This window comes from Durio zibethinus, chromosome 1, assembly GCF_047325235.1.
Source record: "Durio zibethinus cultivar Kanyao isolate XHJ-2024 chromosome 1, ASM4732523v1, whole genome shotgun sequence".
Classification (NCBI taxonomy): Eukaryota; Viridiplantae; Streptophyta; class Magnoliopsida; order Malvales; family Malvaceae; genus Durio; species Durio zibethinus.
The window spans coordinates 26203055-26269336 of NC_143162.1; the positions used below are offsets into that span (position 1 = coordinate 26203055).

At 30.1% G+C, this 66282-nt stretch overlaps 1 pseudogene; it reads left to right on the forward strand.

Annotated features, from left to right (window-relative positions):
- Nucleotides 1–7353: 7353 nt before the first annotated feature.
- Nucleotides 7354–57378, forward strand: LOC111310723 (histone-lysine N-methyltransferase ASHH1-like; annotated as a pseudogene).
- Nucleotides 57379–66282: the final 8904 nt, after the last annotated feature.

The window sequence follows — 66282 nt, forward strand, 5'->3', positions numbered from 1 at the left end:
TTTTTTGAAAATTCATTATGAAATTCTCCAATCATTTGATAGAATTCATAATTCAAGATTTAAATCCTCCAATCATTTGGTAAGAATCATGAATTTATTATAAAAGTTTATTTTTAATATGTATAAAAGAAAAAAGAGAAACAACTAAGTAACATAAATAAATATACAAATAAAGAAGAAAAAAATAGAAATTATCTTGTCTTCTTTCTTGTGTCTTTACAAAATAGTCTATGGCTTCACTAAAGCCCCTCGCCTGTGGTGATTGTCTTTCTTTCTGGTTTAAACAAAAAGCAAACAAAAACCTAAAACATATATACCCAAAACTATCAAAAATTTTGCTACAAAATTTTTTTGTTGAATGCCTCCCTTTTGTGTTTCACTTCAACTCTTTTTCCCAACACAAAACTTTTAAGAAAAAATCTTAATTATCTAAGCCCAAAACAGTAGAGAAGACTAAAAAAAACTCTTTTTTTTTTTGCAATTTTTTTACTCTTTCTCTCTTTATTTTTTCTTATTGATTCTTCATTGTATCTAATTGATCATAATAGGGTCTTTTTATAGGCCTATAATCCAAATCACAATAGGAGAATGTTTTCTTGATTTCAATCTCCTAATCAAAGTCAAATTTAGATTTTTAATCCAAGTCCACCTATCAAATCAATACATTCTGTTTTTCAATTAGAACACCGACTTCAAATCGAATCAAACTTTTCACTTTTTTCTTTTATTTTTTTAAAAGAACAAAAATTAATTAATTAACAAAATAAATAATCCTAAACTAAACAAAATGCCAAAATCATAAAATTAAATTAAAAATACCCTGGACTAAATAGGGTGTTTACACAAATCGAAGTATTTGTTTTTAAATGGAGTCAGATTGAAAATGGACTTAAGGGTTCTGCTCCATCTTGAATGTCCACATGGCACCTCCCTCCTTTTTTCATTTTCTTTGTTTTTTAAAGCTTTTACTCTTTTGTTTCCTTTTTTTTTTATAACTTCTTACTTTTACTTTTTATTAGATAAATTTTATAATAAAGTCAATTGAGATAGAGATGACAACATAATCTGTATTTGATGGTTTCGATTCATCTTGATCCAATTGATGTGCTTTCTATTAATTTCAAGATAATTTGGTTGAGCTATTTTTTTAAAAAAATTGAGCTCAGCTCAAAGTAAAGCTTTAGGTGTTATGCCTCGATCCTAGCGTACATAAAAATATATTTTATTATTTATTTAATCCATATTTATATATATTATTAAAAAATATTATTTAATACCTTAATTTAATAAATTCGTTGCCATCCAATTTGGCTTGTTTTGTTATTTTCTTTTTTTAATTTTATTTATTAAATAAATTTTGCAAAGAAAAAATCAATAGAAGTAAGGGTGATAAAACAATCTATATCCTATGGGTTTCAATTCGTTACGATCCACTTTATGCAATTGCTTTTAAAAAAAATAAGGATTGCGTTTAGAGGTGTAAACAAATAGAGTTTTCAATAAACCGTTTGTGAACATGTTTGTTTATTAAGTTTAACAAATGATATTAAATAGCATTTTTGTATTCATTTATTAAATGAATCAAACACAATTAAAGGTCTATTTGGTTTATATATATTTGTGAATAAGCTCATTTATAATTCATTTAAAACTCATTTGTTTATTGTTTGTTTATTTTTCATTTATAATAACAACAAAATTATATTGTTATTCTTTACCCTATTCATTTTTAAGGTTCATTTATATTTATTTGTTTAGGGTTTGTTTATTTAAATTTATTTGGTTATGATTTGTTTATTGTTTATGAACACGTTCATTTTTATATATTCGCGAACACATTTGATTAACATTCACAAATAAGTTTGTTTAACTTAATCGAATCAAACACAAATAAAATGCGATCATCTTATCATTTAAACGAATTGAGCTTGAATGAATACAACAATTTTCTTATCGAATACGAGCTAAGCCTAAATACCTTTAAAAATAAACAAACAAACCATATACATACACTCATTCATTCATGTTTGGTTCGTTTACAACCTTAATTGGGTTAAGTTTTGCCTCTTTGAATAATTTAGGCAAGTCGAAATCAAATTTTGGGTGCTCTACCTCGACCTTCTTAAAGATATATGAAAGAATATATTTTATTATTTATTTATTTTATATCTGCATACATATATGTATTATATTAATAAAGATAGTATTTAATACTTTAGTTTAATAAAAAACTACATTAAATATAATTAAGTTATAATTTACATTAAAAATTAAATCTACTTATATATTTTCTATATGTAGTCATCTATTAAAACTTAGCATAAAAGTTTTATTTTCTCATATTCAAAACATAATTTAAAAAATAAAAAAATTATATGGCTGAGAAGCACAAGTCTAATTCTAGTTTAATACTTAAATTTATAGAGAATGGTAGAAAGAGAAGGTGTTTATGTGACATCCCTCACTTCTTCCATTCTCTACTTTTTATTTTATTTTTTTTGTTTTTTAAAATTTATTTATTTTTATTGATTTTTATTAAATAAATTTTATAGAAAAAAGTCTATGGATGTAAGGGTGATGAAAAAATCCATATTCGATTAATTTTGATTAACATTGATCCAACATAAGCACATTTTTTAAATTGAAATTGGGTTAAAAGGGTAAAAATAAGATCAAGTTTGAGATGGATTAAGTTGTTCCATCCTGTCTCAAGTATTCATAAGGCACCTTTTTTTTTCTTCATTTTCTTTCTTATAAAGCTTTTTCCTTCTTCTTTTTTTTCCATTTTTTAACTTTTTAACTTTTGCTTTTCATTAGGTAAATTTTATAATAAAAAGGTTAATTGAAATAGAAATGATAAAATAACTTGTATTCAATGAGTTTCACTTAACTTGATCCAATTTATGTGTTTTATAAATTTGAAATAATTAGGTTGTGTTTTTTTTAAATCAAGTGCGGGTCAAAATAAGGTTTGGGTTTTACACTTAAGCCTTGATATATATAAAAATATTTTTTATTATTTATTTAATTCTATCTTTATATATATTATTAAAAATATTATCTAATACTTTAATTTAATAAATTCACATCCATCCATTTAGCTTTTTTTGTCATGTTCTTTGTTTTTTAAAATTTTATTTATTAGATAAATTTTACAAAGAAAAGCCAATAGATATAAGGATAATAAAATAACTTATATTCAATAGATTTCGATTCACCACGATCTAATAGATGTGATTATTTTTTTTTAAATAAGGGTTAGGTTAAGTTTTACCATTCTGAACAATTTGAGCAAGTTGGGATATGGTTTAGGATGTTCTGCCCCAACCCTCCTTAGTATATATAAAACAATATATATTTTATCATTTTATTTATTTGATATTTATATATGTATTATATTAATAAAGATATTATTTAATACCTTAGGTTAATAAAAAACTACATTTATATAAAATTAAGTTATAATTTATATTAAAAAAATAAATACACTTATATTTGTGTATACCTTGTCATCTATTAAAACTTGACATAAAAATGTTACTTCTCTTATATTTAAAACATAATTTAAAAAATGAAAAATTATCTTGTAGTGAAGCGCAAGTCTAATTCTAGTAGATTTAATAATTTTAGTCAAATAACTAACTCAGTTAAATTTTTTTCTTAAAATTATTGATGTGATCATTGACCTTAATGATATTATTTTTAATGAAATTGATGATAACGAAAATTAAATGAAAAGCCACATGCCCATCTTTATTAATTCATGTCAACTTTCTTTTTTTGCTTTTAACCAATTCTTTTTTCCAAAACATTTATTTGAAATGTTAATTAGGTAAAAATTAAAAAAAAAAAACAATTTTCATAATAACATACCAAAAATATTTTCTTTCATTCTCAGCTCCTTAACCTAGTGGCTAATGAGCTCTTAGGAAGACATAGATGTTTGGTTTCAAACCAAGACATCATTCCCTTCTCCCATGGATTATATTCATCTTTTGTAACAAAAATATATATATTTTTTTATAATAACAAATCCAAAATTTTCCCTCTTTTTTAATTCTTTGATATTCAATATAATATTTCCATAATCATCATTCACTATATAATTGGGTTTCATAACCAACATTCATCATTCAATTTATTACTAGGTTTCTAGATTTCGACATCAACGGATCGATCAAACCATTACCAATCAAATTATCATTAGTCATCATCCACTAGCATCATATTTCTTTAACAATCCCTAAAAAAAAAACCTCATTTCCTCTTTTGTATTCCGTTTACAGTGCAGATCCAAGAAGTGTGGCCAAAATTTAAAATATAAGAAAATTTTACCCTGACACCTTAAAATTTTCTTTCGGTCATCTTTTTCCATTGATATAATTGATAAACTCGTCAACAGTGTTTTATATATATATTATAAGTGGTACCCTAAAAAATTCCTTGATTCACCACTCTCGAGCCAAGTGGATTCTCCAAAAAAACTCTTAGATTAGCCTTAGATCAAAGCCTAAAAGTCACAACTTCAAAACCTAAAACACCTCTCTTCCACTGCTTTAAATGATGTCAATTTCCATTATGACTCTTCTTTCACCTTACTTTTCTTTTCTAATGATTCAAAAATCCAAAAAACCTTTGCCACCAGGAATTGCCTCTTATGCAACCATTTTCTTACATTTTCTATCACCTTTAGTTACCTGAAAAACCTCAACCGCTTGTGCCATTTTTTTTTGCATTTTGCTTGTGAATTATTTGTAGTGAGCTTGGGGTCTCGATTATGCTAATAAGAGATTTTGGGTTTGATGGTGGTGAAAGGTTTTAGTGGTGGCAATGAATTTAAGGGTTGTGTATGATGGTGGCATTTAGGATTAGTATAGTGGTTTAAGGGTTGATCAGGAATGGCTTTCAGTTTGGTGGTTTGAGGATTTTTTGTTTCTTGGTCTCATTTTTTGTTCTTCAAAGAATTTGGTTTAATTTTTCAATTTTATGATGAAAAATGTTTTTGGTTAAAAACTTTTTAACGCAATGTTTCAAAAAAAAAAATTCACTGTGGCATAATAAATGCCACGTTAGCCAAATAAATTGATTTCATTACCTAGTTTGCCAAATCACCAAATTCAATAACATGTTAGCAAATTCAAAAGCCCTATTAGCTGACTTAATGGAGATTAATTGACAAAGTTAACAATTAGACTAACATTATCAAATTTAACTTGTATGAAGAATAAATTTTTATGAATTATACTATGGAGTCTAAAATTCAAATTTAATGTAAATACAAGGATGAATTACATAATTTGAACGAAAGCAAAATTAAAAAAGTCTTTTTCATTTTGAAAATTTGTTCATTATTTTAAAACATTTTGAAATAATTTAAAGTTTTAAATGATAGATCAAACAATATACATAGGATTGTTATATTTTAGGGTAAATTCTACTCATATTCTTATGCTTAGTCCTTGATATAGCAGCACTCCGCATGTTTGGGAAATGTATGACTAATGCCAAGTTGCTAAACGGTGTTAACAAAAATTATAAGATTATCAAAATACTCATCCATGTGTCATTTTCAAAATTAACAAAAGAAAATGATAGTTTACATCCAAAGTAATTAACCAAATTTGATTTTAAAAAGTAAATTTGATAACTAAATGACATAATCTTATCTAAGTATGTTTTTTATGAACATACCTAAGTACTTAGTAAACAACAATTAACAAAAATATTTTTCAATAAAAAAATAAAAATATATTTCTTTCATTTCAAAAAGACCTTATTCTCACTATTATGAAATATGTTAATCTTTTTTCTCAATAGTTACCTTTAGATAAGTTGACATGACATTGAAACTGGTGCTTAGAGATTATAGGTTTAAAAGAATTTATGAAGTAATGTCCCCTATAACTAAGTATAAAGGTAACGGGTTTAATGCTACATTAAAAATTACAAAAAATATTATACAAATTATTGTTCATATTTGAAACCTAAATTTCGTTTGTTACATAAAAATTAGCTTCTAAAAAATATTTTTTTTTGAAAAATGTTAACACTTTACAATAAAACAAATATTTTTTAAATATTTTTTATTGTTTGAATGATTCAATGAAAAATATTTTTTGTTGTTTAAAGGTTTACTAAAAAATTGCACTTTTTTTTTCAAATAGTAATATTGACATAAATATTAACATATTTGTTATTAAAATATTGAAAATATTTATTACTAAATTAGTAACATTTTAGCATTAATAATCTAAAATGGTAATATTTTAATAATAGTTTTATTATCAAAATATTAAAAATATTTTACTAATATAAAATATTTAGAACAACACTATTTATTATTAAAATATTGTTTAATATTAATATTTGAAAATAATTAACGAAGTATTATAATTATTAAAATATTATTTTTATTATATAAAAAATTAAAATAATAATATTTTTAAAATATAAAAAATAATACTATTAAAATTATAATATTTTTATTAAATATTATTGTTTATTTCTATATATTATTAAAATGCTAATATAAAAATATATGCTATTAGAATGGATAAACGATCAATTTAGGACTAAAAATTTAGGCTTTTGCTCAATTTAAGATTAAATATATTATTTTATCGAATAAGGACTAAATGTTATTAATTGATAGCTATGTAGGATTTTTTTAACTAGAAAAAATGGTGTGAAACACAAATGCCATTATATAGTGTTAGAGAGTAAATTAAATGCTGGCATAGCTTTTCTTTTCTTTTATGGATTTGACCATTCAGCTGGGATTAATGATTTTGTTATTTTTTAGTTAATAAGTCCTGCGATAAACATGTGACTAATTAATCCAAACAATTAATAAACAAATTAATTAATTATGTTTAATTAAAAATTCTCTTCCTTCAAAAAAATCTGTGAAATCTTTCTTAAACCTAACGTAATCAAATTTCTCAAATCTTCAAACTACAAAAGAATAACTCAAATTCATGAAAATTAATCAAAATCTAAACAAGTTATCCAAAACCAAAAAAATTAACCAAGAAAATTAACCATTAAGCATAAACCTAATTTTAGTATCGAAATCTTTTTCTTTGGGTTGCTAAAAGATCTCCGCCTAAAGGTTCTATTCTAATTGGATGACAATGCACATAAAATTGGCTTAGGCAACAATGATCATGCCCATCGCATGAGTTTTGTAGTGAGAAGAGATTTCATTAAATGAAAGAATGAGGGTGAAAGAAGTTAATTAGTTTTTGTATATATGTTTTGATTTAAGTAGATTCTTGTTTGATTGGTTTTTTTTTTTTATATGTTTTGTTTAGGATTGAAAGGGAGGACAACAAGGTAGTTATAGACCGACCTATGGTGAAGGAGATAGGTGGTTATGTGGTTATTTGGTTGCAAAGAAAATTAAAAACTAGAGAGAGTGTGAGAAGAAATAAAGTTTTAGAGAGAAAAATGAAAAAAATGAGAGTAATATTAAAAATCTTTATTTATTATTTTTTAATGAGTTAGATTTTCCTATTAGTTGTTAGCTTTTTTTATTATTTTTTGTCACATGTTACCGTTAAAAGAGTTAACAACGCATATATTGTATTTCTGTTAAAACATCCTAAATTGAGCACATTTATAAACGTTAAATCTTTATTTGAATTAAATAATACATTTAGTCTTGAATTGAGTAATACTCCAAATGTTTAATTCTAAATTGAGCATTTAGCCTATTAGAATAGTAAAAATAATATATATTTTAATTTTAAAGTATTTAAAATAATTAAAATTTTAAAATACAAAAAATATTGACATTATTAAAAATCATAAGTATTATATGACTCAAATATTTTACGATAAATGTAAATTAAGTCATTTTTACATGAATTCTAAACCTATATATCCTAGCTTTATTACATTAAATAAATTACTTTTTGATGAAGTTACAAGTACAAAAGAAGTTACAATTATAGTCAAGTATTACATCAATATATAATATATCACTAGTAATCGACTAACTAAAAACTAAAACATAACTAGACAACCAAACTCACATATAATGGGATTTGAACCTGAGACTTCAAGGTTCTAAAGTCTTTTCCTTGCCACTAGGTCAAGGGCTCACTACTAAGAAAATAGACTTTTGGTTGCCTAACTTTTATATGGATTATTACTTTTGATTTTTTTTTTTTTTTTGTTTCATGGTCTTTTAAATCATTATTTGTAAAAATTTATGTAAACCTTTGATTGTCTAACTTTTATGTTCTAACTTTTAATTTCCTTATGTAAATTTTTGGATGTTTAACATTTATGTTCTTAACTTTTGATTTTTTTTGCTTGTGGTTTTTCATCTTTTTTTTTCTCATTTTTTAGGCTATATATATCAAGGTCTGTTAATGTCATGTGTCTATTAAATTTTTTCTTCTAGTTTTTATTTATCATATTTCAAATAAAGTTTTGTTTTTCTTTTTAAGTATTTGCATTTTATAATTATTCTATTTTTTGTCATAATTTTTTTTTACATGTCAAGTTTATCTATTAGCCAATTGAAATATTTTTTTAATGATTGCATTTTTATAATTTTTATAATTTTTTGTTATGATCCATGATTTTTTTTGTATTTTAAATTTGTCTTTTAACCAATTGGAGTATGCCCCAATTGATAAATTTAGTATTGAAAGAGATGGTTGAAGGATGAAGATTCATGTTTGTCGATTGTGGGATGTTAATAATTATAAAACTAAACAATGAGTTAACATAGAAATGGTGTTGGTTGATGGAAAGGAATGTAAAATGTTTATTTTTTATTTATTTTTGCTCTAACTTTTTTATTATTTTTATTTCTTTGATTCATTTTATTTTTTTTATCATTTTGTAAAGATTTTATATTCATATGGTTCTTTGAAATCATAATGCATATCGATTGAAGAATAGGACTCATGAAAAGAATTTATATTATATTAAAAACTTTTCTGTTGTAAAAAATAAAAATGATAATTGAGTACTTTCTTACAAATGATAATATGATTCAATTTCATTCTAATGTTGTCATCAAAGAAATACTTTCATAAAGGGCATGCCATATTTATTTTAAATGGTCATGCGGTTTTAATCATGCGTGTAAATCTCTATTTTTTCTGTAAAAAAGTTCTTATTTGGGCAAATTCGAAAACTTTCAATCTTGATTTGTTCAAATTAACGGTTGTGTCTTTATTTGAGAATTGTCTCAAATGCCAAATTCAAAATTGAACATTTAACCTCATTTATGGGATGAGTTTATTTTTAAATATGAAGAGAATGCTTAGCTTTAGGCAATGAATCTCAAGTTGTTATATTACTTCTTCGATCGCTAAGAGTTTTCAAGGTTAGTATATACATAAAAAATTGGAAACGAATCTCAAATCATTATGGTTAACTTTTTTATGGCTAATAGTTTTTTAGGTTAGTCAATTTATAAAGAATGGCCTTACAGTTCCCAGCTTAGGTAAACATAAATTTGTTATCTTTTTTTTTTTTGTGCGGGCGTTTTTTACAAATTCTATTTGATTTGATTTGGATTCTATTTTTTTTAATCTCTAGTTTGGTTTTTGGATTTAAATTTTGAAAAATTAGTGATTTAGGTTGAAATTTTTTAATTTTTAGGGATTTCTTTTTAATTATCTAACGTAAGGTTAAAAGAAAGGTTGTGAAATTCTTTTTTAAACCACTTTCTATTAATATGATGACACATGACATTCACATGTCTAACATGTTAGTGCCACATGAATGCCACATAACAAAAATGGATTGGATTGATGATGTGGCATATTTATGTTTCTTATCACATTATGATTGATCATAATTCATGTCATCATTAATAATTAATGATGTTAAGGAACGAACTATATTTATACACAAACACATACTGCATACAACACATTACACATTTTTAAAATATATGTATCACATTGACAAATTTTTTTATAATAATATACATGGGCTAAATATTACATTAATCCTTTTCATCAATATTAAAGTTTAATTTGCATGTTGATATTATTTTTAGTTTCTAACTCGTAATATACTTTTTAGTATTATTACTCCTGTTAAAAAAAAAGTTGAATAAAATTAAAGTTATACAACTTTTGGTGTACAAATATATCATTGGAATATTTTTGAATTTGGATTAACAAATTCATAGAAGAACATTCAAGTGGGTATGGCATGAGTTGGATTTGGATTTTAATTGATTAGGTGTTTTGTGTTAAAATCAGTTAAATTATCAAAAGTTGGGTGAGAAGCTTTAAAACATTTTATCCAATGTTTAGCTTTAATATGGCTTAGAATTTTTTTTTCAATCGTATTTTTCATTATCATGGTTGCTCTTTTATTTTTTGAATGAGAAGTTGAATTTATAGGATTATTTTACTATTTTTGTTATTTTGTTCTATTTGCAGAATCCAAAAAATGAAAACCTCCTTTAATATGAGTATATTTTTTTCAAAATGGATTCTCATATTGAAAGTAAGATACAGTTTTGGATCATAACTCTTTTTGACTATTGGTTTAGATAAAATTAACCTCACGTTACTCATAATTATTTTATGTATTTCAATTTCAATGCAGCAATTTTATGCATTTTTAGAGCCCTTCTTAAAATGGGTATCTTTTGTTCTAGTCTAAAATAGTGCTACATAATGATAATCTAATTGTTATAATTATATTCTCATGCAGACACAAAAAGCAAAAAGAGAAGGATATTGCCATATGCGATACAAATTTGACTTTGGCAATCCTAATAGTGTATATGGAAAAAAGTGTTTGAATGTACTAACAGGCATAGAATGTACTTTCGATTATTGACCTTATGGTGTTTATTGCAAGAATTAAGTAAAAATTATGCCTGACATACATGTGCTTCAAGATGAATTTGAGGTGCCTTTGAATCAATTGATGCCATCAAAAAAGAAAGCCTTGCTAGATTCATCAACCATTTATGGTGAACCACTTATGCATTAAACTTTCTACTTTTAATATTGCCATGTTTAATATCATTCTGGTTGTCTGTTATCCAAAGTTGACATTGACTTAAATATTTCGTTTAAGTTTTCAACCAACCAAATTGAGAGACAAGGAAAAAGACTGTTTTAAAAGAAATACGGGTTGAAATATTTGCAAAAAAAAAAGATATTTCAACTGAAACTAAACTTGCATATGATTATAACTTTGAATAGTATGGTGGTGCAAAAATCCACTACCTTTGTGGTGCACCAAACTGTTGAGGATTTCTTGCAGCAAAGTTTACTAGCTTTTAGGTAAATGTTTAAGTCTAAGATTAAGATTTGATTTAAGTTTTAAGAAAGATAGTGAAATTTGCTTAAGTTTATATATGCTGCCTAAAACACTTAAATCATTGAAATTAACATGTTCATTTTCATGAACTTTTATTGATATATAGTTTATCTCATTTTGAATTAGCTATTTTCTGATTTGGTTCTTACTAATATGACTTTAAAATTATACTATTATGCTTAATTTTTTATTGTTTCATATGAGTTTGGTGTGTCAATTCTCATCTTTTAAGACCCTTTTAACTTTTTCGGAATGGTAGTCTTAATAACATGTGGCTTTGAATGTATTAGAATGAAATAGGTAAAAGAGAAATGGCTTTTGTATCCATTGGATCCTCACTTGTCAAAATTTACTACCAATTTATCAATGATATTAATTTTTAAGTTGTATCAATGTTACATTTTTTAAATAATGCATCTATTCTTTTCTTTTTTTTTTATTCCTAATCTATTAGTTTGATTAGGCCTTTTTGCCTAGAGTTTCTCTTGTTGTTTAGACCATGATTTGGAGGGAAAAAACATTTGAGTTTGTTATGAAACTATTTGGTATATAGTTTTAGCAATTTCAAAAATTAACTCTTAAAACACTTGATATTCCCTATTTTTCTCTTGTGCTTATCTAACCTATTACTCTAGACCATAATTTATAACTTCAAAACCAATGTTAGTATATGGTGATTTTTACGTATTTGATGTTTGCTAATTTACTTGTATATCTTCTTAATTTTTTAATAGATAGGTTTATTCTAGTTTGATATTATATTATTTTATTGATTTCTAGTTATAACTTCCTCTTTATTGTGTTTCATCTTAGTTTTTTTTTTTACTATCTTATTCCTCCCATGCCTTGTGTTTTTGAGTGTTGTATTTTTGTATTTATGCTATTTTATTCATGTAATAAGAATTTTTCTCCAAAACATTTCATCAAGAGAATACCAATTTATCGAAAAACAATGATGATTGATAATGCATCTTCTCTTCTTTTATGATATAATTTTTGTTCATCTTGAAGTTTTTATCAATCCCAATTAAGAGGTATTTTTTTATTTTATCTGTACATTTTACAATGCATTTATAGGCACTTTAATCTCTCAACATTGATAGGCATTTCACCGTTTAAAGGATAGAGGATTATGCATAAAGTGTTTTAATATCTCAACATTGGAACACTACCTATCATATTTTTATGCCAAAAATTATGTTGAAGGTCATGCATAAAGTATTATAAGTAAACTTGTATTTATAAAAATATAACTACTTTAGACTTGTCATCTTTTGGTTTGTGGTTGGGTCTTACCTAGTCCAGTGGGATGAATTGATGGAATACTGAACCTTTTTGGCCTATTTAGATTTTGGATTAAAATTTTAGGAACAATTTAAGTAACCCTTTTTAAAAACTTAGACCTTTCAATAGGTTTGTTTTTAAAGACTTTTTTATTAGTAAAACATTTATCCATTATAGTAGTGACGCATATGTTTCAAACACATTTTTTCACTCCATAAAAAATGTCACAAATAAAGGATTTAAAATAATACTAGTAATTTCTATGCAGGTGTAATGTTGATCTTAGTTATTGAGCATCTGATAACAATGTTTCAACTTCCTTCATCTATACATAGTTTAATACATTGTTTATTTTTTTTCTATGTATGTTATAGCTTAGGTTGTTTGCCTTTAAAGGGTTTAAAGTACTTGAACATGTTTTATATTAGAAATGTACTTTTGCTATTTCAATTTATTGATTACATTTTAATAGAAAAGATTGTATCTTAATACAACTATTAGGTATCCTCTGATTAACTAAGGTTGGTCTACCTACCATCTAAAAATAAAAAAGAAATCAACTTTGATTTTTTAGCTCTCATTTTTTGAGTTGGTTTGGTGGTGCTAACTTAGATGGCAACATGCAATAGCTATTTCTAGATGATAGCTGGACATTTCAATATAGGAAAATGAAAAAAAATTTTATTTTTAAATTCTTAATGGTAAGTTTTTAACTCTATATGATTGGTGAATCTCATCAATATCTAATTTTTCTCCTCCTACATGATAGCACCCTATTTTTCTTATTTCTTTTCTTTTTCACGAAAAGTGCACCTTTGTGCTATACTTTTTCCTATATTAAATTGCTTTATGCTTTCCCATATGATTTATTTTTGTTGTTATATATTAACCTAAATATGCTTGATCGATAAGTATTCAATTGAAAAAATTCCTTTGTATGATTCCATAGAAAATGAGCCTACTAAAAAACTTCAAAAAGCTATCAACTCGAATTTTGAGAACAATGTTAGTATTGAAAATGAACAGTCCATAACAATAGATGTTAATGTGAAATTTGAGCACTAGTTGAAGTTTATTATTGATACGATTCTTATAGAATGGTTACTTGTGAATATAATGATAACTAAATCAACTAAAGATATTAACTTATATTCTCGAAAGGCTTAGTAGGTTTTTTCAAAAACAAAAAAAATTGAATTATATCTCTCATCCAAAGTAAGATCGCATGCCAAAATTATCACATTAGATCAAGAACCATTCCAAAGAAAAAGTCAAAGCATGATTCTAATGGAAAGTTGAAATATTTTTTAAGAAAGCAGATTGGTTCAAAATATCTTACCCTAGCTTTTAGCATAAAAAAAAGCATAAAATGAAGTACCTAGATTTGAGGTATGATTGCCTATTTTTTTTGTTCACTTGATTAAGTCACTCATTACATGATATTGTAAAAGTGATCTTAGCTTGAGGTTAAAGATTAATTCTTACTCGGATTTAAAAGACCTTTTTTTTTGTTTGAAATGTAGTTGTGAGTTAATCGTGGGCAACTGGTGAAAACATTTAGTGACTACATGACAATGCCATTGGAATTGTGATATTATTTATTAAACTCCAACACTATATAATACTTGATTATACTAGTATTTTCTTGCTAGTTTTGAAGATTATTTCATGGTCAAATTATGCTATTAGTCATTATATTATACACAAAATTCAAATTTAATCCCTTTACAATAATTTCAATATTAAAAGTACCTATATTTTTTCTAATATGAAATTTATGTCCAATCTATGATGGTAATTTATTTACTTTATTAAATTGATAACATGGCTCATCGACCAAGTTATGTGTTGTTGACTCGATGATGTGGATTAAAAGATTGGGTGATTAGGCATGATTTTGCTTACGTGGACTTTTCACATATGTGTAAAAATTGAAAACCTTCATTTTTACTCATCAAAAAATTTTAAATCCCTTTTTATCTTTTTTGAAACCTTGAATCAATTGATTAACTTAAACCTTTCGAGAAACCAAACCTTAAAGTTTCCTTTGAAAACCAAAAATCCTCCAACTCAAACATTGAAACCCTTAAAATTTCATAAAGCTTAAATCCATTTGAAAAAACTTGAAAATTGTCTTAAACTTTAATCGAAGAAAAGTCTATGAAAGATTTCTAAAAAGACTTGAAATAGGTTTTAGTCAAAAAATTACGAGAAAAAATATAATCGTGAAGTGAGAGAAGGAAAATGTTTAAACCCTAAACCATTATATAAAAAACGAATAGACTAAAAGAAAAAATTGTTTAGAGAAAAAAAAGTCAAATAAAGTGAAGAAATGTACTAAAAAAAAGCCAATACATTTTCAGAAAGGTAAATTTTTGAAGGCATTGAAATATGAATATTATCTAGATTTAGGTTTTTTTATATTATTATATTGGTTGTGTTTGAAAAACATGTGTTTGCTTCTCTATGATCCTATGTGTTATTTTGTATTGTTTGGCACTATAGTAGAAGTTTGAAAAAAAAAAAAAGACATTGAGCAGAGAATAAAACACACTAGACATCTATCTATCTTGCATTATTTAGATGGTTTGTTATGGTCAGAAAAGTATAAGCATATATATATCGATCCTAAAAATATGGTTATACCTTAAAAGCTTTAGATATTTACACCTGATATTGCATGATCATTTTGATAATGTTAATGTGTTTAATGGGTTTAATTTTTATATCTATTTTAATTTTGTAGTATGAGATCTGACAAGTATAGAGCAGGATATCATCATAAAAGAAAACTTTCAAAAACTCGAATAAGTTTGATATGTAAATGGGTCAATAGTAGAATATGATGAAAATTTTGATTATATTTGTTATTAGACTATATTAGTTACAATTAAGTTCTTAGGTTATGATTTGTCAAATTTGGTAAGAATTTATTATGTTGAAGATGAAAAGATATTAGATAATAGGTTGAAGGTGCTATGTGATGATAAGAGTATACTAGAAATGGCTAATCGATTAAGTAAGAACAAAATTATAGATATATATGTTGAATAATTAAACAAAAATATTAAAGATAAAGAGATGTCAGATACACTAAATTAATCAATTGAAATCATTGAGGTTGGTGAATCAAGTAATGAGGTTCTAATTGTGTTTGGTAGTGTAATTAATGATGGTACATCTTTTACCTTCTAAATCTCTTATACTTAGGTTAGAGGATTTTTATGGTGATATAGAAGTAGATAATGCAGGGAATCAATAGTGTTTTATGACTAGACATCAAGGGATTATTATAATGGATCATAGGCTAATTTTTATTAGAGATATAAAGGAACATACAAGGGTTAAAAGGGAACATGCAAGGGATGAAACACTAATTGTTAGTGGAGATATAAGGGAACATGTAGTGGATGAAATGTTATATACTTGGGATGAAAAGGTATATATGAAAGATAAAAGGGTTAATCTAAGTGAAGATTAAAGGAAACATTTAAGAGATCAATGGTTTGATGTTATTGAAACTTAAGGGGAATAGGTAGAGGATAAATAGAAGTGTATAAAGGATGAGATTGAGGGGCATGTGGTTGAAAATGAAGGTAATTCAAGTGAATTGGAAGAAAAGAGGTTAATGGATGTTACTGTTGATTTAAATGTAGATGATGAGTTTAAGGTTGCAAGGTAGAAGTTGAAGGAGTATGATGAAAGGAAAAAAAGATATCTTAAAAATTCATATGGTGAAAGGGAATGATGATGATGATATTGTTCGTGTACCTGTTCAAAATGCAAGATTTAGGGGTTAATGTTCTAGGCATATTCTATATTTTGACAAGGTTAAAAGGTATGAAAGTGAATATTTCGATTCATCAAACCCTAGTAGTTTTAAGGACATGGATTTTCAGATGATGATGCACAAAGAGTATAATCTAATAGTAGGCACTATAATCCAAAATCACCTATCACTAATTTTATGCTTGGACTTAAGTTCAAAGATTTAAAAGTTTTCAAAAATGTGCTGGCAGACTTTCAACAATGAAAAATTTTGAATTTAAGTATATAAAGAATGAGAAAATCAAAGTTATAGCTATATGAACTAACAATAGTTACAAGTGACTATCTTTTGCTCATGTTGTAGCATTTACAAGACATTTAGGTGAAAACATATAGGAGGGAGCGCTCATGTCTACTTATATTAAAAAAAAAATAAAAGGATGACAGCAACTCTAATTGAAAAAGTATAATGAGAATATTATTGTTATACCTTTCATTAAGCTTAAGTATTTAAAGGCATTGGTGAGGAAGGATCTAGGTGTATTATGTCATTTACTGTATACAAAATAGCTAAAAGTGAGGTGATGAAAAAATGGAAGAAAATATAATAAAAAAAATTTTGAAATCTTAAATGAATATGTTGATGAACTGATAGCAACCAATTTTGGAAGCATTGTACATATAACAACCCATAGGACAACACCTTAAGCAAACCCTACATTTAAAAAGATACGCATATATTTTGGAGCCTAAGGGTTTTTGGAGGGTTACAGACACATTATTTGATTATATGGATGCTTCTTGAAAGGATTGGTCAAAAGACAATTGCTTTTGGTTATTGAAATAAATGGGAACGATCAAATGTGCCCAATTGCATAGGCTTTAGTGGAAAAAAAGAATACTGAAACTTTATCTTGGTTTATAGACAAATTATGTTAATATTTGAATATTTGTAATGGGTTTAAATTAATCATAAATGATATGAAAAATGTATTTTTTTTATTTGTCATTATTTAAATATTTAAAAGGTTTTTTGTTTCATAGAGTTTTAAATACTTATTTAGGATTCAAATTAATCTATGTTTATTTGTTCACGCACTAAGGTCTTGTAAAATCTATTAAAAAGTTACTTTCATTAGTTAAGCAAAGGATTTATGCTTGACATATTTATGCTAGATCAAAAAAACAAAATAGAACTAAAGACTTACAATTGTAATTTTAGATTTGTGCTAGGTCCCCAAACTAGCCAGAGTTGAAAAAATAATAAGATATCATGGCAAGCATTAACAGATGGATAAACACAAAAGATGATTTATTAAAAAAATTGCATGTTCAGGATTGGTGTTAAGTTGTTTTTTCTTTTGAAATAATTAAGGTTGATGTTAAATGAAAAATTAATTACAAACCTAAAATACTTGAAAAACTTGAAAAGTTTAAGAGACCTGTGATAAGTGGGAAATACAATAGAATGGGGGTACTAAACATGAAGTTTTTAAAATAATGCAGAAAAATAGGTGAAAAAGAGTTACATCGTGATGCTACAACAACATTCATGTAGTTGTAGAAAATAAGACATTAGTGGGATTCTTTGTCAACATGTAATGTCTACCATTATGTATTAAGGGTTGGATCCTATTCATTATTTATCTTCATGGTTCAACAATGAAACTTATTTAATTGCCTATCAAAAGTTTATTATTTTAGCCAAAAAGTATAGATAGCCTAGTACTACCACTTTTGGTTAAAACAAAATGCTTTGGCAAAACTATTAAGAAAATAAGGAAAGCACTTGAAGAAAAAATAAAAGAAACTTTTAAGGACTGGAAGACTTATGACATGTGATTTTTATGATGAAAAAAGCCATAGCAAGCAAGATTGTGTGAAGAGATTTGAATTTGTAAGAGTTATAATCTTGATTTTTCTTTTTAAATATTTTAACCTGTCATATAGTTGTTCATTTTAAATATGTTTTGGAATGATTAAGACATGTTATTTTAAATATGTAGGCACATGGTGTTAAAAAATCAAGACTTTGAAATGGACCAAAGAAAAAGAAAAATATGCCTAAGAACATGTCCATTGATGCAACCAATTTACCTAATACAAGGTATATGAGTTTTTTTAAATTATAAAATATAAAGTCAAACATTTATTCATAAGCTTGTATGTTCTATGTTTCATGTAGGTTAATACTCAAAGATCAAGCGTAAGACTTGTCAAGAAAACTTATAATACTCAAAGATCCTCTAGTTCTATTATGCATAAACTTATAATGCTCAAGAAAGCTTATTTGTTTAATTTCAACTAAATCTATGTTTCATCTATGTAGTTGTTGAGATATTTGTAGTTTGACAATGAAGAAAATTATTGACACCTTAACACAAGAAAGGAAGAAGAACAAATCGTAGCCATGTGAAAAAATGATGGATTTTTACCAACACCTTGATTATGGATTCTCAATACTAAATGTAAGTATTTTGGGTTGCATAATTTTATAAATGAAATATATTTGATCATAGGTTGTTTTTGACATTACTTGACACCTTAAAAAAAAAAATGCTTTTTGTAAATTGTCTTTTTGTTGCTTTTGATGGTTATGTTGGGCTTTTGCAAATAAACTAGATCTGTGATCTTTTTGTGAAGTTTAAAATGTTTTTGTAGTTCAAAAAACTTTTTTTTATATAACCTGATCATACATACTATTAAGGTTAATATCATAGCAAAGCAAAACCATACCATTTGGGTGAATATTATAGATTGTTACTGTATAATAAAGCTTATTGTTGGATCTAAAAATTGTACTTTGTTCATGAGCAAAATTTTGTTACATTTGTACTTGAAATGAAAAAACCTTACAATTTCATATATATTTTGTTTATTTTTGTTGTCATATATATGGCAAATTTGGTCAAATATAATGATAAATGATATAAATAAAATCAATCATAAAGAATAAAGTTTTGATATTGCTCATAACTTATAAACCATGTAAAAAGAGAATAACTAAAATATGTTCATCTACAGTAAAAAACATAATCATCAGTACTCATTTCATTAACTTAGCCAAGCACTATTAGAAATTCACCCCTTATTACATCATCCTTATCATTTTTATTTCCAAATACAATAAAATTAACCAACTACGAAAACCAATCTATATATCTTCTTATCTTTGGTTGTCTTCTTGAATTGTCTTTAGCACTCTAATGCCAGCGTTCAATGCATCCACTTTATCACATAAGTCATTATTGATGATTTTAGAAGACATCTTTGTAAGACATCCATTTTCACTCTTAAGCTTAGCTGTAATTCTTGTCGATACTCTAGTTTCCTCTTTCAAGATCAAATTCTCTTTATCCAAATTTTTATTAGCATCCTTTAAGTTAATAATTACTTCTTTTGTATGGTCATCAGTTATTGGTAGATTATGCTAAATAAAAAAATTACTTACTTTAACTAGTAAATTTTATCATAAACAAAAAAAAAAAACAATAAAAAATTTCTACATAAAACTCTAATCTTGTAAATATATTCCTTAAGCAGTACACAATTTAATACCTTATAGTTGCTCCATCCAAAAAATCTTCTTCTAGGATTATCAGCACTTATTGATGTAACTAAAAAAGTTTTTACTTTACAATAATAGTATATTGGATCACCTTCATAATCATAGGTGAACAGTGCATGACCTATATACATATTTTTCATATGACATAAAGGTTATTTCATTTTTTTCATTTGCTTTATAAAAGAAGTTCAACATTCTATTTAAAATAATTTATCAACAAATATATACATATAAAAATAAATAGTATATTGCTAAAATGTACTCAATAGACCCAAATCTTGAACCCAAATGAAGTCAACAATGAAAATGGGTAATCATCAAAATTTTATATATTATATAAAAATAAAGAAACCAATAAGTTATCAAATTATTAAGAGCTAAGAGATTTTTTTATGTGATGGTGGCTTACCAAAACTCTTGTAGTTCTTCAACTCTGATTGCCTAGAATTAGTTGAACTTGATCTTGATCTTGAAATCATGGTAATTATTTTGGTAAATCTTGGGATTTTACTTCTTTTCCCTTGATCTTGAAAACCTTAAACTTTTTTTTCTTTGAACTCAATGGTTATGGTTTAAGTAATTTGGGGTTTAAAGTGAAAGAATTTTTTTTTATGAAAAGGGTTTCAAAATTTGAAGAATATTGTCATAACATATAGATCCGTGGACCTACCGCTAAACTTAGAATGAAAGGGAGTCGCCACTAATATTTTTTAGTTAGGTGTGATTGGCCACCTAGTTAAAACTGATCTATAAAACAGAGGTTAGGTTCGAAAGTTGATTGTGCATGGAAAAGGTTGTAGCACCCCCATAACACCCATCTGAAGGATGGTACCAGTTCGGTTTCAAATTATCCAACCCTTGCTCATTTTCATAATATACCAGATAGTAAATTTTATATTTTTTTATTTTTTTTATTTTTTTTCTGAAAGAAGTTTCCTTTTTCTTAAGAAAAGACAAAATATATATTTTTTTATTTTTTTGTTCTTCTCTTTGTTTTAAAAAAAGGAAATAAAATATGGGTAAAAATAAATAAATTAAAATCAAAATAAAAAAATAAAAAAAAAACTTGCGGTCGAGTCGGGTCAAGACGCGGGTTAGTGCATGGATCTTCAGGTCAATGCACGATCCTGGCTTAACAAAATGGCATCGTTCTAGAGCAGTATAAAAGGGCCTTTTCAACATTTTTTCTCAAAACCTTTCTCTCTCTACCCTTCAAAATCCTCTGATCTCTCTCTAAAAACCCACTGGAAAGTTTCACTAAAAATTAGAAATCCCATCGATTTCTAGAAACTTCACCAAAAAATTCAGTTGAAAATTGGATAACCCACTAGTTTCTGGGAAGCCTGTCAGATTTTGGAAATCTTATCGGAATCTCACCAAAAAACTTAAATATTGTCAAAAAATTCAATCGAGAAATTCATCCCATACCCAGAAAAACCCAAAAAAATACCAAAAAAAATATGGAAAAATTCAAATAAATTCCTAGGTTATCCTAAACCTCTCCAGAATCTTTAACTATTTTAAAATCATTTCTAGAAACCCAAAATGCCTCTAGAACTCCAATCAAAACCAAAGTCCCAATTCTCAAATACCCCTTCTGCCAGAATTTCCCCAAAACTTTTCTAGCAATTTTATCTCTACTTTCTCTTTGTTTCTGTATGTCTCAGTGTTAGAATCAGTTCAATTTATAGGCGGTCCTAGGAGCAATTTCAGGAAATAGACAGAATCAATCCTAGGCTTGGATATTGGGATTGCATTTTGTCCAGCGAGATTTTTGAGTCCAAAATTCTAGTTAGTCTCCTGCTAATATGATTTGGCATTGAAAGTTTGACTTGGCAAGATTCTGATTATGATTTTATTACGTGTGAATCAGAATAGAAAAAGAAAGAAAGGAAAAAAATAAAAATATAATAATAATAATAATAATAATAATAATAATAATAGTAATAATAATAATAATAATAATAATAATAATAACAATAATAATAATAAATCTAATTGGACCTAAATGGCCAGCTGGGTTCGACCCAAGATGGGCCTAATTAGGCCTAGATCAGAACAAGCCCATTGAATTAGGATCAGAATGGGTCCAACTAGGCTTGGACTAGAATGGGTCTGATTGGGCCTAGACCAAAATGGGTGTCTACAATTGCCCTTCTTTGCACATCTTTATTAGACAAGGATATTACAAAGACCTAAATGCCCATTACGGTCTTGAATTCAAAAAATGACTTGGGCTGAACCAAGGTTAGGAGATTGGGATTAAACCACGAGTTAAATGAAGTAACTAGGATAAAGTCGAGGTTAAAATAGATGATCGGGATGAAACCATGAATTAAGAAGAATGATCTGGACTTAGCCAAGATCAGGTGATCGAGACGAAACCATGAGTCAAATGAAGTGACCAGGACCAAGTCAAGGTCACAAATAAATGATCGGGATGGAACCATGAATCATAAGAAATGATCTGAACTGAGCCAAAATCAAGTGACCAAGACGAAACCATGAGTCAAAATAAAGCGATCAAAATCGAGTTAAGGTCAAAATAGATGATCGAGATGGAACCATGAATCAAGAAGAATGATCTGGACTGAGCCAAGATCAGGTGATAGGGATGAAACCACGAGTCACATGAAGTGACCAGGACCGAGTCAAGGTCACAAATAAATGATCGAGACAGAACCACAGATCAAAAAGAATGATCTGGACTAAGCCAAGATTAAGTGACTAGGATAAAACCATGAGTCAAATGAAGTGACCAGGACTGAGTCAAGGTCACAAATAAATGATCGGGATGGAACCACGAATCATAAAAAATGATTTGAACTAAACCAAGATCAGGTGATCGGGATTAACCACAAGTCAAAATAAAGCGACCAAGATCGAGTCGAGGTTAAAATAGATGGTCAGGATGGAACCACGAATCAGGAAGAATGATCTGGACTGAGCCAAGATCAGGTGACTAGGACAAAACCACAAGTCAAATGAAATGACCAGGATTGAGTCAAGGTCATAAATAAATAATCGGGATGAAACCACGAATCATAAAAAAAAATAATCTGGACTAAGCTAAGATCAAGTGAGTGAGATGATGTAAATGTATGTCTTATCTAAGATGCAGACGAATCATGAATTTGGTACTAAGACTTTTGTATTCACATTTCTATGCACATTTAGCAGAGAAGCCATCGAACATCATCTTGTGTGTTCACCTTTACAGTGCACTCCAACAGAAAAATCTCCCTTCACATTTGGTAAAAAAGCTATTCAACCTGAAAGTGCATTTTGGCAAAGAAACCATCTTTCATTAGCCTGAAGTCATATAGAGGAACCATCAACCTAGAGAAGTGTTTTCTGTTAAAGGAGTCCTTTCACCTGTCTATTGAAAAAAGCCATGGAAGTCAAATTCTTTTTTTTTTTTTTAGTCATCTTTTGCCTTTACCTCTTTCAATCTTTCAAAATAACACACTTCTTATGATTTTGTTCAATCATTAATCATTATCCCAATTTAAAAGCATGAGGATGCAAGTTATGCATTTCTTCCATTCATGGTAAGGCATAGAGATGAATAACAATGTACATGATTTATAGAATGATGAGATGGCTTTTATTTAGGTGGATAATCAATTATAGATGATGGTGTGAAAGAAAAAAAATGTACAAGTGTGATTATTTTAAGGAGGCAATGCCCCAAGACAAATGATTAGATAACCATAACAACAAATTTTGGATTTCTTTCAAAAACTCGATCAAAACTCAATGCCTCAATACTTTAAAGCTCTTCAAAATTTACTTTCTCTAAAATGCCAATTCTAGTTGCCTTTTAGAGTTCTGATTCTTCTTTTAGTTTGAAGTCCCCCTTTCGGGTTTTTGACTTGAACTTTTCTCCCTTTTTTGTGTGGTTGAAATTGTCTTTTCTTTTCTTTTTTTTTATGGTTCAAACCGCCCTATTAGGTTTTCAATTTGACCTTTTTTTGTTTTTTTTTTGGAAAATCAAGCAAAATACTTTTTCACTACGTCAGAGTTGATAGGACTAGGGAGTTCATCTCTATCCATCTTCGACAAGATCAAGGTTCCCCCAAAAAATGCTCTTTTTACCACATAAGGCCCCTCTCAATTTGTAGTTCATTTTTTTCTATCGTCATGATGACTTGGATGATCCTTTTCAACACCAATTCTTTCTCTCAAAACTACTGAGGTCTGACCTTTTTATCATAAGCTCTTATCATTCTTCTTTGGTATAATTGGCCATGACATAAGGTAGTCAATCTCTTTTCCTTAATAAAGTTATATTACTCATATCGTTCTCGAATCCATTCAGCTTCTTCTAGTCCCACTTCCTTTAAGATCTTCAGAGATGGGATTTCTATTTCTACTAGTAATGTAGCTTCCATCCTATAAACCAAGGAAAAAAGAGTTGCTATCGTAGAAGTTCACATGAAAGTTCGATATGCATGTAGGGCAAAAGGTAACTTTTCGTGCCAGTCCTTATATGTTTCAGTCATCTTTTCTAGAATCCTTTTGATATTTTTATTTGTGGCTTCCATTGCACCATTCATTTTCGGACGATACGGGGCTGAATTATGGTGTTTGATTATGAGCTGAGCACATACTTCTAGCATCATCTTGCTATTCAAATTCTTGGCATTATCTAACATAATTCTTTTTAAAAGCTCATATTTGTAAATTATTTCTCTTTTGATGAATTTACAGACAACTGATCTAGTCACTATCATGAAGGAGGCAACCTCGACCCATTTGGTGAAATAGTCAATCATCACAAAAATGAATCTATTCCCATTTGAAGTCTTTAGTGTGATAGGGCCAATTACATCTCTCCCCCACATAGAAAATGGCTAAGGTGGTGCTATAACATGTAAAGCACTAGGCGGAGCATGAATCTTATCAGCATAAATTTAGCATTTATGGCACCTTTAGGCATAATCGATGCAATCTTTTTTCATTGTCAACTAATAATATCCAACTTGCATGACCTATCTTGCCATCATATGCCCATTTACATGTGCCCCACATACACCATTATGCACTTTTTTAATAATTCTTTTGGCTTCAGATATATTTACACAATTGAGTAACACTTGGTTCTTACTTTTTCTGTACAAAGTTTCCCTATTCAAAAAGTATCCCATGGTTAATCTTCGTAAGACTTTTTTATCATTTTTCGTTGCTTGATCTGAGTACTACTGATTTTTTAAATATTGCATGATATCATGATACCAAGGGTGGCCATCCTCTTCTTCTTCCAAGTTGGCACAATGTACTAACATATTTTTGATGTCTAATTTGATTGGCTGGATTTTAGCAGTATCACCAATCTGTACCATGATGGCTCTATAATCTGATTTTTTTTCTTTAGAAAAGTGTTTAAATCGAATTGTTTTAAACTGTTTGCATAGCTCTAAAATGTATTTATGATAAGAGATAAGTTTTGAATCCCTCGTCTCCCATTCACCTTTCAATTGATAAATGACTAGAGCTAAGTCTCCAAACACCTTTAATATTTCAATATTCCTATCTAAAGCCACATGTAACCCCATGACACAAGCTTTATATTCAGCAACATTATTGGTGCAGTTGAAATTTAATCTTGCTATGACAAGATAGTAGTGCTCCATTAGAGATATTAAAACTGCTTCGATTCTATGTCCCATGTAACGGCCCTATCAAAATACATCTGCCATGCTTCTTTTTCATCATCATCTTCTTCTGATTCTAGAATGACCATCAATTCCTAATTTGGGAAATCAAACTTCATGGGTTGATAATCTTCGATAGCCTTATCTGCTAAAAATTTAGTAATGACACTTCTCTTAATTATCTTTTGACTTACATATGCTATGTCATATTCAGAAAGCAACATTTACCATCTAGCGATTCTTTATAATAGTGAAGGCTTCTCAAAGATATATTTGATAGGATCCAATTTAGCTATAAGCAAAATGGTATGGTACAGCATGTACTGCCTAAGCCTTTTAGCCGTCCAAGCTAAAACATAACACATTTTCTCTAATGATGAATATTTAGACTCATACTTTATAAATTTCTTACTCAAATAATAAATAGCTTTATTTTTCTTACTGGATTCATCTTTTGGGCCTAGCACACATCCTATCGAACCATCATATACCATTAGGTATAGAATTAGTGGTTTTTCTAGGATAGAAGGGTTCAATAAATACTACTTGATCTTGTTAAAAGCTTCTTGACATTGTTCATTCCATTCCCCAGGATTGTTTTTTCGAAGGAGTTTGAAAATGGGGTCACATTTAAGAGTGAGTTGAGAAATGAATGGAGATATATAATTCAATCTGCCCAAGAAACCTCGAACCTCCTTTTAAGTACTTGGTGGTGATAAATTCTGGATGGCCCAGATTTTGTCTGGGTCTACTTTTATCCTTCTTTTATTGACTATAAATCCCAACAACTTTTCTAATCTGGTTCTAAACATACACTTAGTTGAATTTAGTTTAAGCTGAAACCTCCGTAACCTTTCAAATAACTTTTTGAGTTGATTACATGATCCTCTCCTTTTCGAGACTTGGTGATCATGTTGTCTACATACACCTTAATCTTCTTATGCATCATATCATAGAAGAGTGTCACCATAGCCCTTTGATAAGTTGTCCTAGCATTTTTTAGCCTGAAAGGTAAAACTTTGTAGAAAAAAGTCCCCTGTATGGTGATAAAAGTAGTTTTTTCCATATCATCAAGAGTCATTTTTATCTGATTGTACCTAGACAATTCATCAATGAAAGAGAATACTAAATTTTAGGTCATATTATCCACCAAAGTATCGATGTGCGATAAAAGAAAATTATCCTTAAAGCTAGCTTTGTTCAAATCTCTATAGTCTACACATATCTGTACCTTACCATCCTTTTTGGAAATAGGTACGATATTAGCCACCCATTTGGGATACTTGGCCATTTACAAGAAGCTTGCATCGAATTATTTTTTCATTTCCTTTTTTATTTTCAACAACATCTTCGATTTCATTTTTTTTAGCTTTTGCTCTATCGATTTGCATTTTGGTTTCAATGGTAACTTATGCTTCACTATTTCAATGCTGAGTCCAGGCATATATTGGTAAGACCAAGCAAAGACATCCACAAATTCTTAGAGCAAATCTTCTAACCGCCGTCGATCAATATCTAAGAGTGAAGTACCAATCTTGACTTCTTTCTTACTTTTGGGATCACCCAAATTGATTGATTCGACCACTTCTTGATGAGGCTCAATGGATTTATCCTCCTGTTCAATTAGCCTCATTAAATCTGGAGACAAAATATATTCCTTAGAATCTTTTTTAGTATCGAGTTCATCAATATTAATTGAATTTTCAAAGTTAAACCTCAGTTTATTGTCATGATTATCTTCGCATTCATCTGGGAATCTGAAAGTTAATAGAATAAGAAATATTGGTAAGAGAATTTGTTGGTGGAATGAATGGAATTTAAGAAATAAACAAAATGCATGTTCTTACTTTTATTGAAATAATGAAATATAAAAGGCCCAAACATGAGATTTCATCCTAATGCTTTTGGACATAAGCGATTAGGATATGTGATTACATTGAAGAAAAATCAGACACTATAGGCATTTGGATGACCTTTCAATTCTGCAATTCATATCCTGGTGGGTAAGGGTAAACTATAGCTTTCTCATTTTGTTTTCTATCATCCACCATGTGAATGGATAGATTGGCAAAAGTTTCCTCCACTTTGGTTCCTCTTTTGCATTCTCTTCAACTTTTGAAACATGTATCCTCAAAGAATGAAAATCTCATTTAAATGGGGAAAAATCATCAATTCGTTCCTTGTCCTACTACTGAGGCTTGGTACTTCCTCCATCCTATAACCTAATCCTGTTCTACCGCTATTATCCTCAAGCTTTGGGAACTCTCTCATCCTTTGAAGGTTCTTGCCTAAACTGAACCCAATACTCCAACCCTTGTTGACCATCTGATTAATCACAATTCGATTGACTTTAAGTCCTTCACCCATTGCATTAATAGGTTCAAAGGATCTATATGAGAACTCCAATGATTCTTTCATCGTTTCTACATATGGGGTGTTTACAGGTTGGGTTACTAATAAATCTTCCTCCCTAACCATAATCATCAATTACCCTTCTACATTAAACTTGATTTTTTAGTGTAACGAAGAAGGAATAGTGCCTATCTTATGGATCCATGGTCTTTCTAATAAGCAGCTGTATGATAGAGAGATATCTATAACTTAAAATTTTATATAAAAAACACATGGACCAATCTATATGGGTAGCTCAACATCTCTCAATACTTTTCGCCTAGTCTCATCGAATGCTCGGACCATCATTCAACTGTCCTAGATATGAGACATATCAAAGGGTAATTTTGCCAGAATGGACATTAGCATAATATTAATGGCTGGCGCATTGTCAACAAGGACCTTAGCTACTATATGGTCATTGCATTTGACAGTGATATGCAATGCCTTGGTGTTTTTTCTGCCTTCTGGTGGGGTTTCATCATCACTAAATGAGATATGGTGTGGCACTACCAGATTGCTTGCCAAATAATTCACATACTCCACGGAGACATTATGGGCCACATAAACCTGATTCAATATCTTTAATAAGGCATTGTGATATAGTTCAGAGTTCAAAAGAAGTGATAATAGAAAAATTTTAACTGGCATCTTATTCATTTGCTCTATCATATAATACTCATTGTGTTTGACTAGCTTCAGAAACTCGCAAGCCTTTTTTTTAGGCATAAGTTTTGGTGTATCTTTTTTTGTGATTTTTGGTTCAGTCTGCTTCTTTTTTTTTTTTATTCAAAGTTTTTAGAATATAACATCTTTCACTTCTAGTTATGCCTCCTATTCCTGTTATATGAGTAGTTTTAGCTTTCGGCACATCTTTTTACTGCCTTTGAATTGTTACCCCACATTCATGATTCTAGGGTACTGTTTTATTATCTTTATAAGAAAATAGGTGTGAGATTTTGAGGGCTACTGGTTTGGGAACAAACTTATTCCTAACTAATTGTGGTTTTTTCTTACAGCATATAATGATAGGTTTTAGCACCCATCTATCTGTCATAGCCACCTCGGTGTCTTTTAAAGCTTTCGACTCTTCATACAGCTTTATTTGGTGGAAGTCCATTAATTTTTGAACTTCACCATGAAACTATTTGCAGACGTCAATTGAATGACCCAATGCCTCATTATGATATTTACATAGTTGAGCTAGGCTAGATTTTTCCACATGAGTGTATAGAGCCACTGGTTGTATCATCCCAACGTTATGTAAGGCTTCATATAGCTAGTCGAATGGCATTTTAAGCTCCTCTACTTTTCTTTTCACATGCCTTTTATTTGTGTCCAAAGCATTAATCGTATGACTAGGCAAAAGGTTCCCATTGACATTAGGCATAGAACTTCCACTTGCATCAAAGCTTACCAAACCTTTCTTAATCAAATTTTGTACCTTATATTTAAAAGAGACATAGTTTTCAGTAATATGCCCCACCAATCTAAAATGATAATCGTAATAGGCATTGGAGTCATACCACTGAGGGTAAGGAGTTCAAGTTTTTTTGCAATGACAAGAGCTATTAAATGGTTTTTGTGGAGCTCTTGATATAGCTCTATATAGCTCATAGGTATGGGGTCAAAAGTTAGTCTTTCTTTGGTTCGTGATTCTCTGGTATTACCTATGGCACTAACTGGGTAAGTAGAGGACCTTAGAGAAGATGGATAAGATGATTGAGTAGTTAATGAAGACATAAAAGTATGGTTTATTATGTAGTTGTATGTAAGGTAAGCAGGTCGAGTATAGGTTTTGAATTGCTGCCCCTCAAGACTCACAGCCTAAGTCTCACTTTTCTTTTTCTTGAGTGCTCTCTTGGAAGGCTCACATCCCTCAAGCTTACCATTTTTATGGCATTTTCGATGATTTCTCCTGAAATCACCATATCTGTAAAGTTTTTAATCACATTTCCAATCATTTTCTTGTAATAAGGTGACTTTAGAGTACTCACAAATAGCACAGTAATCTTTTTCTCTATTAAAGGGGGTTGTACCTGGGCGACCATATCCCATCACTTTTGAGCATATTACTTGAAGGACTCAGACGCCTTTTTTTCCATTGCTTGTAAAGAGAGGTGATTGAGAGCCATGTCAATGATGTGTCGATATTGATTAATAAAGGATCTGATAAGATCCTTTCATGTCTTGATATGAGTTCCATCTAATTAGATATACCATCTAGCTATAGATCCAGTCAAACTGTCTTAAAACACATGCATGAACAATTTTTCATTACTAACATGTGCAGTCATTTTGAAGTAGTACATGGTAATATACATGATAGGACATTTGGTACCATAATACTTCTCAAACTTTGGTATTTTAAACTTTGATGGCATCACTACATCTGGTACTTGGCAAAGTCCCACTGCATCCATAGATCTGTAGAAATCTATTCTTTTTACAGCCTTTAGTCTTTCTTTTAGCCTGTTCATAGCCTGATCAGTTTTAGAATCTTTCAAGAGCATAACTGTCTGTGGCTTTTCCTTTTCTTTTACCTTATCTACAGTGGGGAGTTGAATGGGCTCAGCTATTTTCTTAGCAAAGACAAGATTATCATAGCTTTGGAAATTCTCATGACCTGGTGTATAGGTCATTCCTAGGTAGTTATACTTTGAAGGAGCTACTTGTTGAGACTAGAAGAATGGTGTGGTTTGATTTTGTGGTGGGCCGAAGCTTGAAAGATATGCTGAATTAGTAGCTTCTTGTGAAGTATCTTTTTTCATTGATTTTCCCCTATTTATCTTTTCTAAAACTTCTAGAATTTGGCTCAACTTTCCCTCTAATGCTTATTGGCCTTTCTCTATCTTTTCAAAGTGACTTGTATTATCTTGTTCTATTTTTCTAGCTCAAGCCCGAGTGTTGTATCGATGAGAAACTATTCTTGCACCTTAGTACCACAATTAAAGATTTAATGATAATGCTATGATGATGAATGCATGAATGAAAGTAATGCAAATGAAAAAAGATAAAAAGTAAGAATATTTGCCCTTTAAAAAAGATCCAACAAAAGGAAATTTTTGTTTTTTCCATAAAAGTCTGTTTTACATCAAACCTAATACTATTCCTCTATAGAAACATCTAACTTGCTCATACTTGTCTTTAGCTTCTTCAATGAAGTTTAAAAATTTCTACCCATGCTCTCTTACTGGTGTGATCAATGCTCTTAGAGTCTTAGCCTTTTCTATCATTTTGCCTGCTTTGGATTATAGCTTTGCCTATCTAGGTAGTAGGGTGTTTTATGTACCTCTATCTTCCTAACCCTTCTCTTTTACCACACCACACCTGATGGTATAATTCTCTGTACTATTCCGTAAGGTCCTAACATGATTTTTCTATTCCCTTAATTTTAATGTCAGAGTTAGGATGTGATCTAAGAACCATTAATTCTCCTACTCAACCTCTATGAAAGCATTTTCTATGTGGTCACACTCCTCTTTCAACTCTTCATTTTTGTGAGCTAACTTAGTGTTGTTTATTTCTTTGGCTTGTTCCTATATATGCAACCTCTTATGCTTCTATTGTAACTCCTTCAGCACTTTTAGGGCATCATCCCCCTCTCTAACAATTTTCTAGGCCTTGCTGTATTCTTCAAAAATTTTATAGGCTTGGACTTTTAGTTTCTCTACTTTATTTTGCCATTGGTCCTTTTCTTCCTGCAGCTTCAAGACCTTTTGTCTCAGTTTCTCCTTTTCCATCTCATGCTCTAATTTTGAAAGCTGTTTATCAGACTTTTGACCTACTGGTAAGTGACAATCCTGAAGCATAAATACAATCTCTTGACCCTTCTTCCTTCTTCAAGCCAAATATCCCTGAGTAACTCGATTTGTGAATGGTCCTAGGCTTACTCGTTTGGGCTTCTTCCAGGCTTTGATTATGTTGTCAATTTTTTGAAAAGTTAGGCTCTCCATATAAGCAATCAAACTAGCCGAGCTTGTGGGTCATGAGAATAAACTATTTAGCTCCATACTATCTCCTTACCATTAATGGGCATAACTTGTTAGGCCTCGAAGTGGGACCCTTATCTCATCTCCACATTGGTAAAGTATAGGTTCTCTACCCATCCATGGAGCCAACCATTTTACCTGACTAGCAGTGAGTCTTTGTAGTAGACATTTCCACTCCTTTTGAGTTCTTACCTCTGGCCAAGTGCTCTGATAGAATTCTCTAATTGGATTCCAAGTGTGAAAATAAAGTTTGGCAAAGGCACTTTTTGCATTCAAGATGACTTTTCATCTATACATATAATAAGGGTATGCAACCCATGAAGCGTGCTTTGTCCATCTGCCTATAAAAACTCAGAGATCTGATAGTTTCTGCCAAGATAACTGGTGAAAGGTTACAACCTCAATCAATATGCTTAAATAAATCCACCACTTCTATTTTAATGTGCCCTAAAACCTTGGGAAAGATGACCAACCCATATATGGCTAGAGCAAATGCATTCATTCCCTAGTTATCATCTGGATGCTTGGTAATGAAATCCCAAAGGACCTCCCATGGAATACCTTATGATCACCCTTATCCCGAATGTATGAATCTATAGTCTTCTTTCCCACTCCTAGCATTTGGTTTAGTTTCCTATGACTCCCTAACTTGTATTTTTTCATGTATGTTCAGTTTGGATACAATAGATGCATACCCATCAAAGTCGAGCACTCCTCAATTATTGGTACCAGATCAACCTTATTAAAGATAAAAGATTAGTATGAGGGATCCCAAAACTTATCATTGCCCTTATTAGTGAGTAGTCAACTTCCATTAACAAGAGATATGCTATATGTCCAAACTTTTCACAGAAGGCTTCTTGCCTCGAAAGGGTCATACAACTCCATATGTCTGATAAACTTTTTAAGGTGTTATGTTTAAGGAGTAAGTGGACTTTTCTTAATAGTGTAGAGATGTGACCAGGTGGTAAACAATCCTTTTCTTCTAACTACCTCATTTTCGATTCAATCCTCACCTCTATGGGGGAATTGCATTTGAACAACATATATAAGGCACAAACCTGACGTTTTGTGGAATCCATGAGGACTTTTGCTGAAATAGTTTTGGGGCTAGAATATTATGCAATCTACGAACATGTTCATGAATGTGTGGAAAAAAAATAAAAAGAAACAAAGAAATTAGTTAGTCAATTCAATGAAATACAGGGAAAATATAGCAATTAAGATAACAACATGACCTAGAAATTTGGATTTTCTACAGAGTGTAAGAAAATATGGCTCTATCTATGGTTGGGCTTTTAAAGTCAATTATATGTGGCTTGCGCTACTTGTAAAAGGTTCCCAAATTGTTCCTTACATCATGGTCCATTATAGACTAGTAAGGTACCCCAATCTTCACCCATCATAGGCTTCAATCAAAGAGGGTTTAATCTGAGTGGGAGTGTTTTATAGGCCCATGCGAAGACATGAAATCTCATGAGGGCATAGGTACTTCACTCCCTCCTAAAGGTAGAACCCGGGTGGAGGGCTTAGGTTATGTACATGCAAGTGAATGACAGATATAATAAACATATGCTTAGGCAAATATAGACACTAAATAATAGGTCAGACAAATAAATAATAGTAAAACAGATATAAGCAATGAAAAAAAAGTAATTTCAAATTTGTTAGATAATGCCTAGATAATAAGAAATCTTTTACTGGCTTGACTTTCATAATGTCCCCAGCGGAGTCATCAAGCTATCATAATGTATAGATCTGTAGACCTACCGCTAGACTTAGAATGAAAGGGAGTCACCACCAATCTTTTTTGGTTAGGTGTGATTGGCCACTTGGTTAAAATTGATCTGCAAAACATAGGTTAGGTTCGAAAGTCGATTGTGCATGGGGAAGGTTGTAGCACCCCCATAGCACCAATCTGAGGGATAGTACCAGTTCGATTTCAAATTATCCAAGCTTTGCTCATTTTCATAATATACCATATAGTAAATTTTATATTTCCCTTTTTTGTTTTTTTTTTTCTAGAAGAAGTTTTCTTTTTCTTAAGACAAGACAAAATATATTTTTTTATTTTTTTGTTCTTCTCTTTATTTAAAAAATGCAAATAAAATATGGGTAAAAATAAATAAATAAAAATAAAAATAAAATGGAAAAAGAAAAACTTACGATTGGGTCGAGTTGGGACACAGGTCAGCGTGTGGATCCTCGAGTCGACAGCGAATCTTGGCTTAGTAAAATGACATTGTTTTGAAGCGATATAAAAGGGCCTTTTTAGTGTTTTTTCTCAGAAACCTTAGAACTTTTCTCTCTACCTTTCAAAATCCTTTGACCTCTCTCTAAAAACCCATTGAAAAATTCCACTGAAAACTAGAAATCCCATCAGTTTTTGAAAACTTCACCTAAAAATTCAACCAAAAATTGGAGAACCCACTAGTTTCTGGAAAGCCTACTAGATTCTAGAAAATCTCATCAGAATCACATCGAAAAATTCAAACCCTATTGAAAAATTCAACCAAAAAATTCATCCTTCATCGAAAAATTCATCCCAAACCTAGAAAAACCCATAAAATTTCCAAAAAAAAATCTCAAAAAATTCAAATAAATTCCTAGGTCATCCTAAACCTCCACAGAATCTTTTACTACTTTAAAATCACATCCAGAAACCCAGATTCCCTCCAAAACTCTAATCAAAATCAAAGTTCCAATTTCCAGAAACCTCTTATGCTAGAATTTCCCCAGAACTTTTCTAGCAATTTTCTCTCTGCTTTCTCTTTGTTTCTGTGCATCTCAGTGTTAGAATCAGTTCAATTTATAGGCGGTCCTAGGAGCAATTTCAGGAAATGGACAAAATCAATCCCAAGCTTAGATTATGGGATTGTATTCTGTCCAGCAAGATTTTTGAGTCCAAAATTCCAGTCAGTCGCTTGCTGATATGATTTGGCATTGAAAGTTTGACTCGGTAGGATTTTGATTCTGATTTTATAACATGTGAATCAAAACAAAAAAGTAAAGAAGGGAAAAAAAAAGAAATGAAAATATAATAATAATAATAATAATAATAATAATAATAATAATAATAATAATAAATATGATATAATATAATGAAACAAAAAAAAAGTAAAAAAGAAGTAAAGATAATAATAATAATAATAATAATAATAATAATAAATCTAATTGGACCTAAATGGGCCATAACGGGTTTGACCAAAATGGGCCCAGCTGGGTTTGGCCCAAGATAGGCCTAATTAGGCTCGGACCAGAATAGGCCCAGTTGAATCGGGATCAAAATGGGTCCAACTGGGCTTGGACTAGAATGGGTCTGATTGGGCCCGGACCAAAATGGGTATCTACAAATATATAAGAAAAAGGTACAAAAAGAAGAAAAGATTAAAGGAAATTTGGATTTTTTTTCAACTTTTATACAAGTTTGCATCAACAAAAACATGCTTAATCATCTAGTCTTTAATCCACGTCATTAGGTTAACGACCGTCACTTAGTCAACAAGTCATGTCATTGATTTAACGAAATAAATAAACCATTATCATGGATTGGACAAAAATTTCAAATTGCAAAAAGTACAGATACATCTAATTTTTAATTATTGTAAAAGGACTAGTAATACAATGAATAACAACAATAATAATAACTATAATTGTATATTATTATTTATGTTTATGGTCAACGCAATGATGATGCTCAAGCTTGAACTAGAATACATAGGAATCTAATTCTTTGTTAGAGATTTTCAAAATAGAGTACGAGAAGTAATTTTATGTTGAAAATTGCAAAAATAAGACAATCATCTAAACTAAGAAGAGTAAAAGTCTTATATAATTGGACTTAAAGGGCTAAAGTATAAAGATTGGCCATAGGCTTAGGTTTCCAAGCTTGGTTGGTCTTGTGTTAATTAAATAATTAATATATACTAATATTTAATAAATGGTACTTAGCACTTGGATTAGTTTGATACTTAATCTCCAATAGCTAAAATTGCTACAATTAGGCTTCTAATTTCACTTGCCTCTATTTACAATTTAGTTATGCATCAAATGGATGTAAAGATGACATTTTTAAATGGTAAATTGGAAGTGAAAGTATATATGGAATAAGCGAAAGGATTTATCATTTTGAGTCAAGAACATAAGGTTTGTAAGTATGTAAAATCATTGTATGGACTTAAGTAAGCACCAAACTAGTGACACTAGCCAAAAAGTGGCACCGAAAATTTGATGAAGTCGTATTTGCTAATAGTTTTAAAATTAATGAGTTCAATAAATGTATATATAGCAAATTTGAAAATGGCAATGGAGTCATAATTTGCTTATATGTTGATGATATGTTAATATTTGACATTGATTAAAATAAGTTAAGGAAATAAAGAAATTTTTATCAAATAACTTTTCAATGAAAGATATGAGTGTAGCAAATGTTATTCTTGGAATTAAAATAATCCAAAATGATTGTGGAATATCCTTGTCAAAATCACATTACATTGAAAAAATACCTAAAAATTTGATCTTTTTCCTTTTGTATTTCATAATCACAACCAACGGATTCTTAAGTAAAATTAGTATTTAATACTGGTAAGACAATCAATTAGTTGCAATATACAATTGTAATTGGTTGCCTAATGCATGCAATACTTGTATAAGGCTAGATATAGCATTTACTGTTGAAAAGCTAAATAGGTACATAAGTAATCCAAATAACTTAGATTGGTAAGGGGGTAAAAGAATATGTAAGCTTTTGAAGAAAACAATTAATTATGGATTGTGTTATAGCAGATACCATTCAAATTTATAAAAAATATTTTGATGCCAGTTTACTAGTAATATAGAAGACCATGCTTTTATAAGTGAAAGTATCTTTGTATTTGGTAGGGGTGCCATATCTTGAGGGTCTAAGAAATAAATATGCATAACGGATTCCACCTTGGTAGTCAAGTTTATTATATTAGCATAACAGCTAAAGAAGCCAAACAGCTAAGAAATTTATTACACGTAGTACCTTTATGGCCCAAACCAATTTCTCCAATTTCTACCCCATGTAATAGTGGAATAACTTTAGCAAGGGCATATTAGTAGAAAAGATCTCAATAGGGATGGGACTTAAGCTCATAAAGTAAAAGTCACTCATGATGGAAACTCAACTTAATGTTTGGTATAATGTTAAATGTCACTACAAGAAAATATTTCGTCGCTAAAAACCCCAATTCCGTTGATAATATTATTTAGTGACAAAATTTTCATCGTTGAAAGTACATCAAAAAGCAACAAACACTAATATTTTTCCTTCAATAAATATATTTTTCGTGTCACTAATTCATATTTTCCATCAATAAATATTTTTTTATTATTTTATAAAAAACTATTTTTATCTTTATTTCGTCGCTACAAAGATTTGGCAATGGAAATTTCCATCTTTAATAGTGGCCAAATTTTTTCATTTTTTCGGTTTTATCGTTATTAAGTTTTAACGACAAAATTTTCATCTATAGTTATGTTTTAGTGTCGAAATATTTAATTGCTAATATTAAATTTTTGTTAAAAAATATTAATAATTATTAGTAAATTATTTTTTATTTGATATTATTTTTGTTTTCCATCTTATTTATTTTTCTCTAATTTTTTTAAATTTCTTGTTCAAGTAATTTCATGAAAATTAAAATATGCTTAGATACAAAATAAAATAAATAATTATACATTCCATTGATAAAAAATATATAGTAATATTCTACAAAATTGTTCTTGAATTCTAATTGTATATGTAAGAACAAATAATATTACAAACTTACATATATGGCATTATGCCAAGCACACTTACCAAGCAAAGTCATATCTAAACATCCACCATTGGCAGAAGACAGCAAAGTTAGAACATCTACAGCTTAGCAATCTCGAAACCGTGAAAGTTTATATTTGAGGAGTTATACAATCTGTATGAAACATAGTTATTGAACTTTTAAAATTCTGCTACATCATTGTAAACTTTAACAATAAGTTTCAAAGATTCAATTCCATCATATTTTAAATAGCATTTAATGCAACACATCTACTTGACACTTTAGTTTTACTTTATTGCAAATACTCTCCTTTTACTCTTCTTTACTTCATGGGCTCTATTTATGAGACACATATCAAGTAAGGTTACAAAGGTAAAACAAAAAAAAAAAAATCAAGGCCTAGAAAGGTCATTATTGTATAAACAATATATTAGTAGGGAGTTAGGACTGTAGCTCTACAACAAAATCATCGTACTCCCTTGGAAAATATAAAGCCTTACACCTTGCATTACATATAGGCATTTAAGCCAAACGAGAAAAAATAATGAAGTTATTAAGCAATTGGGGTCAAAATATATTGGTGAACACGCATTGTTTTAAAGAAAAATATATAGAATGAGCAACAACTATGGTTTCTTCTAGTAGTTTACTTCTATCCAAGGGCTCAAGTTCAAATGAACTAATTGTAAAATAATAGTATTAGCTACTTTTAGAACCCCTGTTTCAACAACCACAAAGAAATGTATAGCTTATTTTCTAGCTACGATATTTATTGTAAAAGAAAGTTTCAATATCAAGAAAGAACATACAAAGAAATCTCAAAAGCTTAACCAATCATTATCTTAATAATAGTAATACTAAATTATTTAAGTTACATGAAATTTACACTGACTTTATGAATTAGTTTAACAACCCAAAAGGCATAAATGGTACGATAAATGTATTTGTATAAGAATCCAAACACTAAATTAATGCATTTATTAAGCCAAGGCCAATAATTGGTGATTTAATCATGATGCTTATATATTATAGTGATGAAAAGGTAAAAAACAATGCTGAAAATAATACAATCAAGTGGTATTTTTATTTTCTTTCTTAAACCTTTTTCACCATGGTAATCTATTTTAATCTAGAACTTTTATCTACACTATAACTAGTACCTTAGAATGCAACACATTTATACTATTCTAGTTAAGGAAAAGATTTACACACCCTAAAGATACCAAATAGTCATAATTTCACAATGTTCTTCTTGGATAAAGCCCCTATTCTTAATTTGCTAAGTATTTTATGCCTTATTGAGTATAAAAGATTCATGCACTAAAGAAACCCAAAACAAAAGAAGTTTTATAACATAAAATGCCAAAAACTCATTAAAGCATTTTAGCAAATAGTAGGCAGACATCATCTGTGTGCAAACAAACGCAAGTTCTAATGCTAGGGAAAATTCCCTGCTATAGTTACACTTATACTATTTTCAAATTCTCTACACATTACTCGTTGTTATAAATGCTAGACACATGTCTAACTAAGCAAGCACACATATATTATATGCACAATAACAAGACATTTTCAATAACAAGCCACACAATATGCACAAAAGAGATACATCTTTGTTGCCGATGTTAAACCAAAGTCATACTTTTAGCTTTTACTTATAAGTGATTTTATCGTCAAGATATTAATCAAATAGAAGATAAGGAAAATATGACAATTTAAATCAAGAAATAAAAAATGCTAAAAAGAATATATCTTTAAATTTCAAAATCATTTGAATCTTGTACTTATTGAATCTCAAACATCTCATCATCTCAATGAAAACAAGCAGTAAATGCACTAAAGAGAATATCAAAAACAAAAACAAAATATTATGGCAATAAAGATAGTAATATAATTTTTTAGCTGAATCATTGAACCATAATATCTCCACCATTGTCAGTGTTAGTGTCGAGCTAACTTGGTAGGGGTATAACCATGAAATCAAGAAAAAAAAAGAAATAGAATGGTTAGAGACAAAGATTAGGGATGGTCTTAAACATTCAAATTTGAGATTAGTAGAGAAAAGTAACAAAAAAAAAAGTAAGAAGAATAAAAAAAATAAGATCATGAAATGGTACTTGGGTGGTCCTATTTATACTTGTAAAGAAAGATGGGCATGGGTAGCCTAGGCTACTCGAGTTTAGCCCTAGGGCCCAACATGACCTAGCAAATTGAGCTAACCTATATGTTAACTATCCAATTTAGGGATTCCAAATCAGTATTTATAAAGGCCTATTAAATAGACTAGTGAAGTAACTGAGCTGACTTACCCCCATGAAATCAGGTTGGATTGACATGTTAACTCTACCCAAATGTCAAAAATGCCCTTGGCTGTCTGTTGACAGTCTCTAATGGAAAAAAGACTATTTTGCCTTTTGGATTTAAAAATGCCCTAACATTCTATCATCTATTGAGCAGACTAAGTATTAGACTGACGAGCATTAACTGAGCTAATCTGATATGTGTTTTGGTGATGCCAAGCTTAAATCCTTAAGCATTGGCTTTAAGAGCTCTATTCAGTTGGTCTAATCTAAAGTCATCGAGGTAAATAACTAAGAGTCCTGATGTAAACGAGGATTAGATCAAGTAGCCTTTCATTGTGTTTTGTATGTTTGATGTTACGTTTGATCATAATTTGTTAACCCATTATTATGATGATTGACATGGGATTTGTGCTTTTTTGTTATTTTTAAATTTCTTATGTTAGTACATGGCTGATAACGCATGTTGCAATTGTTTGACCGATGTGAATGGTTTTTACTAAAATAACCATTTTACCCCTTTTGTATTTAATTAGGAGAAAAAATTGGATAGTAAAATGAGTAAGGGCTAAAAATGTAAAGAATCATCCTTGATAACCATTTTGACCATGTAGCATAATTTGAAATGGTTATCTAATCTTTATGTTTGCTATACAAAGAGTCCTTTGAGACTTCAATTTATCATATTACAGCCTTCTAGCTCTCAAGTCGACCTAATTTAACTGACCTCCAATACTTCTAATTTTCTTTTAACTGATTTTCTCTTTTTTCTAATATTTTGATACGTTTGTTATCTTTTTTCCTTATGTCTTCTGATTTTAGCATGTTTGGGAATTTTAAGATAGAAGTAAAGGGAGGTTAGCTCAGCCATCAAGATTTTTTGTCAGATGATGAAGTCTTTTCTATTATTATAAAAAAGATTATACTTGAGCTATTTTTTGGTTAAATCTGATGTCTACTAAAGGCCAGAAACAAATTAAAGGCAATGCTTGCACAAGAAGAGAACATGTTCATCATCGATTGGATGAGGTTCTTGTTGCATTAGATTTCGAGATCCAAAATCTTTCAACCTTAATGCCATAGAAAAGTTTGGTTCTTCTAGCTGATTTTCTTTTCTTTTTCTTTAGACCTTCCTCGTTTTCAGTTTAATATTTCATCTTTTTTTGCTCCTCCTTATTCTCATTCTTATACTTTTTACCTTTTTACTTTTTTTATGACCCTTTAAATCGAGCTTAGGGTCTAACTTTGCCTCAAATTCTAAGCCTATAAGATCTTTTGGCTCATCTTCACCTTTTTTTTCCTTTGATGTAGTAGAGGTCTTAGCTCTTACTTAGGCGTAGGGCCTTGTTTTTTTCTCCAAAGCTAAGATATCTAATGATGAAGCTTTTGAAAGTGAGCAAGCTCTAGGCAAAGAGTAGATAGAGGGGTTCAACCAAGCTGAAGAGGAGGATGAGCATGAAAGAGAGGAAGATGTCACCTAAGGCAATAATGTAAAAGATCTCACCCCATTCTACACCTCTTACAATGTGGGTATAACCTCGAAAAATGTCATGCAGAGCTTAAAGGGTATGGCTAATCCTGAAGACTACCTTAACATGTGTTTAGCACATTATTCCAATGCTTTAAAGGTCAAATTTGACTTTTCAAAGAAGGGGTATAACATAATAATGCCAACCACCGATGATCAAGTCACTATTCCTTTAGATAGGGACAAAATTTAGGTTTATTAAAAGTCCATAGTGGTCGATCTAAGATTTTTTTTGCATTTTTTCATTGTAACTATTCTTATTTCTTATGATTTAACCATCATTCAATTCATCCTAAATTCTTTTCAGTATATAATAGGTTTTATTATTCTTTATAAAAAGTTAACCTTAGTTCCTATCATCTTTTTACTTAGGAAAATTTTTGTAGTTAAAAAACATCCACATGATAAGAACTAGTTCAATGTGACAATTTGGCCCATTAAGAAGATTTTTCCAGATTGCTCGACCTCAATAAATAGTTAGACTACTCTTTCTATATATAAAAAAAAAAAAATAAAGGGGTATAAAATGTAAATAATGGGCCTGGCATTTTTTAAGACGTCCAAGTCAACCTCCTCACTAGCAATGAACTTAAAGCTCAGGAAAAAATAATTGACTTCTGTAAGAGGGGAGAGCTAGTTGTTGATGTTTATAAGATAACCTCCTTTAGTGTTATCAAAGAGGTTAAGTATTGGGGTAGGTGTGTAACTTCATACAGTGTTTATTGTACTAAATTATTTTACTAACATTTGGCTCATTTTTCCTTTGCAGACATGTTGACCTAGGGTGGATTTTTTGACTGGACTCATTTCTTACATGCCACGATGGTAAAATGCAAGGGTAAGGCCTCTATCTATCTCGATGCTCTTTTAAGGGGCATTAAAATAATTAATCCACCTCCTCTTCAACCTTTTTTCCATATTTATTGCACCCCAAAAAAGGTAAAAAAACATGGTGCAAAGGCTTTAGAAGAGGCAGAGGACTAAGGCCTCTTCTTGTAAGTCGACCATAAAATTATAGCCCACTTCAGAATGAGTGGCAATAAATATAGAGTTCAACACCATAGAAAATGCATTTCGAGGTGGTTAAAAAGATCACAGGGGTATCGGAGAAAGGTTAATACATTTTTTAGCTTGATTTATTCTTGTTTTATAATTTATTTTATTTCTAAGTCTAAGCTTAATTTTTGTCTAGTGTAGTCTCTAAACAATTCCCAACCTCTATCTTTCAAACTATGAGGTTAGGTTTACTAAATGCCTATAGGACTCTTATACAGTACCAAAAGATTGAGCCAAACCTTAAGGCCTATGCTCGAGAACTCAATGTTGCCACAGTGGTGAGTAAGAAACTTAAAGCCCATTATGCCAAGATAAAGAACTCTAATGAAAAGCTCTATAGGAAGCTAAAGGACATGACTCTAGGATTGAAGACATGTCAATCCAAAAAGCCATGGTTGAGTCCTTAGAACATAGGCTAACCTCAAGCTCAATGAGTTCTTGGCTGAGGTGAAAAGGTTGAAGTCAAAGCTTGAAGCTGAAAAGAAGGCCAGGTAGTAAGCAATGGAAGATTTTCTAACATCCAACGAGTTCTGTGATATGTAAACAGAGTTTGCTCAAGATCGGGTCTTTTACTCTTTCAACTTAGCATTGGAAAATGTGAAGTTCTTTCATGCCAAACTGAACTTAACCAAGATCAACCTTTACAACTTAAAGATCAAGTAAGCTCTTACACCTATAGATGCCACTAAGGGTATAATGCAGAGATGGAAGTTGTTATTGATGCTACCTTCAGAGCTAAGGTTGAGAGCCTAAGGTCTAGGCCAGAACTGGTGAACCTTTAATGCTAGTTCTCGAGAAGCAAGGAAGGGAGCCCAAGAAAACGAAGGCTTAAGGTAGCTCTTTTTATTTTTGTTTTTGATAATTTGTTGTCAACTTTTTTATTAGCTTTTGTAATTTTTTGTTTAAATGTTGTAAAGAAAAAAAGTTTTATGAAATGAAACATACAATTTTTACAAAAGTCCCAGTTTAAAATTTATTTATTTATTTTTACCTCATAGCTCGTTTCTTTAAAATTAACAATTCAAATATGCAAGCCTTAGCTGGGTACTTCACAAATAAGATGAAAGTAATGAAATAGATAAATTAACTTAAGAATCTAGATTCATGATTTAAATTCAGATAACCAAGCCTTAGCATGGCTCGATGTAGCTTATGATCGATGCTCTCTTTTGAATTGCAAATCTACTTCACAAGATCAGCTTTATGATTATAACAAACTTAATTGCATAATTTCTTAACTAATTTTAAGTATTAGGTTGGATAGCTTATTTACCAAGCTAAGTAAAAGACATTGGACATCAAACTTTACCATTTTCTCAATTGTTCATAATACAAAAATTTAATAAGTATGAGCTCTGTTATTGATGAACTTCAGACTCCATAAATGATATCTACCAAACATGGATTCTAAACAAGATTGGAACTTTATTCAACTTAGAGATGAAGTAGCATGAATAATTCTTCAAAATTATAAGTGCAAAGTCAGCCTCGAAACCTTTATTGGTAGTAAGCCTTTAGGTTATCCACATTCCATGCCTTTGGAATGGTATTTCCATTCATGTCTTGTAGCCCATAAGTCGCATCATGGATAACCTTTTTGAGAATATAGAGGCCTTCCTAGTTTGAGGCTAACTTTCCACTTAGGTAATAAACTCCTAAGGCTTCTACTTTTTTAAACACTAGGTTACCCTTTTTTATGCTTTTTCATTAGACCTTCTTATTGTAGAAATTGGACATTTTTTACTGGTAGGCTATTATCCTAGTTAAAGCTATGTTTTTTGCTCTTTTATCAATTTCACATTAGCCTTTAGGGCTTTCTCGTTCCCTTTTCTGATTTCAAGCTCAACTCGGAGGCTAGGGAGGCTGATCTTCACAAGTACCATTACCTTTATTCCAAAAGCTAAATTGAACGAGGTTTTTCTTATTAGGATTTTAATGGTCATTTTGAGGGCCCATAGTACTTTGGTAGCTCATCGACCTACTTGCCCCTAGCTACATCCAACCTTTTCTTAACGACTTCTAATATGATCTTATTAGGTTCCTTAGCTTTATCGTTAGACTAAAAATATGCAACTGAGGTGAACCTTAGCCTAATACTGAGGTTAAAGCACCACTCATTAAACTTCGGATTGTCAAACTATTTTCCATTATTTGTTATTATAGCCTGAGGTAAACCAAATCGACAAAATATATTCTTTCAGAGAAACTTCTAACCCAAGATTCAGTTATGATAGCTAGTGGTTTGACTTCAAGCCATTTAGTGAAATAGTCAACTGTTACTAACACAAGTCTCATCTATTATGTGTTTAGGGTGAAAATGCCATCCTTCACTAAATGAAAGGCTAAGGGATGATAATGAAAGTCAATTTAAATAATGGAAGGTGTTGTACATGTGTTGAAATATACTTCCCTAATAAAGCCTACACTTGGCAGGGTGCTAACCTCTTTCTTTATTGCCTTTTACCTTTTTGAGGAAAATGTTTTCTTTTTTTATCAATTTGGTTTCATTTTTGGATTAGTGTCTAGCCAATGGACTATCATTACAAGGTCTATCCTAAGCATATTAGCAGGTGTCCATGCAAATAGGTTGGCATTACTTCTTAAAAGTTAAATTAATCATTCTTTATGGTCGAGCTTTACCCTGATTTGCATATATTTGTCAGAATCATTCTCTTAGAATGGCACAGAGTTAAGATCTTCTATCGATTCTGGTTAATTATCATCAACCTGGGGTTTTTGATCGATGATTTCCAATTGTTCAATTAGGTTAAAATTATTTTCTGTAAAAAAGATGAATCTCGATGTGCCAGTTAGCTAATTTGTTAGTAAAATAGCTAGATGTAGAAAAATGAAATTGATCAAAATGTAGTTGTTGTATTTCTTTAACTAGCTTAAGAGCTCAGCATTTTTGACATGTGTATATGCTGGCTTAAGAGCTCTGTTTCATTATATTCATTTAAAATTTTAAAAAATGTATAGTATGTACAAATGTCAAGCTTAAGAGTTTAGGGTGACTTAAAATAGTTTTTTTTTCTATCTTCTATTTCATGTTGCTTCTTACCCTGACTCTCTTGCTTTGCTTCTTCAATCTCTCTAACTTTCACCCCTATTAGTTCGGCACCCTACGATTCTTTGACTTTGGCCAAACTGTTAGCCTACTTCCCATTCATTTTTTTATCATTGTTACATAACATTATCACGCCATGGATTAGTCTCCTTTGACCTTTCCAACCCCATTTGGTGTTAGAAATTTAATCTTCAGATGAGGAGTTGAGTTAATCATTCTCATAATAGATTGATTAGGTCAGCCTAAAATCGTGTTGTAAGCTGAGAAAATGTCCACCACCATGAACTTAATAACCAAGGTGATGTTCTTCAGCTCAGTGCCCAACAAGATTGGCAGCTTACTAGTTCTCTTCACTGGTACCTATTCATTTTCAAAGTTGATCAGTGTGGTTGTGTATGGTTTTAACATCTTTTCCTTTATGCCTATTCTTAGCATTGTACATAGTATAAAATGTCCATCGAGCTCCCACTATCAAATAAAATCCTCCTTACCACATGATTATACACTATAGCAGTGATCATAGTGGCAATATCATGTGGGAATTAGATCCCTCTTATATCTTTTGAGGTGAAAGAAATTGACTCATTTTTCTAACTTTTCTCTTTTTTGGCCAAAGATCCAATAGCCTTCACCATTCCTTGATAAAACTTATTTATGGCTGAGGTAGAGCTCCCCTCAGTTATCACATTGATAATGTCTAATATCAAACTATTGTTTATAGTTCATCCTTCCTCTTACTGCTCATTCCTTGGGTTTTCACCATTTTTATTTCCCTCTTCTCTATCTCTTTGATTTTTTCATGTCCTTTCTCTCTGATTTCCCTTTTTGAAGTCTATTCTGCCCTAACCTTGTCTTATTAAATCAACAAACCTACTTAGGGCCTCTATGGAAAGTGCACCTCTTTGTGACCCCAACCTCTTGAAATTAGTGGTGTAAATGATACATTAGTACTCGCAAGTTACTTGGATTCAACTCGAATAAAACTCAAATTTGACTCAATTATTAATGAGTCAAGCTCAAGCTTAAGTAGCTCAACTTATCAATCGAGTTGAGTTCAAGCATTCTTCTAATCGACTCGAGTAACTCGCAAGCCTAATCAAGTTTTCATATTTTAATATATTTTAATTAACAAAATATCTCGAACTCAAGCTCGAGATTGAATAATTGAGCTTTTGTCAAATGTAAGAATGGAACTCATTTTTACATGTTAATTAAGTCTAATCAAGTAACTTAATTTCTATTTTGAGTCAAGCTTGAGCTAAAAAAAAAAATCAATCAAGCTCAAGCCAAATTTTGAGTCTCAAATTTAGAGTCAAACTCAAGCTTGAGCTTAATACTGTATCGACCTTTACTTCAAATTAGATTTTTTATTTCATTCTTTAGATTGATGCAATCATCAGTGTTGTGAATGATGTCTCTATAGAAAGTGCACCTTTTTGTAAGGTCTTTTATGGTGTATGCTTTAGTGCTTTAAGCCATTTGAGCTCAAGGTCCTTGTCAATATGCATCAGAATCATCTCTTGAGAGGTATTCAGTGCAGTGTAGTTTTTTCATCGACTTGGGCTCTTGGCCCTTAGGTACCTTGATCTTCTCCCACTTAGGAGATTGTAACTTCCTTTCCCTTTTTTTAGGTCGAGGAGAGGGGATGAACCTCTCTCATTTCAGCAATTTTTCATTATAACTTTAGCATTGATGTATTTCTTTGCAATGTTTTTGTCGACTCTAGGGAAATGGTAAGTTTGAAGTGGTATTCTTTATCACTAACTTTGCTAGTCAAATCAACAATAGTAGCTGTTTATTATAGGTCTTTTACTTGAAGGGCTTCCATGTTAAAAATGCATGACTTAGTTTTTCAAAGACTCATTTCTACCGTGGTAGATTAACATTATATTAAGATTAATTTTTTTATTCGTCAACTGCTGACAAATCAGGATAAGAAAGAATGGCTAAGCTATTTTAAAATGGTTATGAATCTCGATTCTAAGCGACAATACTAGGATTGAGCTACCTCTTTGAATGTAGTGGTCGATCCTTTACACATTAAAGTTTCGTCAACCCCCTGTGTTATCATGTTAGTATGATAAAGCTTTAAATAATCAAAAGGGTTAGGAGTACCATCATGATGTTGGGAATTGATGTTTGAGATGCAATGATTAACTGCAAATAGAAAAACTCACAAAAAAGATAACTCACAAGGATTTAAATAATGGCAGAATATGATTATTGGATTAAAAGGGATAAAAGCTCACTACCAAGACTAGAAACTAAGTGATATAGAAACACCACTCTAAAATTTCTAATCAAGGATACAGAATAGTAAAAGTTTACCAGTCTAGAAAATCCACCTATGAGATACAAAACTTGAAAAACAATCTAGAAAATTGCCTAAGGATAAAGATAACTCTATTCTACCTTTTATCAAAGAATAATAAAAAATATATAGGCTAGGAACATCTCTCAAAGCATGAAAACTTCTAAATTATATTACTAGAATCATGCCTAAAATCATGAGATTTGTATGTGAACATAATCTTTTCATTTACTCCTAAACCTAACCATAATCCCATTCATATTCATGAACTTTTTTTTCAGCTAGTGTGAACATAATCTCCCTATTCCAGCCCACCTTATTTATGTGTGGATTTGGACCAAGGATAGGCCCATCTTATTTTTGGATAAGTTTGCCTTAGTCTCAGTCTAAGTTGTATGATGTGTAGATACTTCGGTGTCAATCTCCTATGGTTGAAAAAAACTTGTCCTCAAGTCTGAACTAATATTCTCACCATGGTAGGGTGATAAACCAGCAACATTAAAGGTGAAAGATACTTCATAAATGTGGGGAAACTCTATCTTGTAGGCATTCTCCCTAATGTGTTGAAGGACTCTAAATGGACCATCTGTCTTAGGTTGTAATTTACCAAACTTCTCTAGAGAAAATCTCTCTTTTTACAAGTTAATCCACACCAATCACCTTTTTTGAACTCTACATATTTTTTATGCTTATTTACTGCCTTTTTATATTTCTCATTTTGCTGTAAAATCTTAGCTCTCACTTGTTCGTGCAATCATTTGATAGCCTTAGCCATCTCTTCTGCATCTCCACTAAATTGTTGATTAGTAGGGAGAGGAACTAAATCTAAAGGGCTAATTGGATTCTTATCATACACCACCTCAAAAGGGCTGCAACCAGTGGTTTGGCTTGGTGAACGGTTGTAGGCAAACTCTACTTGAGGTAAAATAAGATCTTACTACTTGATATTCTTTCCCACATAACTTCTTAAAAAGTTGCCCAAGCTGCAGTTGATTACTTCTATTTGACCATTTGTTTGAGGATGATAAGAAGAACTATACTTGAGATTGATGTTAAATTTCCTCCAAAAGGTGCGTCAAAAATGACTAAGAAACTTGGAATCCTGATCAGACACCATGGATCTAAGAACTTCATGTAGCCTTACAATTTTTCTAAAATATAGATCAAAAACATGAAAAGCATCTATAGTTTTGGTACAAGGAACAAAATGGACCATCTTGGAAAAATGATCCATAACCATTATGATGGAGTCTTTGTTCCTCTGAGTTATGGGCAATCCAACCACAAAGTCCAAACTAACATCTTCCCAAAAAGCATTAAGTAAGGGCAGTGGAGTATACAATCTAGTGTTTTGGCCATAATTCTTGGCAATGTGGTACACTCTACATCGTTTAAGGTGTTTCATCACATCTCACTCTATTCTTGGCTAATAAAATTTATCTTACAAAAGAACAAGTGTCTTGTCTCTTCCAAAGTGTTCACCCAATGCACCATCATAAGCCTAATTGATTAAGGCCTATCTCAAGAAACATGAGAGAATGCAAAGGCTATTAGCCTTGAAGAGATATCCATCATGTAATAAAAACTAGTTGTATGGTCCTTGCTTGCATTCTTCCTAAATTTGACAAAAGTAAGAATCTGTCTCATAGAGCCCTTTTATCACATCAAATCCAAGAACTTCAACAGCCATAGTCTCCAATAAGAAGTGCTTTCGACTCAACGCATCTGCCACCATGTTTTGAGTTCTCGATTTATTTTTTATAGTGAAATTGAAGGCTTGAAGGAACTCCACCTAAGCTGTATGCATTCGGTTAAGCTTGTGCTAGCTATTGATAAACTTTAAGGCCCATGGTCTAAATATAGGACAAATGGCTTAGGAAAGAGATACTGACTCCAATGGAATAATGCTCTATATATGGCATAGAACTCTTTGTCATAGGTTGAATACTTTTTCTTAGCGTCATTGAGCTTTTCACAAAAAAATGCTATAAGCTTTCCTCTTTGACTTAAAACAACATCCATTCCAAAATTGGATGCATCACATTCCACCTCGAACACTTGATCAAAATCTAGTAGGGAAAGATGTGAGCTTCAGTGATCCTAGTCTTGATGAGCTCAAAGCTATGTTGGGCTTTTTGGGTCCACTTAAAAACTTCATTCTTACAACATTTAGTGATGGGAGCCATAATGGAGCTAAAACTCCTAATGAAGCACCTATAAAAAGATGTAAGCCCATGGAAACTTTGGATATCATGTAGAGATGCTGGTGTTGGCCAATTTAAAATCGCCTCAACCTTGCTGGGATCCATCTTTATTTCTTCCTTTGACACCACAAACCCTAGAAACACAAGGCTAGAAGTAAAGAAACTGCACTTTTAAGGTTAGCATAAAGTTTTTGTTCCCTTAATATGTAAAATAGTTGGTGTAGATGATTCAAGTGTTGGTCATCATCTTTATTGTACAACAAAATATCATCAAAATAAACTACTACAAATATGCCAATACAAGGTTTAAGGATATGATTCATAAATCTCATGAAAGTACTGGGAGTATTGGATAAACCAAAAGACAATACCATCCATTCATAGAGCCCATCCCTTATCTTGAAGGCTGTTTTCCACTCATCTCTAGGCCTCATTCTAATTTGATAATAACCACTACGTAGGTCTATCTTAGAAAAAATAGTTGCTCTATGTAGTTGGTCTAACAAGTCATCTAAGCACAGAATAGGAAAACGATAATCAACTGTGATTTTATTAATTACCCTAGTATCCACACACATACGCCACGATCCATCCTTTTTAGGCACCAAAAAGGCTAGGACTGCATAAGGGCTCATGCTTTCATACAATATTCCTTTTCTCACCAATTCATCAACTTGTTGTTGCAACTCTACATGCTCTTTAGGACTCATCCTATAGGCTACCTTATTAGGTAGAACAGCTCCTGGGATAAGCTCTATGTAATGTTGAATGTTTCTCATTGGTGGTAGACCAACTGGTAACTCTTCCTAAACAATATCTTAAAATTCTACCAATAATGGTTGTCACTGCAAGGGGCTTTTCACTATCTTTATTCTTCTTAATCAACACTAGTCATACATAGTACCATCCATCTTAATTTTCTTTCTATAATTGGCCTTGGTAAACAAACTGTTTCCTTCCCCTTTGGTTGGTTTTGACATCACCATAGGCTTGGTAGGGCCTAGGATGATTTTGCATCGATCCTTCACAAATGTGTAAGTGTTGTGATAACCATCATAAATAACCTTCCTGTCATAATGCCAAGGTCTTCCGAGCAGTAAATGACAAGCATCCATTGGAGCTGCATCACACCATATTTTATCTTTGTATTACTTTTTTATGGAAAAAAAAACCAATACTTCTTACTAACCTTAATTTCATTTTCTTTCTGTAGCCAAGACTGCTTATATTGTTGAGGGTGATCCACTACTTTGAGGCCTAATTTTTGCACCATAAAGGTAGAAACAACATTTTTAAAACTTTCACTATCAATTATAACATCACATATCTTCCTATGGGCTGTAATAACAGGTGTAGTACTCAAACTTAATTGTATGACTAAGGATGCTTCATAATTACCATAAGTTACCTTTTCTTCCTCTTCAAGGTTTTGATCCTTTTTAGTCGGTTCCTCTTTATTTTTCTTCAAATCTTCCTCTACTAGAGTCACAATCTTCCTATTTGGGCATTCTGAAGCAATGTGTCTAAGCCCTTGACATTTAAAACACCTTTTGGTTTGTGCATTAGATTAAGGCTTGCTTGTTAAGGTTTCATCTTTCTTTTAGGTTGCTTTGGACTGGGTTTAGAAGGAACAACAATTTTGGATGAGCCATCTTTATTAATATAGCTTTCTATGGACCTAAATTTCAAGCTGCTACCATGAGCCTCATTTTATTGTCTCTCTGTCTTAAGGGCAAGCTTGCATACATCATTGAAAGTCTAATAGGGTTGTAGCTCACCACATTAGCTATCTCAATCTTTAATCTTCCAAGATACCAAGTAATAGTCTACTCTTTCTGTTCTACCAATTCACACTTTAACATGAGGTGGTCAAACTCAACCGTATACTCCTCCATTAAGAGATCTCTTTACTTCAAGTTGTAAAGCCTAAAGAAGACAACTTGTCAAAAGTTATCTGGGAGATACTTTCTCTTTAACTCTCTTTCCATCTTCTCTCAAATTGTAATTTTTCTCCTGCCTTCTCTTTCCCTTTACTTCTTCAAATTTTCCCACCAAAAAGATGCATGCTTTCTGAGTTTGATGGCCATTAGCTTCACCTTGCGATGTTCAGGGGCACCATGGTATTCAAATATGTGTTCCACCGTGTGTAGCCAATCTAAAAATTCTTTAGGTTGCATCTTCCCTTCAAACTAAAAAATTTCTATCATTGGATTGAATATGCTAGGTTGAAGTTGGTTTCTGCATAGATAATCTCTAACTTACCGTGGGTGAGATAGGGTGCTATCATCAAAATCATTGTTGTTTCCATGAAATAGATTGGTTTTTCCTTCATCTTCTTTTTTTTTTCCTTTGTTGCCTCATTATCTCCTCTCTTTCTTTTTGTATACGCAACTGATATTATAGTTGAAGGATCTATTGCTGCATCTCCTCTATAAGGGCATCCCTTGGGTTAATATTGATAATTACTGCAACGTCAATGTTGGCTTCAACCTCTTCTATTAGTGCTTGATGATAACGACCTACCATAGCTTTGATACCAATTTAATGTCAAAATTTGATGTTTAAGATGCGACGATTAACTGTAAATATAAAAACTCACAAAAAAGATAACTCACAAGGATTTGAATAATGGCATAATATGATTATTAGATTAAAAGGGATAAAAGTTCACCACCAAGACTAAAAACTAAGGGATACAGAAATACCACCCTAAGAATTCTAATCAATGATACAGAATAATAAAAGTTTACCACTTTAAGAAATCCATCTAAAAGATACAGAACTTGAAAAACAATCTAGAAGATTGCCTAAGGATAAAGAAAACTTTATTCTACCTTTTACCAAAGAATAATAGAAAATATATAGGCTAGGAACATCACTCCAAGCATGAAAACTTGCAAATTGTATTGCTAGAATCATGCCTAAAATCATGAGATTTGCATGTGAACATAATATGTCCATTTACTCCTAAACCCAACCACAATCCCATTCATATTCATTATCTTTTTTTTCAACTAGTGTGAACGTAATCTCCCTATTCCAACCCACATTATTTATGTGTAGATTTGGACCAAAGATAGGCCTATCTTATTTTTGGATAAGTCTACCTTAGTCTCAATCCAAGTTGTATGATGTGCAGACACTTCGGTGTCACATCATAAGTCTCCAAAGTTGGCATTTTAAACCTTTTTTACGAGCATGGTCCAACATATTTCTTCGATAAAAGATGAGGTCTCTAGGAACTTTAAGTCATCCTCAAATGTAATGGACTTTCTTTTTAACTCTTCCATGGCACGCATCTAAGCTTCTAGGTTTTTGTTTGGTTATGGCTTAGGGACAATCTGTTTGGACTTTTGGGTGGTGGTTTGCATTGAGGTGTGAGTATGGTGATGAGTTACAAGGGTAGTATGCTCATTTTCTTCTAAAGTTGGTGACACTTCAGTATCATTATAGCTCGATAATTTTTCTTGGTGTGGGTTCTTTAGGGTGATCAAATTAGGTGCATTGGATGTTTGTGGTAGAGTGAGGTTTTGAATCATTTCTTTGAGGGACTGTAGCTATTGGTTTAAGACTAAAAATTATTCCATTATGTCTCATGTAAGTGTTGATCAATTTGTGGGTTGGTTAGTTTGGGGTTTTATTTTAGTTGCAGCAGTTGGTTCTCATTTCTCAATAACCCTCTTTCTTGGTGGCATAGTATTTTAGCTCAACTAGAAAAAGAATGCCCCTATTTAGAGTGCCAAATGTTGGTGCCGAGCTAATCTACTAAGGATAAAACCCTAAAATCAAGCAAAAAAAAAAAATAGAGCAATTAAAGATAAAACCTTGGTGTAATCCCAGCGTTTGTGTTCCGACATTCAAGTTAGAGATTAACAAAGAAGTGAATAAATTAGCATTTAAGGGGTTTACTAAGTAGACTAATGAGGTGGTTGAGCTAACATGGCCTAATGAAATCAGGTCAGACTGACACCTTAGTTCAGTTCAAAAGATAAAAATGCCTCTGAATGTTTACTGAAAGTTTGTAATGAGAAAAAAAAAGATTATTTTACCCTTTAGACCTAAAAAGAGCCCTTAATAGTTAGATTTGAATACTAAGATTTCTTTTTTACATGCTTACTAAAATTAAAAGAAAAAGAAAAATATTTTGAAACAAAAAAAAAAGAAAATAAATAAAGAAAAAACAAAAGAAAAGAATAGGGGCTTAACACAAAAAGATTTTTGGGTAAGAAATTTGGGGAAGTTAAAGGTTTGATTTAGACAAGAGAAAACCACTAATATTGGCAACAATTTGTCAAAGATAGGAGGAAATGGAGAAGGAAAATGAGAAAGAACTGAAAGGTATTTTAAGGGTGCTTTCGTCGATTTTAGTAAAGATCAGGTCCATATGGTGGTTGACAAGCTTCTGGCAATCGTACAGTGTCGTAGGTGGTCAGAGTGGAGTTGGTTTTGATGAGATGTGACTGAAGGTTGGGGTGAGTCAAAGGAGAAAGAAAAAGGAAGAGATAGAAGAAAAAGGGAACAGAGAGAGAAAGAAGGAAATGACATTTTAATTGTTTGAGTTTTAGCAACAAAAAATTTTCATTGCTAATAATTTTACCAAATTTAAATTTAAAAAAAAATAAAAAATAAATTTCAATTTCAATTTCAATTTTAAGTAGAAAAGCTTAGTTATTAGCAATGAAAAAAATTCCAACACTAAATTTGTCAATATTGATAGCATTAGTGAGGGTAATCTTCTCGCTGAAATTGGCATCATATCTAAACTTTTGGCATGCTGATTTACCAATGGAATTAACTACGAATTTAATTTCCATCACTAATTCTTAGTCTTTTTTGACAAAAATCTATCACTAATTCATAATAAAAACAAAAAAAAAAAATTGTTTGTCAGGATTTATTGCTAATCTGTCAGTATTCCATCGATCTTAAAAGCTTTTAGCGATGAAAATTTGTCATCGTAATTTTTTGTTGCTAATGATCTGCTTTCTTGTAGTACTCTAAGTTCAATGAGACAAAATCATCATATGTATGTGACTACTAGCACTATAATAAAATTTATAACTTCATCCCAAGTAAAGTGCTAAGTAATCGTAATGGTAATGGAATGATGAGTAATATACTCTTAATAGACTCATAACATAAATATGTTAGAATGTTTATAATTATGACAACACTATTGATGGGAGCTATCTATGTGAGTGTGAAGTGTGGTCACTTTTAAGAGCTGAAAAACTTGGCTGTAACAACACTCATGAAAAGAGAATGTGACACATGGCAATAAGGTGTCATAAATACCAAGTATTCATTGAGTGTCAAAATCGTTGTGTGAGATACATTTGGTTAACCAAATAGAATAGCTAATTCAAAGTATAGTCTACCATACAATTTCGGTTAGCTTTAACTTATTTTCACTAAGTGAAGGTTGAAATTGGAAAATACCTTCATTTTATGCAATTGATTTTCAAGATCATTATAAATGTGGATTATTTTGAAAATGGTGAAGGATTGTTAAAGATTTTCAAAATAAAGTATGGGAAGCAATCTCACATTAGAAAACAAAAAAGAAAAGACAATTATTTAAATTAACATGAGTGTTGGACTTAAGTGGCTAAAGTGCAAATATGGACCATGGACTTGGACTTTTAAGCTTGGTTGGTCTTACATTAATTAAATAATTAATGTATATTAATATTTAATTGTTGGCATTGGGCACTTGTCACGTGCAATAAATAAAATAATAATTAAATAAAACAAAACTTAATTAAATGTCCGATTAGTTAAGTCTATTCAAAACAAACAATTAAGTTTGTACAAAACAGACAAATAAATTTATTTAAATAGATAGTTTTAACTAGTCAAAAACATATTATTTTGTTTATTCAAAATAAATAGTTATGTTTGAATAATGAAAAGACATTTAATTAATTATAAAAACTCTTTTAGTTTTTTGAAAAAAAAACATAAGCAATTTGCAAAACTCTTCCTCCAAAATATTTCAAGATTTCTTTTATAAAATTTTGCTAGAAAAATTTTTTATAAAAGTTTAGCAATCTTGTAATATGCCGATGAATATTTGGTAGACAAATTTTGTCAATACAAAACACAATCAATCACTAAACTTCATTATATTTTAAGATTTATTGCTTACAACTTTTTTGTGTACCAACTAATAAATAATACGGTAAGGGTAAATAAAATATTAAAGAAAGTAACACAGTAATATACCTTAGAGTCTTTTTTCAAAATTTCAAATTTATTACTTTGAAATCTTTCTTTAAATTTCAAATTTATCAAAAACAGTAATTCTAAAATTTCAAATTTTAGTTGTAGCATTCTCTTGACCCCTCGTTTCTGGTGTTTGGTTTTTGTGAGAGCATAGAGTATCAATCTAAGAACCATTTCTGAAAATGTGATCAGATCACTGTGCTTGAATAATTGCTGCAGCTCATATCCTCTCTCTGTTGGCGGACGAATGAAGAATCGGTTTGTTCAAACTTGAAATCCAATGTTAATCATATGTAATACTTTGCTTAATCATTGCTGTGGTCCATATTCTCTCCCCTTGTTAGGCAGGTGGGAAAGGGTTTTGATGTGCGGCTTGAATGTTTAAAAGGAATAAACTCTTTAAAGCTGACGTTGGGTTTTTTGACTTGCGCTGCAGGAATTAAAGAATGAAGCTGCTTGCCAACTTGCTTCCTTGTACGATGAAATGCGACCTACGATTGAAGAACATGAGAAATGGATTGAAGCTTCCCGCTCGAAACTGAAGATAGAATTCGACTTTCATTCTTCAATTCTCAAAAAGTATTGTCTGCACTCCAAGAAAGGCATGTGAGCAAGTGAAACCTTGTGAACTGGAAGGACACAATGGTAACGAAGTGAAATTGTTGGAATTTTGAAAATGGGGCTTATTTTAGGCAGACCATAGTTACATTAACTGATCAAAGAAACAGGACAAAAAAAGTTGTAGACCTGCAAAATTCCAGATTCTCTTGCGTTTAAACATGATAATGTCAATCTAAAGGAAATTTTTTAATTGATTTTTATTCAAATTTATTTTATACGAAGATAGTGATAAATATACGTCATGACAGTGGGTTTGATTCAATTTATATTGGATTTTAATGTGAACTTTTAAGTCCGACTCAGCTTGAAAAATTGGGCTACGATTGGTTAATGAAAAAATTATTCGTTTTCATTTTTTATTTTTATTTTTTATTTTTTATTTTTTGAATATTAAAAAACATGTTTGGTACATAAAATGAAATTCTATTTTTAAAAATAAAAATTATGAAAATGTATTTGGTATGTGCATTTTTCCATTGTTTTGCTGATAATTTGTTGATATCAGAAATACTTGTTGAATGTAGAGAGAGGTGAGAATGAAGTGTGAGTATTTCAATGGGGCCAAAGGGGGGTGTGACAGGAGAGGGAAAGGAAAGGTCCAGGTCGCAGCCAACAAACTGGCTTCATTAATGACGTTGGGTAGTTCCATAGGTGCCCAAATAAAGAAGGAAAATAGGAGAAGGAAGAAGGAAAGATTAAGGAAGAAAAGCCAGAAAACCGAGAAGGGGAAGAAAGAATAGAAGGAAAGATAAAATGGCAATGAAAAATTTTAAAAAAATTTTGCAAATCAATCTATTTGAAACTGGGACCTTTGTCCCAAAATTGAAATAAATTTTAAAATTTCGTATTTTTATCTTCTCCGTTTCTCTCAAATGTTTTCATCGAAAATATTAAAAACAATTTTTTTATTTTCTAAATTTAGTCTATTTTCATTTTCATTTTCTAAAAAATAATTTTTATTTTTTCAACCAAATAAGATTTTTTACTCATTTTTTACTTTTTATGAAAATAAAAAATAAAAATATTTTCATGAACCAAACACACTTAGTTTTTTTTCTTTTTTACATTTTAGTCCAAAGCTATGGATATTAGTTTATTAATAATAAAATTATTTTATTTAATTTTAATTCTTAAAAATTTTAATATATTTTTTAATATTTTTAATAATACAAACCAGCTTGGGCGATCAGATCGGCGATTAATTTGGTATTTAATAGTGTCAATTGGATTCAGTTAGGCCATGTCCCATGAACAAATCTACCGGTAAAGTATCGTATTTCCCACTACAAACTAGAATAAATATATAGGATCACTTTGCTGTTTTTCTGAGGTAAGTTTTTAAAGTAATTTTCAACGAGTTTTATTATTATTAATATTATTTTGGTAATGAGGTTTTATAGGTTCAAATTATTCCGTTACATTGGTAGCAGTTAATGTTACCAATTAATGATACTAGGTGAAAACTCACGCATTGTCACATGTTAAAATTGTTTTTGTTTTGCTATATGTATTTATCAAAATTTTTAAAATTTATCTAATTAAAAAAGTAAAGAAAAAAATAAAGATGACATGTGAATATCTAAATTAACTTCTTATTATTGCGAAATATATTTAATAAAAAATAAAAATATAAAGCAAAAAATCATAAAAAAATAAAAAATAACAAAAAAATGAAAAAAAAAACTCATAAAAGATGCCACATTTATACACTCATTGAATTTAAAATATTAATTTTTTAAATTAAAGTAACAAAAAATTTTATTAATATAATACATATATATAAATATAAAATTAAATTAATAATAAATATATATTTTTATATATACTTTGGAATGAGTCAAGACAAAACATAATAAATACACTTTTGTCCCAATCTCGTATTTGTCATAATGTATTGATTCGGAGGTTCAATCGTTAGATGTAAAAATTTAAGATCATGTAAAACATATGGAGTCACCATCAACTTTTTTATGGTGTAATTGACCACCCAAAAAAAATTTTTTTTAATAAAACAAGTTTATTAAAAAAATAATTTTAATTTACGACAACAGATTGAGTTCGAGAGTCGATTACATGTAGGGAATGATTAACATCCTCACAATGCCCATAAAATTGGTACCAATTAATCACATGCTATTTATAATTCTTGATAAAATTGGTTTCTATTTGAAATTTAATCATAATTCCCTTCATCTTTTAAAAAGAAAATTAACTTGAAGAAAACTTTATTTAGGAATATTATGAAAATCTTCATATTAAAGAAATACCCTCAAATTCCCCAACATAAAGATAAAATTCAAAAATAGTCTTTTCATCTAAAATTTATTGTAACATTCCTTAAAAAATAATAAAATAAAATTATTTGTAAATGATAATCATTTATGACTCTTCAACATTTAGGTAAAATACTAATAATTATATTTCACAAAATGCTATTTCAATTTTATTTACTTAAAACTAATTTTTTAAGAACTTTTTAAGCAGTAAAAAATATAATAATAATAATAATAATAATAATAATAATAATAATAATATAATTAATATTGAGCATCCATAATTAGAACAAACCTATATATGCATTATAAATGTACATATTAATCTAAAAACGAAACATATGCAAATGATGATAAAAGAGGAATTTAAAAATCAGGTTTTCAAATATAAAGAGACCACTTTGACTGTTTAACATCTAGGCAGAGTTTGAATGCAACTTTTTATATTTAAATCTCATATTATTATTATTTTATTTATTTATTAAAATATTATTTTATTTTAACAAAACAAATCTATTTTAGGTTATGGAAATATATGAGAATTTTTAATGAAATAAAATTTACTAAATACCCAACTTCTAGGCAACATTTGAGAACAAATTATTTTATAAAAGGTTTTCATGCAAATCCTTAAAAATTTAAAACAAATTTGGAATTTGGAGTAAGTTTGGGGTTACAAATTTTAGTTTAGGGTTTCATCTAAAACCTATTTAGGGTTTTGGATTTTTCTTAGGGTTTCAGTTTCATTTTGATTTACAATATCAATTTAGGGTTTCATTTAGGGTCTCACTTAGGGTTTTATGGTTTACCTAAAGTTTCATTTTACAAATTTACGAGTCTCTTTAAAAATCTTCAACATCTAGGTAGACTTTCGAGGTAAACTCATTTTTTATCATTTTTCTAAAAAATGAATTTTTATACTTATATATATATATTTTTTTTTCATTAAAAATTTTATTATTACTTATTAATCTTTTATTATAAATATGATCAAAGATAACATAAGCATGCCAATAGAAAAAAACTAATATATACATAATTTATCCAATCTAAATCAAACATAAACCAAAATAATTATATAATGGCAAGTTCAATAACAAAAGTAATAATAAAAATAATAAAAATAATAATGTAAAAATGCCATATAAAACATTCACAAGCCTTAAGGTTTTTTACCTACTCTTTTTATTTTATTATTCTTACTTGTTTATTTATTTATTTTTATATTTTTTAATATTATATAATTATGATTTTTTAAAACAATTCAAATTCTCTTTAATAAATTTAATTTCCCAACATTTAGGCAGAAATCTTTTAAAACTCAATTTTGAATCCCTCCAACATCTAGACAGGGATTTAAATTTTTCATTATTTTTTTTTATTATTTTTATTTTACTTTTATTATTATTTTTAAGAAGCATGATGGAATTAATAAATTTAAATGCATGGAGAATAAATTGCATTTAAAGTGATGTACAACATGGAAATTAAATTGTATAAAAACTAAGATAGGCATAGAAATTAAACTAATAAGGAAATTAAACATGCATGAAATTTAAATTGCATCCAAACAACATAAGAAAAATGTACATGAACACAAAATGGTATAAAATATACATAAAAATGTACTATAGTAAAAATAAACAAATGTTCAAGACTCCACAAAACTTTAATGTAAAGAGAGCTTAACAAGTGAATCGGATAAAGCATAATTTGAACAATAATTTCATTTGCAATAAAAAAAAAGCTTAGCAATAAAAAAACCTTAAGCTTAAACAAAGCACAGAGTCCCACATGAAGAAATAATAAACAAGAGAGGGATAAAAGTTGAACACCATGCGCAAACTACAAGCAGGAAAAAGGAAAGAAAAACAAGCTTGAATTTCTCCCTGTACAGAACATTATTACCTTCTATTTTTGGGATTTATTTTTTTTATTAAAAACTTTTTCCACCTTAAAACCAGATGGCCATGAACATAAATAGTGTTGGGTTTCTTTGACAAAGAAAAAAGGGAATGAAACTTGGCTTTGAAACTTTTTCCTTGTCATGCTTTTATAATTTTCATACAATTAAGTAGCAAAGAAAGAAAAGGAAACCAAACTATTAGTAAACTTAACAAGACAAGCAAACAATAAACATTGAACATGCCTATGCAAGCAATAACACATACAAAGCAAGAAATGAAAAAAAAAATGCTGAGAAATAAACCTGATAAGTTGCCTTCTTCGTTTCTGTCAGTCTTTTTTTACGCTTGTTTTTTTTTTTTTTTATTTCCTCATACTACCTACTTTCTCTCTTTCCTTTAAGCTTTATCTTCTCCTCTTTTATGTTTTGTATTTCTTTTGCTAATGCCAGTTTTGTCTTCTTTTATTTTGTTTTATTTTGTTTAATTGTTCTCTGTTGCCTTTTCTCTTTTCTGTTCACATCTCTTCTACCTTTTATTTTTTTGCATTTTTTGCCTCTAGTTCTTTTACTGTTTCAATTTTTTTCTTTCTTTTCTACCCATCCTAAATGTCTGCTACCTAGTTTATCTTTTCTTATTTTTGTTTTTACTCTTCTGTCTTCTCTTTTTTGTTTTCTTTTTTGTTTGGTACTATTAATTTTCCACTATTTTTTTTACATTTTTTTTCTCGCGTGCCACTTATTCTTCCACTGCATGTTTCTTCTTTAGTTTCTACTGTTTTGAAACTCACTGCCACCACCTCTTTTCTCTTATTTCCTCATGCAGCTTGTCACCATTTTTTACCTACTTTATTATCATGTAGTTTTGTTTTTTTACCTTTTTCCATTCTTTTCTGCTGTCGACTATTGTTACCTTCTCTTTTTCAGCGCATGCTCTCTTCTCTTCTTTTTTTGTTAGAAAAATGAGGTTCAACCCTATGTAATTGATTTTGGACAAATCAAAGGCTGTGGGCCTTGGTTTTTCTTTTTATACAAAGCTCTAACTACTTAATAAAAAGAGGTGAGGCTATTTTAAGGTGGTGTCACAAACCAAGAAAAAAAAAGAAAAAAAAGCCAGAAAGATAGAAAAAAATAAGAGGAAGGAGAATTGGTTGAACGAAAGTTGATCTGTGATCCGATTGAGTTAAAATTTTGTCAGCAAGTTTATGATTTAGAGTTTTACATTTTGAACGGTGAAGATCAGATTTAAAGCTCTCTAGGAACAAATCCAATATGTATTTGTTAAGTCATTTATTTATGAGATTTCTCCAATTGTCTCTCTCTAGTTATTGATTAGCTCTTGTTTTAGCTAAAAAAGAACTTTGTATATCCATTATTTGATAGTAAAATTTTTTTTGGTGGTCCATGATTTTTTCCTTTACACTTAAGGGCTTTTCACTTAAATCTTAACGTGCCTTTTTTTTTTTTTTGCATTGTTGATTGTTGATTATTATCTATTACTATAGGTTTATTACAATATATTATTTCTGCGTCGTTGTGTTTCTTGTTTCAGGCTTAACAAGTAGTATCAGAATGAGGGTTATTTTGAAACATCAATACAGAAGCAGTCCAAGATAGAAGTAAATTCTATTTGAGATCATGAAAGGTGATATAGGTTCCATGATAAAATTTACAGCGTCAAATTATTCAATTTGGAAGCCTATGATGGAAGATCATTTATATTGTAAAAATTTGTATGAGCCAGCAGATATGAAATATTAAAGCTGAAAGAAATTAGGCAAAAAGATACTGGATACAATCAAAAAATGGGTTGATATCAGCATGTTCCATTATGTAACGCAAAAGACAGATGCCTACACTGTTTGAGAAAATTTGACAGCATTGTATGAGAGAAAAATAGGTATGAGTAAAGTTATGCTTGTTAAAAAGCTTGTAACTTTACAGTACATGGATGGACGATCTATTACAAAGTACTTGAGTGGTTTTCAAGATATATTTAATCAGATGACTATTATGGAGCTTAAGATGGATGATGAAATAAAGATATTTTTTTTTTTGGTTCATTGCCAGACAGTCGAAATACTCTAGTTGTGATTATTCTTAATTCAGCTCTTGATTACAATGTGACATTAAAGATGGTAAAGGATAATATACTTAATAAAGAAGTAAGGTAAAAAGATGTAGACCTTAGGAATCAAGTTTAGTCATAGAGAACAGAAGTAAAAGCATTGACAAAGATCAAAACTCAAAAGGTCATAGTAAGTCTAAACATTGATCCAAGTCCAGAGATAAAGTGAAATATTTCCATTGTGGTAAAGCAAGTTATATAAAACAACACTATAAAATCTTGAAACAAGAGCAAAAAGATGAGAAAAGTAAGAGTTCAGATGATGAAAATATTGTATTAGTAAATTAAATAGTGATTCAATTACTTTGATTTATACACATAGTGATTGTAATCATGTTGGTGATCCCAGCATTGAGTGGATGGTTGACATAGGAGTGACATATCATTATGTTCCTAAGAGATAGTTGTTTATAACTTACAAAACAAGAGACTCTGGTTACACCAAGATGGGAAACAAGAGTGTGTTGTAGATTGTTAGGATTGGTGATATTGTTATACAAACTAGTACAGGCTACATGTTGACTTTAAGGGATGTTAAACACATTTCGGATATGAGAATAAATTTACTTGCTATTAATGTCCTTGATAAGGAAAGATATGAGAGTCGACAAAAGAATGGGTAGTGAAAGCTTCTCAAAAGATCTATGATAGTTGTAAAAAAAAAAACTATGCTGCACAATATACAAGACATGGATATAATTAAATGGAAACCAGATAAATGTCATTGAGGATGATGCTTCAGCAAACTTGTGGCACAAAAAGCTAACACACATGAGTGAGAAAGGGTTATAGGTTTTGGCAAAGTAGTCTCTCATTCCCTTGACCAAAGGTATGTCTCTCGATTCATGTAATCATTGTTTATTTGGTAAGCATCATAGAGTTTCTTTACATAAAGTTCTCAGAAAAAAGAAAATAGATTGGAATTGATTTATTCTAATGTATGTGGTCCCATTAAGGCTGAGTTATTGGTGGTAGTAGGTATTTTGTTACTTTTATTGATGATGCTTCACATAAGACTTATGTGTATATGCTGAAAAATAAAAGCCAGGTAAATTTTATGTCATGATGGAAAGGATGACAAGGTTGCCCTTAAAGTGTATTTGAACTGATAATGGTGAGAATACACATCCAAAGACTTTGAAAAGTACTGTTTAAAGCATGAGATCAGGCATAAGATGACAAAACTTGGAACACCATAACATAATAGTGTAGCTAAAAGGATGAATTGCACCATTATAGAAAAAGTCAAATGTATGTTAAGGATGGTAAAATTACCAAAGCCTTTTTGGAATGAAGTAGTCAACACAGCTTGTTATTTGCTTAATAGATCACCATCAGTTTCTTTGGACTTTGACATTCTAAAAAAAGTATAGATAGAGAAAGATGCTTCATACTTTCATTTGAAAGTTTTTAAGTGTAAAGCATTCATGCATGTACCAAAAAAAAGAGGTCAAAGCTTAACAATAAAGCCATATAATGTGTGTTTGTAAGATATGATGATGAGAAATTTGGTTATAGGGTATGGGATCCAATAAAGAGAAAGATAGTCAGAAGCAGAGATATGGTCTTTCATGAAAAAAAAAACCATAGCAGACTTTGAAAAAAATGAAAAAACTACATGGGTTACTATTGAGTGTGAAGTTTTAATACGAATAAGGGTTCCATAAGAAAGAGCCATAGATGGTAGAAATAAGCAAGGAATAAAACTTTGGAATATGAATGAGTCAGCCACAGTTAGTGATGAGCCAAATACAATTAGTTTTGAGTAGGGGAAGCAATCCTTTCTATAAGAAAGTGTTGAGCAAAGAGAGCTACCTTTAGCATCAGGTGGTGTAGAGTTTTAGCCAAGAAGATCTACTAGAGAACATAAGTCATCTATCAGGCATCCAAGTTCAGATATTATTTAAGTTACCAGTGAGAGGTAGCCAGAGAGCTTTCAAAATGTGTAGACTACTCCAAATAAAGAGCACTAGTTAAAAGCAATGAAAGAAGAGATAGAGTCATTATGAAAAAATGGTACTTATGATCTTGTTAAACTTTCAAAAGAGAAGAGACCATTGAAGAATAAATGGGTGTTCAAATTGAACAAGAATGGTGACAAACTAGTGAGGTATAAAGCTCGATTGGTGATAAACTAGTGAGGTACAAAACTTAATTAAAGTGAAAAAAAAAAGAGTACTTAGTTTGTAAACTAAAAAGAAGCTTGTATGGCTCCATGACAGTGGCACAAAAAGTTTGATTTTTTTATTGTGAACCATAGCTATAAAAGAATGGTAGCGAATCCTTGTATATATGTCAAAAAATTTTCTAATGATAACTTCATTATTCTTTTATTATATGTTGATGATATGTTGATTATAGGATAAGATGCCGGTATGGTTCACAGGTTGAAAGAACAATTGTTTAAGTCCTTTATATGAAAGATTTAGGTCCAGCAAAGCAGATTCTCAATATGGACATTATCTAAGATAGGAGAGCTAGAAAGCTATGGTTATCATAGGAAAAGTATGTTAAAGGAGTGCTTAGTAGATTCAATAAGTAACATGCTAAATTAGTTAGCAATCCACTTGCCAATCATTTTCATCTGAGTAAAAAATCTTGTCTGGTGTCTAAAAAAAAGCAACTAGATATATCTAGTATTTTTTATTCTTTTGTAGTCAATTTTTTAATATATTTTATGGTTTGTACACAGCCTGACATTGCTCATGCAATTGGTGTAGTGAGTAGATTTCTTTCTAATTCAAAAAAAGTTCACTGAAAAGCAGTAAAATGGATTTTCAGATATTTAAGGGCACCTCAAAAATGTGCTTGAGTAATGGAGTTTCACAATCAGTTCTAGAAAGGTTTACTGATGCTAATATGGCATGTGATCTTGATGGTAGAAAATCTACTTCAAGATATTTGTTCACT